The sequence below is a fragment of the Bidens hawaiensis genome, unplaced genomic scaffold, assembly GCF_021521415.1.
Source record: "Bidens hawaiensis isolate Kalapana, Puna unplaced genomic scaffold, B.hawaiensis_p1.1 tig00024817_1, whole genome shotgun sequence".
In the NCBI taxonomy this organism is placed as follows: domain Eukaryota; kingdom Viridiplantae; phylum Streptophyta; class Magnoliopsida; order Asterales; family Asteraceae; genus Bidens; species Bidens hawaiensis.
The window spans coordinates 157,776-229,864 of NW_027493928.1; the positions used below are offsets into that span (position 1 = coordinate 157,776).

Below are 72,089 nucleotides of genomic sequence, written 5' to 3' on the forward strand. Positions count from 1 at the left end.
TTCAAATTCTGCACACAATTCAGCACTGGTGGATCCAAAAATAATGTCGTCTACATAGATCTGAACTAAGATCAAATCTTTTCCAACAGTTTTGCGGAACAAGGTTTGATCAATGGTTCCTCACTTGTAGCCATGATCTAGAAGATGTGCTGTCAATGTAGCATACCATGCTCGAGGAGCCTGATGAAGCCCATACAATGCCTTGTCTAACTTGTAAACATGATTTGGCTTCTTGGAATCAGTAAAACCCGGTGGCTGTTCCACATATATCTCTTCCTTGACCTCGCCATACAGAAATGCAGTCTTAACGTCCATTCGATACACTGTGAACCCCATAAATGAAGCGTAGGCCAAAAAAATTCTGATGGCTTCAAGTCTAGCCACTGGAGCATAAACCTCAATGTAATCCAACCTTTCAACTTGACGAAACCCACGAACTACCAATCGAGCCTTGTTTCGAACAATAACCCGGGTGTCATCTTGCTTATTTCGGAACACCCATCTCGTATCAAGTGCTTTCTTTCCCTCCGGTAACTCAACCAATCTCCGAACTTTCAACTTATCAAACTGATTTAACTCTTCATGCATAACGTCTACCCAACTAGGTTCCTGGAGGGCCATGTCTACAGTCTTTGGCTCTATCTGAGATATGAAACAGGAAAACAAACAACTGTTTATGACTTCTGGTGGACACGCCCGTTTCAAGAGGACCTATGACGTTCTCAATTGGATGATCATCCTGAATTCTTGAAGGAAGTAATTTATCGGAAACATCACTGGTAGAGTTCAGGTTTGATAAATTCACGTCAATGTCAGCAAGGGGGTTCTTCCATCCCGAGGTCGCTGTACTATGTGAGTACGAAGTGCTGGCGACATATTCATTTGGAATGACATCGGGAAATAGTGTGCTCCCGAAAATCTGACGAATAGGACTCTCCCCCTCAACTGTCGCGGTATCTTCAGACGAACTTTGCGAATATTCATTTTCTGGAACTGCTTTCGGCTGAGAAACCGATGCAGGTTTGTCATCATTGACTGGTTCTGGGACATCATCATCCAGGAGTGGAGAGATGTGGGATACTGCATGTGAATCATCTTTCTTGGCATCCACTGTAGTGCTGCCTGAAGGGTCTGTGTTGATGACCGGAAACACATTGAACGGTTTGAAGAGTTCATTATAATCGAATAGCCAGTCCGGACCAACACGAGCATCAGTCTCGTTTTCTTCCAACCAACAAACATCATAAGATTCTTGAATCTTTTTGGTAGACTTGTTGTAGACCCTGTAAGTAGTATGGCCCGCATACCCAACAAAGTAGCAATCATCAGCTATGGCCCCAAATTTCGGAGTAGACTCGAGGTTCAGTAGAGTGCATGGGCAACCAAAAGCCTTGAAGTGCGCAACAGTAGGCTTATGTCCATAGACAATCTCATAAGGAGTCTTCATTTGTGATTTGTTGATTATCACCCGATTCTGAACATAACAGGCCGTATTAATAGCTTCTGCCCAGAAAAATAATGGCAGCTTAGAATCACACAACATCGTCCTTGCCGCTTCAATAAGAGTTCGGTTTCTTTTTTCAGCCACACCATTTTGTTGTGGTGTCCGTGCTGAACTATATTGACGAAGGACTCCCCTCTCTGAATAGAAATAATTTAATGATGCATTCTTGAATTCTGTACCATTATCACAGCGTATTCCCTTCAGCTTCAAGTTCAGTTGGTTCTCCATGAGCACTATAAACCTTTTGATCAAATCTGCAGTTTCACTCTTATTCAACAAGAAAAACACCCAAGTAAAACGTGAGTAGTCATCAGTAATAACAAGACAATAAGAGCTGCATGAAAGACTCAAAACATGCACTGGACCAAGGAGATCCATATGTAGCAATTGAAAAACTAATGAGTTGGTGTTGATCAATTTTGGTTTATGAGTTTTTCGATGATGTTTACCCAAGGCACAAGCCACACATTTTTCAATAGTAACAAAATCTTTAATGGGTAAGCCACGGACCAAATCATTTTTAGCAAGACGATTTATATTTTTCGTACTAGCATGACCAAGACGACGATGCCAAAGCATAGCATTGTGTTCCGACACTTTTGAAAACAAGCATGTTATTTCATCAGGAACATTTTTGTTCATGTCGATCACATAAGCATTATCTTTTCGTTGTGATCGAACAAGAATCCAGTCTTCTGGTATAATGATACCAGGTTTTAAAACCAAACATTCTTTCTTAGTAAAGTGAGTTGAAAACCCTTTGTCACAGATTTGTGACACACTCATCAAACTGTGCTTCAATTCAGGAACGAAATTAACATTTTCAAATTTTAGAACACCATTACTTACAGTACCCTTCTGTGTGGTCTTTCCCTTTTCTCCTCTTGCAAATGACACATACCCACTGTTAAAGGTTTGAATGTCGTGTAGTTGGGAAATGTCTCCTGTCATGTGCCTGGAATAGCCACTATCAACATACCAAGGTCTGATGATATTCCTCCATAGTTGTCCCTGCACAAAGCGCGGAATTAGTTAGATTTTGGTACCCAGTCCATAGTTACACTAGGTGACCCTGATGCATTTAAGTTTGTCACGGGTTGCCACGACATGTCCCTTTTATCATCAAACGTGGAATTTTCAGATTCCTTTGCCGGAGATTTAGGCAACCATTTATACCATTGTATGATTTGGCATTATATGTACGAATGGTTGTCGTAACCTCCGGTGTTTTGGGGTTGGAAGAAGACGAGGTTGCCTTTTCCACCCGTTTTGGCTTAGAATTTGTGTTCGCTTTTGAAACCGAAGCACCTTTTCTAACCCTTTTTCGAAACATGTTAGGCTTGGTCTGATGAGACTTAAACCTGCCAGATTTGTTTCGGTTCCAATCATCGTGAGAGGAATTAACCTGACTATGCCTGAATCTTTGCCTGTATGAATTATGATGCATATAGGGCATATTCCTCTGATAATATCCATAATAAGGAACATATGGACGATGTGGACAATTTCTGGCAATATGGCTAGGAGTGCTATAATTAAAACAAGTTTGACGTTTTATGTAGAAATCATTTTGGGCAACTCCTCGTCTCGACTGGTTGTAAGGACCAGTTTGCTGAAAATTGCGATGACCCTTTTTTACATTATTCACATTATTCAGCTTATCACCGTGTTTGTCATTAGAGCATCCCTCTTTAACAAATTTAGGTGGTAAGTATTTGTTGGATTTTGAATTTTTAATTTTATTTGGTAGCACATTGTCAGAATTCAAACTATTAACCAAATCAACCACACAAAAATCCTTGCTCTTTAAAATAGAGCCCACACAACAGTCGGAATAACAGAATTTAAACCAGACAGTTTTAAAGGAACATCAGAAATAATGTCATTATTAAATTTAAAACTAGGGCCGTCGTCCTCATCAGTCCATTCCTTGACAGTTACTTTTTCTACACATGAAGCAAACAAGTTAGAATCCTTCACTCCTGAAGTGGATGCATTCACATGTTCAGATTTGTCATTCTTACAATGTATACGGTACTTCATGTTCTGTACCTTTTCTTCCTGTTCTTTGGTGACAGGAAGTTGAGCATAGTTGTCATTGTAAGGTGGGGGTACCCGGCTGTACCCTAATCCCTCACCTTCCTTTTCCTTCCACCATAATTGATTATCAATCATTGAATTTACTACTTTACTGGAGCCCTCGAATTTTTTAAAATCAAGTTCAGCTCTTTCAAACTTAGCATTTAAGTTCAAAATTTCCAATTTGGAAGCTTCCAGTTTAGCAGTTAATTCAACAATTTCCTGCTTGGCATCTAGGTGATGACAACACTTTATACTGAATTCAGACTTAAGCTTAGAGAGATCCTTTTTATATGCTTCTATTTTATCTAAGAAGGATTTTTCATTTTTCTTAAGTTTAAAGTTTTCTGATTTTACTCTTTCCATGTCTCTGATCAAGTTATCATTATGAAGTTTATATAAGTTGATTTTATCAACACAATCTAGAGAGCATGGTTGAAAGCTTACCTCAGATGAACTGGAGGGAGTGAACGCCATGAATGCGAATTGAAGTTCCTTGACTTGCTCCTCAGTAGCATTTTCCTCTTTAATGTCTTCAACATTTGCAAAATTTGCGGTCTGATTTCCAATGTTGAAAGCAGCCATCTGATCCTCCCAAGAGAACTGTTGAGCAATCAATCCCCTTTCACCATTTCCCGAACTCTCACCAACATCTCCTCTAGCGTTACCTACTGGAACCAGCGCCCTTTCTGTGTTTCCTTCCTTCGCTGGGTTAGTACATTCACGAGCAAAATAACCCGGCTCGTGACAGTTATAGCATCTGTTCCAATTGTTTCTACCAGTCCTCTTAGTGAATTTCTTGGCACGAAACATTGCCATGGCTATTTGCCAAGAAATATCCATTTCCTCAACATCATCAGGGTGAATCTGATCGAGTTCAGCAGCCACAACTGGTTGAACCAAGTCTCCAGTTAGAAATGCATTATAGCAGTTCATGAACCCTGCCATTAGAGCTATGTTCTCCTGAGTCTCTTTCGGAATGGAGGGAAACTGGCTTGAATTCTGACCTTGAGCAGTGCCAGCAAATGAAGGTTGTGCAGACTTGGTGAAAAAAACTGGAGCTTGTTGAGGCAGAGTAGAGGAAGACTGGCCTTGAGTGGACTTAAACATCTAAAAGTTTCCTTGGGTTGGAGGTTGCTGAGTGGCCTTGAACATAGAGAAACTATCTTGAGAAATAAGAGCATTGTTGGAAGCAACATTGTAACCAGCTGCACTGTAAGAGTTTGCATGATTTATTGCATGTTGCTGGTCGTCCATTTCACATGCCTTGATAGTAGCCATCATCTCAGAGATAGACATTCTGTTGAGACCTTTAGTCTTCTTGATAATCGCAACATTCATATCCCAGCTTTTGGGTAATGAGTTCACCAACTTGTTGTTTATTTCAGACGTTGCCAGATAAATGCTTGCGGATCTCATCTCAGTCACAAGAGCTATGAATCTTTGAAATTGTGTCTCCAACGATTCTCCTAACACATGATTGAACATATTAAATTTCTGTCGCAACAAATCTTGGCGAATTCTCTTCATGTCTTCATTTCCTTCATACACCTCAATCAACGCCTCACACAACTCCTTGGCAGATTGAAGTTCTCTAAAACTTAAAGTGATCTCAGGTGAGAGAGCCATAGTTAAGGTTGATAGGGCCCTTTCATCCTCTTCAACTTTAGCAAAATCATCATCATCATACTGTGCAACAGGCTTCACAACAACCTCAGTTGAATTCTTACGTTGATTCGTGATGTTGGGGTCCTCTAACTATGCTTCTCCAGATCTTAGCATCTTTCATTTTAACATACTTCTCAAATCGAAATTTCCACTCACTGAACCCCTCATGAGACAATAGACAAGGTACACGAGTGGTTGTCCCCATTATGGAATCCAATTCTTGATGAAGTAGAGCATTTGATGATACATTGTTGTTCGTTAACTGATCCATTTTTAAATTAGTTTATTGATTTTAGTCCAGAAATTTTTATAGTCCTAGTCCAAGTATCAGGCCCAAATCAAACCAGTCAGGCCCAAATAGAGCCTACGGTTTACTGAGCCGAGAACCAAAAATTGACCAAGAAAGTCTTTAGTCAACAGAGAACACCAATATTGACCGAGAACTAGGAAGTCAACAGAAAACACTCTTAGTTGACTAAAAACAACGGAAATCAACAGAGAACAATCTTAGTCAACCGAGAACACTTGGACGTAGCCGAGAACTGACAAACTTGGTCGAGAGCTGGCAGATTTGGCCGAGAACCAACAAATTTCACCGAGAACGACCAAATACTGGCCGAAAACAATGAAAATTGTCCGAGAACTTCCAGGAAATCCAAAGATGCTTTGACCAGATAATTTTGGTAACAAATTAAATCCCGAAATCTCTGGGATTTGAATTTTAACCAAGATTAGGTCAATCTTCAACTTCAAAAAAACTTTTCTTTCTTCGACGAGAGTATCACCGGAAAGTCAACCACAACCACCAAAGATCAAAATCTTGAATCCTTGATATCACAATAACGAGCCTGAATAGGTCTAAGGCTCTGATACCAATTGTAAGTCCCGACTCTGGATCACTACAATTATGATATCAACAATCTATGTGTTGGTGCGGAATTCCAACACTGGATGATTCAAGAACACAAACACAGTACCAAGAACTTGCTTCAAAACACACGTTAATATTAACGTCGGGTGCTTAAGTACTATTAATACAATACTCGTTTATGATACTAGACGGCCAAAACACAAGTGAACGAACAACCCTTAACCCTATACAATGCATCTATATATAGGATTGCCAGCACACTGGCCCAACAAAAGCCCAAAGCCCACCGAGAACCATAGAGTTCTCGGTTCACATAATATACCCGACCCAAGCCCAATAAACAAGCATAAACCACAAATATATCCCAACAGATAGCTCATCATACCATGATCTAGGAGCTTGATGTAGTCCATATAAAGCCTTGCTAAGCTTATAAACCTTGTTAGGATGGATCGGATCTTCAAATCCAGGAGGTTGAGTCACATACACCTCCTCATCTATTTTTCCATTCAAAAATGCAGATTTTACATCTAATTGATAGACTTTTATGTTCATAGATGCTGCATATGCTAGAAATATTCTGATGGCTTCTAGTCTTGCAACTGGAGCAAATACTTCTTCAAAGTCCACCCTTTCTTCTTGTAAGCATCCTAGAGCCACCAGTCTTGCTTTGTTTTTAATAAAAAATTCCTCTCTCATCCTTCTTGTTTCTGAACACCCATTTGGTTCCAATAGCATACTTGCCTCTAGGCTTGTCAACCAAGTCCCATACATGTAAGTCTCTGAATTGAACTAACTTTTCCTGTATAGCTTCTACCTAGCTGTTGTCTTTTAAAGCTTGATTAATGTTCTTTGGTTCAACTTGGGATAAAAAGCAAGCATACAAACAGATGTTTGCCTTTTCAGAGGAACTTTTTATCACTCTCTCATGCAAGTCTCCTATGATGTTCTCTACAGGATGATTTCTTTCAACAGAAATAGTCTGCACAATTTGTTGTGCTGACACTTCTGTCTCAAGATTTGTCAGGTTCATGTCATTAGCTTCAATCTCAGATCTTCCTTCAATTTCAGTGTCCATTTGAGTTTGAGCAGTTGCAGAAGATGAAGCTTCATTTGATCCAACTTGGAGAGAGTCAAACAAAGATTGGAACATGTCTTTAAATTCATTTGTCATTTCAGGTTGAACTGGTTGCTGACTTTGAATAGGTTCACTCTCCAGATGACTTAGTCCTTCATTAGAAACTTCAACTGCAGCTTCTTGTCCATTCATCTCAGCTTCAGCTGCTCCTTGACTGCATCTTTCAAAAGTAAATCCATTTGGTTCAGGAGCAACAGATGACCACAGTTTGTCCAGATCAAGTTGATTCTGTTTTCCTTTATCATCAAAACTTGTTCTGTACATGCTGTCATCCATGTCTTCATTGTATATTTTGAAGGACTTTATCATCTTTTCCAAATCAAAGAGCATTTGGGTCCTTAAACATTATTGAAATGGTTTTCATTGAAGATGATGTCAGAAGACTCAATGACTACCATGTGCTCCTTCACATAGACTCTGTAAGCCTTTGAATGAGATGAGTAGCCCACAAAGAAATGGTATTTATCAATTTGCTTTTATGAGAGGATTTGTGTTGTTTTCCCTTTAGGCAAGATGTGCATTTTTCTTCAATCTTAAATTCTCTGGTGGGAAGGCCAACAACAAGTTCACCTTTCACTAGCTTATTCATATTCTTCAAGTTGACATGACACATCTTCCTATGCCACAACTTAGTCTCATTGTTAGTGGCCTTTGAAAAAAAGCATGAACCACCTCTAGATATAGCAGTATTCATTCTTAGCTTATAGAGGTTGCCATTTCTTGGAGCCATCATTATGATCATATCAGCTGGAATCACAAATTCAGGCTTTAGGATTAGACAGTGTTCATCATTGAAAGCCACTTTGTATCCTTTGTCACAAACTTGAGAAATGCTGAGTAGGTTATATTGAAGTCCTTCAACATGCAGCACATTCTCAAAAGATACCTTGCCATTGGTGAGTATGCCTCTTCCAACAATTTTCCCTCCATTTTCATCACTCCCAAAAGCAACTGGACCCTCATACTTTCTTTCATAATTGATGAGTGCTTCCTTGTCACAGGTCATGTGTCGGGAACAACCACTGTCCATATACTATACATCATTGCAATTCATGGACTGTTCCTGCACAAACACATATATGAGAATCAGTTAGATTCTGAGTCACAAACTGTATTAGTTTGCAAATCAGATTCAATTTGAGATTCATCGGGAGTTGGAAGTGGAATAGGTCGTGGATCTTCATAGACTACTACACATTCTTCATCTGAGTCTGAGTCTGTTCCAACTGACACAACTGGTGACTTAATACTGTTCTCAATCTGATCAATCACACAGTCTTTCCATTCATTTAACTCCTTCTTTGTCTTCCACTGAAACCCTTTTGGTTCAAACTCTTACTTCATCAAGAACTTCTCATCACCATTAAGAACACCAGGTCTGATCTTAGCTTTTCCCTTATCTTTTGACCTTTTGTTCTTTACAGCCTTGTCTGACACTTGTTCATTCTCTTTAATCTTCAGAATTGTCTTGAGCCTTTTTTATAGGATCAGCTTTTGATCCTCACTATCAGATGGACTTCTGTTTCCATTTAAGTATTTCTCATACATTTCTTTATAACTCTTCATATCAAAGCCACTCACCACATCAGGAATGTCAAATGTATCCTCAACAATCCAACAAGAATCAGTATGATGTCTGTAGGCATCATACTTCTTTCACCAGACTTTGGCAAAACTCCCCATGTCTTCAAGCAGTTTCATGTCTTTGATTCTGTCACTTGGCTTTGGGAAGTCAAAACCTAGAGAGATTTTTGGGCACAAGGAGTTGGAAAAGTCCATCTTGATGGGCTTGCTGATGTCAAGTGTCTGTGGATACTTTTCTTTTACAAACATAATTTTCTTCAGCTTGGATGGAGTTCTTGAAGAGTTTCCTTCTTGTTCTTTTGAATATCTCCTGATTGGCACATAATCCACATCCCCAATATCAAACAGTTCATGATTAGAGAAAACTGGATAAATTGGTCAGTTTGTTTGATCATATGAAGATTTCTGAGGTACATTATTCTTTCTCTTGACTTCTGATTGAGGTCTGACACAAATGTCAAATACCACATGCTCTCTTCTCATCTGTTCATAATGTTTCTTCATCTTGGGAGTCATCTTTGGAAATAGTGGAATCTTTTCATCTTTCTTCTTGTTTGATCCCTTCTTTTTCTTCTTGCCTTTTGATGATTTGGTACTGCCACAGCTGCAAGTACTTCGATCACTCCATCTCTTTTTCTCACCTTCTTTCTTTTCAACCTCATTCTCTTTTGGTTTCACATTCTTCTTCATCACAAACTCTCCCTTATCATCAACAATTACATCTTCATACCTCTTTACAAACTCAGTTTTCTCTTCAAACACATTCTTAAACTGTTTCAAATACTCATTACTACTCTCGTTGTCTACTCTTAGTGGATAACTATCACAAAAAGGCAGTGGTACCTTCTTGTACTTCTCTTCATCTGTCATTTTGTCTACAAATCAAACTATGTTTCCAGTAGACACTAGGTTCTTCAGAAAATCCATTTGAATTATCAGTTCAGCATTCTTATGTTTCTCATCTGCATACATCCTCTTCAATCCCTCAATCTCAAGTGTCATTCTTGATTGAGTTCTGTATGCTTGCATACAGTCTTCTTCCAGGCCTTTAATCTAGTTTTCATAGGTTGCCTCACTAGTTTCATACACATTTAGAAATGCTTCTTTTCTCCCACATTCTGATTTCCACTTTCCAATCTCCTGATTAAGCACATCAATTGTTAAAAGAAGATCATAAATAGAAATATTAGAATGTACCTAGGAATTTGAAGATTCTGCTTTGTTCTGCACCTTGGCCATGAAAGCGATGTTTGCTTTTTCCATCTCTGCCGCATGATTACTCCAGTCTCCATCTTGAGGTACCCTTGTAACTGCAACATTCCCTTGATCTTTAATCTGATTCATAGTATTTTGATTGACTCTGGTCTGGTTATTATGAATCTGTAGTTGGTTATTTCTTTGAGCTTGGAAAGGTTGTTGCTGGGGTCTGTTCTGTTGTTGGTAGGGATTTTGATTGGCTAATTGATTTCGCTGATTTTGGAGGTTCTGGTTCTGATTTTGGTAGAACTGATTCTGACTTACTTGATTTCCCACTTGCTTGGGCTATTTACATTCTTTGACGAAATGTCCTAGTTGCTGATAGTTATAGCAAATGGCCTTTGATTTGTCAAACCATATTCATTCATTGGGTCTAGAGAAACTTGATCTTCCTGTCCGGTTATACAGCCTCTTGCTTCTCACAGCTAACATGGCAGCCAGCCATTTGATGTCCATATCTTCTAAGTCATCAGCATCAATCTGCTCAAGGTCTTCTTGCACAATGCTCATGTTGATCAAGTTTTTTGCCACAAAAGCATGGTATGAGTCAGTGAACATAGAAAATAGAGCTTGATAGTCTTCTCCATGGCTTGCATTACTTATTGTGTAAGGAGGGAGTCCTCTTGCTGATGAGGTTGTGTCATATTCTATCATTTGCACATTGAACCTTGACTGACTTCCTCCACATACTGAGCTCATTTCAACTGGCTCTTCAATGATTGGTGATTGCTGATTCTTGACAGAGAGGTTACCCATTGGTGCCACAAGAGCATTTGTCACTGGAAAACTGGGCTTATCCTCTCTAATCATGTGATTCTCAATCATTTCATGTTCTGCAGCTTTGAGGAAAGCGATCACATCATCCAACTTAAAGTTGGGAAAGTTTGCCTTTTCCTTAATAAACTTGCTTGCTGAACCTTTGCAGGTCAGTTGTTCTTATATCATTCACAATCACCATGAACCTATGCAAAACTGATTTTAATTGTTCACCATCTTTGAACTTGAATCTATTCAGCTTTTGCTTCAGTCTATCCTTCTTAATGTCTCTCAGTTCTGTATTGCCCTCAAACATATCAACAACTGCATCATACATATCCTTTCCAGTTTTGTGATGAATGACAGTTGTCAATATTTCCCAACACAGACCTAGCTTTAGCATAGATAGTGCTTTGTCATCTCTTTTCTTCATTTGTCACTGGAAAACTGGGTTTATCATCTCTAATCATGTGATTCTCAATCATTTGATGTTCTACAGCTTTGAGGAAAGCGATCACATCATCCAACTTAAAGTTGGGAAAATTTTCCTTTTCCTTGATAAACTTGCTTGCTGTATACCATTCACCAGATAAAGATGACAGAAGCTTCTTTTTTAGCTCAAAATCAGAGATTTACAGGTCAATTGTTCATATATCATTCACAATCACCATGAACCTTTGCAAAACTGATTTTAATCTTTCACAATCTTTGAACTTGAATCTATTCAGCTGTTGCTTCAGTCTATCCTTCTTAATGTCTCTTAGTTCTGTATTGCCCTCAAACATATCAACAACTGCATCATACATATCCTTTCCAGTTTTGTGATGATTGACAGTTATCAATATTTCCCAACACAGACCTAGCTTCAGCATAGATAGTGCTTTGTCATCTCTTTTCTTCATTAGCTCTACAGTGGCACTGTTGTTTGCAGCAGTAGACGCAACATAGTTTCCATCTGTAATAAATGTCCAGAGTTCCGGGTCATTGTAGTTTCAGCGGCTTTGAAAAGCACCTTCCATTTAATAAAGTTCTCTTGTCCAAGTAGTCTTGGAATCTTGTTAGTAGACACTTCTTGGTCTTCCATTTCAGCAGATCTGATTTTTTAAGTAGATAAACAGAGTAAAGCTTCAAGCTTTATCACAAACCTTCAGTCCCGTGGCCTTCAGCGAGGTTCCAAGGCTTTGATACCACTTGTCAGGACTGAGAGTCAGGTGCACACCTTGGAAAGGTCGACAAGAACACACAGACTCAATAACCCAAAGGCCTATTGAATATCCCGGCGGAATCAGGATATCCAATGGATGGGAATGAAGGCGTGATATAATAGTAAACGAAACAATAAAGGATAATCAGTTAAGAACAAATACAAAGACAACGATTCACTGTATTAAATGCATCATTCAATGAAACAGTAAACGGAATGTCTAGGGTTTAGTGACGGCGGCGGCGGTACGAGGAAACAAAAGAAAATATTCTTTTTGGAATGTTTTATCGTAATCTGTGTGTCACGTCCTTATCCGTGCCCTAAATGGAAACCTAGGACCCTATTTACAGACCCTGACATTCCTTCTAGAATCCCTAAATATTACATAATGAAAGACAAAAACAAATACAAGTGTAAGAGTCTTCAAGCATGATAATTATCTTGCTCGAGCAGACTCACTATGCTAGGTATGCTCGATGAGTGTCTTCGAGCATATTTTACTTAGAATATCTTTAGTGAAGATATTCTCCTCTAACAAGCTTCATTCCTCTTGACCAATCCTTGCTTTGCTCGAACTAGTCCATCGACCAAGCTCATTCTTCTTGATGTCTTCAGTCTTATCTAAAGAGACTTATTGAACAATCTTTAGCATGCTATGATGTAAATCTTGCTCGGGGGACTGAACCATGCTCGAAGTCCTTTCTTTTAACATATGACATCTTCTTATTACATCCATGCTAGTCACCATGTGCTCGAACATCCTGTGCTCTGAATCACTTAGTTATATCTTGAATGATCAAGTTGTTTGCTCGATTGGCAATCCATACTCGATAAAAGAACACTCTTGCTTGTTGAAGTGTAGCTTGCTCGAAGCCTTAACACTTAGAAGAATTAACCACCAACGGTTTTGAAGACCTTGCTCGAGGTAGTAAACCATGCTCGATCGTCCAAGCTTGCTCGAAGTCCATACTTAGCTGATTTCATGAGGAGGTTAGGAAGATTCCAATCTTCCTTATCGAAAATCCGACTCAACAAGGGGGTATTTTGGTAATTTATGTAAAGACTCATTTGTTAGTGTTATAATAACGAATGAGTCCGCATGTTTTGTTCGCATTCGTTAAGGATAACTAACGAATGAATTAACGTATGAAGGCCATTCGCTATGGGTTGTATAGCGAATGGCATAACGAATGGAACACTCATTTGTTAAGCATGTCTAACGAATGAGTTGTCTCCAATATATACCCCTGCAATCTATTCTACTTATGAAAGAGTTCTTATTTTATCACGAAAAGCCTCGTTACTTTGTCGAAATTCTCTCTCAACGCACACATTACACATAGTTCACGTGCTTAATCCATAATGCAATCATATCGAAGACTAGATCATTCGGATTGAATCAGTCATTCATTTTAACTCTTCTAAAAGTTTAGGGGTTGCCTTGATCCATTCATTGGCTTGGGCATTTCAGTCAGACAACAGGCCTTATCAGTCTATGAGAAGGAACTGCTAGCAATCTTAATAGTTGTTAAGCATTAGCACTATTATTTAATTGTTATAAATTTCATAATTAAGGCTGATCAAAGGATTTTGAAGTATTTGTTGGAACAAATGGTTAGTACACCTCTTCAACAAAAATGATTGGACAAATTATTAGGCTATGATCATGAAATTGTTTACAAGGAGGGAATAGAGAATAAGCTTGCTGAAGCTCTCTCTAGAGTAGAAGGTTTGGCTCTGTTTGAAATGGGTTTAAGTTCTATCAATCTGTGTTTGTTACCTCAAATTCAAAAGAGTTGGGATTCTGATCCCAAACTGCAATTGGGACTTTACAAGTTGTAGCATACTTCTAAAGAAAAAAAAATGGTCTTGGGATGGACATGTGTTGAAATGGAAAAATAAAGTGGTGGTTGGTGGATATAATGAATTAAAAAATGACATACGTTCTTGGTGTCATTCTTCTCCTGATGGGGGACATTATGGCTATTTGCATACTCTTCAAAGGCTTAAACATTTTTTTATTGAAAGAAATGTGATAGGGAGGTTAAAGCTATGATTAAAGCCCGTCAAGTCTGGCATAAAGCCAAATATGAAAGGATTGCTAACCCAGGTTTATGACAACCTCTTCCTACTCCTACTTTTGTATTTACTGACATGTCCATGGATTTCATTAAAGGTCTGCCCAAATCCTATGACAAAGATTCTATCTTGGTCATAGTTGGAAGATTTACTAAATATGCACATTTAATTCCTCTATCCCATCCCTATACTGTTGCAACTATTGCTCAACTTATCTTTGACCAAGTGTTTAAACTACATGATTGTCCTTTCACCATTGTTTCAAACAGAGATCCCATTTTCCTTAGCCAATTCTGGAAAGATTTTATGAAATTACAAGTGTTCCAGCTCAACTTACCATCCTCAATCTGATGGTCAAACAGAGGCACTGGATAGATGTCTTGAAACTTATTTGTGGTGCATGGTCATGGATGATCCTAAATCTTGGTCAAAATGGCAGTACAACACCACTATCCATTCTGCTACTCACATGTGTCCTTTTGAGGCAATCTATGGTTTTACACCTACCTTACTTATGTAACGATATAAAAGTGGAGTCTTTAGAAGATTGGTTCAAGATAAGGGAATCTAAATTGATGACCTTAAAAGCTAGTATGGCTAAAGCTGAAAACAAAATGAAACAATTGGCAGACAATAACAGGTCTGAAAAAGTTTTCTAAAGCAGGCGATTAGCTCTATGTCAAATTACAACCTTATGTTCAAACTACTTTGAAGTAGCATAAAAATCAGAAATTAGGTCCAAGTGGATCTTGTCCACCCTATCATCACAAAAAACCTAGTTTCATCAATGGACAGAGATCAGATCCCGATAATGAGTCAAACCATTAACATCGATCTCACTGACACCACTTGCAGCCTCTGCCATTGTAATGATCAGAAGTTTTTTCACTGTCTTGAACCTGCAAGATTGATCTCCGCGATGTTTGTAAATCTAGCACGCATCGTAAATGTTTGTCTGAAGTAGTAGACATTGTAAAGGTTGATATTTGATTTGAAGGAATTGAGAGAGGATAATGTATCTCGGAAATTTATGGATATTCAAGCAGCATGTCTGCTCCTGACATCAGCAAGCAAAGTGAATGAGTTGATGCCAAAGGCTCATGATAAGCGGGTTAATTCTGCTACGATGCGTGTAAACGAGGCAATTTCATGTAGGGAAATAGCAACAGATGCAGTTAGTCTGTTCTCTTGAAACATTAGGGAGAATATATCTAGATGGTATGTGCAAGATATGTGATCTGATTTAGTAACTAATTTCTGATTTTGATGAATTTTTGAACTGATGTTTATGTTTGGAAAGTAGCTTTTGATGCTGTAAAACAGAGGTTGTCCATTTCTTTTGATTCTGTAATTAATGATTAGTTAACATTTTAGAACCTCCATTTATGTCTTATTAGACCTATATATTTACCACTACATATGTCTATGAGGTGCGTCTTGGATATATTTGAACTCTATGCAGGTCTTATTTTTCTGTTTAATTTGATGATTGATAGTAGGTTAGTGCCAAAAATTCTAAATTGTTTGTTGGCAGTATTTCTCTATAAAGTATAATCATTGTTTTAGTCAACTGTTGTGTTGGCTCTTTTATTGCATTCTTTTCATCATCTAGTGGATGTTTTTAGAGCAAACAATCAACACATTCAAAGAGGGCCGTCCCAACCTTTTTTGAGGCCTAAAACGAAACGAGAATGTGAGGCCCCTTTCGAATTTTATTGTTGCAAAGCAAAGCATCTAACCACAGATATGTTTGTCTTTTCAAATAACTTAAATTTACATTTATATGTTTGTCTTCTAGCATGAACACTTATCCTAAAACCCTCGCCTGACTTTACTCCCCCTAGAGACGTCACTGCATTTAAACATTATGGTACACGATTTATCCAAGGCCATTACCACCTTGGAATCACCTTTTTTTCAAATTGCAAACCTTAAAAGAAATGAAAACTTTAATTGTGAAAGTTTATTTTCACCAATGAAAATTTTAATTAACCCTTACACTGCTAGTGTCATAGTTTGTTTATTGCTGTGTCTAGTGCTGATAATCCTCTTTCTCACCATAAGTCACACCTGTTTGCACACAAACTAAGTGTTATTCTGGGCAGAAGTTTAAATGAATATAAGTTGCATACTATATGATGGATTTAAATTTTGTTTGGATGCAAAAGCTGGTTCTGAGTATAAGCTATCTGATTTTTAGTTTAATTAATCTGTTTAGGTCATTCATTGTAAGATTATGATATGAGAGCCATTTTCATTTTTAGTCTTCTTGAAATCGATTTGTAATAGTTTGTCGATTGCTAATTATTGTTTCACAATGACCAAAGGAGTACTGTGTTCATTCTAATCAGATTCAGATCTGTTTTGACATCTACTTAAAACAATCATACTTACTGCTCGTTTCGCCCGGTATATTTTCATCAAATTGACCCGAACCAATTTCAGTTAGAACCTGTTTTAACCTGAATCAAATTGGAACGGCTTTAAATCAGCCCTATCTGACCCATCCACCTAGCCAATCAGATTATTAGGATGGTATAGTTGTGTTTGTTTTTCGCTCATCGTTTTGAAACGATGACCTTGTTTTGTTAGTATGGCTTTAGCACATGGTTTGCCCTTGAATTCGAGTCTGTATGTATGCAATTAGGTTGCATTAAATTGATGCATCTGTGTGACCTCCTTATCATTCTCTTCAGCTGGTCTCCACTAGACCAAGCAAAACAAACCCACATATTTGGGTCAATATGGGTATTTAATGATGACCAGCTGGCCCATTTTTGTCCATAAAATGTTTGCACTTGGGTCTTTATGAGATTGAGAGTCATATTTTTAAAATAAATTTTTATTACATATATTGGCCGATAATAATCCCACATTTAAAAATCACTACCAATTGTTCAACCTTTCAACTATTTTTGTCATAATGGTCCTTCGTTAAAAAATACTTAACTTCGTTAAGGTTTTTCCAAGTTTCAAATCGATGTTTTAGAGATTTTAATCGGAAGAAGGATACGAGTCAACCCATGTAAAACTTATTTCGAAATGGTGATTTAAACGACGAAACAATGTTTTAATTCGGGTGCTTGAATTTCCAATTAACAAAAATCAAGTCATCTGAATCACCGTTTCGAGATAAGTTTTACATTAGTTGACTCATATCGTTCTTCCAATCAAAAGCCCTAAAACATCGGTTTGAAACTAGGGAAAAAACATAACGACGTTAAGTATTTTTTAACGGAGGACCAGTAAGACAAAAATAGTTAAAAGGTGGGACCGTTGGTAGTGATTTTTAAAGGTGGGATTATTGTCGGCCAATACACAAAAGGTGAGATTATTTATTTCCAATTTTCCATAATATATCAATAAGTTTATGCATGTGTAAAATTTATATATGTGTAAAAAATGTACATGTGTGAAAAACTAATTTTCATAATTGCAATCATAAACACATATAAAATAATAAAACTACAATCTAATAATATTAACATACAAAAAAATATAAAAAAAAATTTATTACGAGTTTCTTAATGTTCTTAAATAATTTTAGAGTTCTGTAATGAAACTTATCTTATATATATATATATATATATATATATATATATATATATGATTGGGATTGTATGAGAACCATTTGGGAATTGAGAACCCTTAAGAACCATTCTCAACCACTAATATTAGGAAAACGGATTTAATTAAATTTAAAGAATGAGGGGCAACTAATTAGGGCATGTTTTGTTTTTATAAATTGGATGTGGCTCATTGGTAGAGCACTCACTTTACTAGTGAGAGGTAGGGGGATCAAACCTCACTATCACCAATTTATATAGGAGATATGAGGGACGGCCATGGCTTGCCAGGGTTCAAGTCCTGATCTCACCCGGTTTTACCGGCTCCTCGCTGTCGTGCTGTTTGGTGGGCGTGTGGGTCGGGTTTTATTCGGGGAATCCCTCAATAGGTGGACAGCTATGGGCCCCGTCAGTCCGGACTTGTGGCTGGCTTGGGCTACCTTTAGCCATTAGGGGCCGAGCATGGAGTACCTGGCGTTACTTAGTTGGTCATTCCAAAAAAAACTAATTAGGGCGTGTTCATTTAATAGAATGAAATAGAATTAGAATTGGAATTTGCATAGAATTTGGAATTGAAAGTAATTTGATTTGGAATCTGAACATTCCAATAGGAATTGAAATCCAATTTCATTCTTGATGTGTTCGTTTAACAAATGAATTTGCAATCTATCACCACAATTGAAAGCAGGTTTTTTTTTAAATGAGGATAACGGCGAAAACATTTTAGTTTTTTTAGATTTTTTGTTTTTTTATTTATATTTTGTTTTGTGATTTTTTTTTATTTTTTTGAATTTGTTCTAGAAGTTTTCTATTAAAGATGAAAAACCCTTCAAAAAAATATTCCGAAATAATAATAAAAAAAATCCATAACTCAAAATATAAATTAAAAACAAAAAAAATGAAAATATTAAAATGTTTTATTCTTTCACCTCTTAAAAAAAAGAAGAAGAAGAACTCGAGAAAAGATTCCAATGAATTTCCTTTAAAGCCTTCACATTTTGAAAGGATTTGAAATCCCTTTGTTTAAAGGAATTTGAAGGAATTAAATTTCAATTCTAGTTCCAATTCTTTGACAACCAAACATACCATAATGATTTCAATTATAACGAAACGAACACGTTATGTTATGGGATTTAATTCCAATTCCCATAAATTCCACAGATTACGTGAAACCAACGCCCAATTTTTTTATCATAAGAACAGAGATTCAAATCGAATCTTTTACTGTTATGAATCAGCATATATCCCTAATTGGATCTTTTAGGGTTGGGATTTCAAACCGTTCTTCAATTCCGATCAATCGCATGAGGTAGGGCTTGAATTCGTTTGTTTGCTTCTTCATTTTCGATAAATTAGGTTTCTAATCAACAAAAACCTGAACATCGATCCAAAATGGTTACAGATTTGACATTTGTTCTGCAAATCTCCACTAAAACAATTTTTTCTGAATTTAATTATGGATAATGCAAGTATCGGATCTACAACGCATTCAATCTATCAATTAAATAGTAATGGATCTTCAATTTTACCTTTTGAACTAGTAAAAGGTATGTTCTTTTAATCCCAAGTATCGCCAATTAGAGTTCTATGTTCTAGTGTAATGTGTGTTTCACTCTTTTTTGCTTATGGTTAGCTCATTAAGTAGAGTTGAAATTATTTCTATTGAGTTCACTTAGGTTGTTGGATCTCTTTATATTTTCTATGCCCACAACGTGTTCACTTAAATGTCTCAGAGAACAAACTTCACAGAAGTGTGTCAGTTCACCACTAGGATCAGCCTTGAACAAAAATAATGAAAGCCATTAACAAAGATTGACAATTTGTTTATGCAATTGTAGTTTCTAGTTTGGTTTATTCAATTAATTAATTAAAAGGTTTACGGGTCTCCAAAAATATCATGTTCACTTCTAAATGTCTGAAACATGGAGCTCGGGGTATCAAAGTCTAATCTATGAGGCATGTTTTTCTGATTCCGCTATTTGTATACTTGTAATCATATGTTGTCAATTTTTTTTTGTTAATTTACATTATTCTCTGCAATGAAAAACATTATATTGATCCATGAATGTTTTTCGATTGTTTCTAGTTTCTTCCTTTCAAAATTCGTAGACCCGACAATGATTATGACAAGGAACACATATGTTCAGGTAGAACATAAGCTTTTTCAGCTAGCTAGTTTTAGTATGTGCTTCTTTATGCTAGCTTCTTTATGTGTTTTAGAGATAGTTTTGTAAACTAGTTCGTTCAATGCTTAACATAAGTCTTTTAATATCTTGTACTATTGTAATGTTAAATAAGCATAAATTTTCAAAACATAAGGGCATTAAGAATGAAGCACTTGTTTTACACTAATAGTTTATGCCAATATAACTTATCATAGAGTTCTCATTTGCACATGTTATAACATTCACTTTTTGTTAGCTTTTAGCTTGCTCACACTTTATGTTAAGTGAGTATTTAGTCATGTTAGTTATTCAAACGACTTGCAATATTTACTTTTAAAAATTGTTTTTATATGGTTACTCATCAAGATCACATGAAAACTATTCTTTATGAGTCTAAGGTTTGTTTTTTCAAACAATGTGCATATGTGTATATTTATATATTCTGTGCTTAGATTCATTTGTTTGTTATTACAGGTTACTCTTGATTTGTCTGATCATAGTGTTACTTGTGTGTGTATAAGATTCACATGCATTAGGAATGTTTGTCGTCATGTGTTTGCGTGTTTAGACATCACAACATAAAGAACATTTTTGTGAAGTATGTTCACTCGCAATTGCTTAGAGACGCTCTTTCAAGTAAAATTCATAGTATATTTTACTGGTATTGTATACAACAAAGGATGTAGGGAAAATTGGACCTCTAATTGGTCCACATGAGAAGGCCCAAAAGAAGAGCAAGAATTGAAGAAGAGAAGTATATGTTTTGAACAGAAGTATAATTTATTGATTTTAAATGTTATTGTACATGTGTATAACATATTGTACATATATGTATAATTGCAACCATTAGCCTTTCTTTTATTTCTAGTGATCTTGTACATATTGTATAGAGTTTTTATAGATTATACATATATGTATATTGTACTGAATTTCCGATTAAATAAGTCTTTAAAAGGTGTAGGTCCACTTCAATAGTGTATATTTATTATATTTTTGAGATGTAAATTTATTATTATTATTATTGTTATTATTATTATTATGTAAATTTTTTAATTTTAACCAATCATTTACTTTTTCTATAGTATTCCATTTGTCTTGATTGATAGTTATTAGAACATACAAACTCATTTTGAATTATACATATATGTAGATTTAGTAAATAATACAAAAACAGATATTTAACTAACCATAGATTTGGTAACAGATTAATACAAACATTATGAATATGTGTACACAAAGGATATTACAAACAAACATTCATAATCAACTTTCAGTTTCATTAGTAGGTTCTTCCTTTTAGATAATAAGGCATCAACACACAAATATAAACTGTTTCACAGTAATCTAAGTCTAGAACTCGAGTTTCATTTTCTCTAACAACTATTTTTTCTTAATCTCTTGTAACTCCTTTGCTTCCTTAATAACTTTGTCATGGTGGATGTTTTAGATAACAGTATGGCAGCCGCATATTTCTTCCTAAGTGCATGCACTGAGTCCCTTAACTTTCAAACACAGGCTTTATGCAAATTTCATTAAAAACCCAAATATTATACATATATTTTAATTCAACACGTTAAGTGATCATACTTAAACAAGTAGCGCGAAACAATAAAATATATGTATAGCGATGAGCACACACTAACTACACAATATATACCAGTCAACTTAAAACATGTAATTACAAAGCTTTTACTGTGATTATACATATATGCATAATATATTGTACATATAAGTATAATCACGATTAGCAGGCAAAGCTTGCTCGAGATAGTTGTTTAAATCATTTCCAAGTATGATGACCATTTAAACATGTAACTATAAGGTTTTAACATTGATTATACATATATGTATAATCATATGGTAAATATATATAATCACAATTAGAAAGCAAAGCTGGCCAACATAGTTGTTTAAATCATTTCTAGTTAAAGCACAATCACAGTTAACATATGAAACTGTAAGGTTTTCACACCATTTATCATATATGTATAATCATAATTAAAAGGCAAAGCTTGCCCAACATAGTTGTTTAAATCATTTCCATAAAAGTATGATCACAATTATAACATGTAACTTAAGATTTTTACTTTGATAATATATATATATATATATATATATATATATATATATGTGTGTGTGTGTAATCATAGTTAGAAAGCAAAGCTAGCCCAGCATGGCTATATAAATCATTTTCAGTAAAATGATCAATTATACATATATGCATTTAAATCATTTATGATAAAAGTATCTTCAAGCATCAACTTTTCTTATGCATTAACCTTGCACAATTCACTCAACCTTGCAATGCGTTCCATTAAAAAGAAATCAAAACATGTTTCATTATCAAACATATTTGAATAACAATTTGATATTCTATTTAACATACCTTCAAACTTTAAACATTCCACCAAGTACAACATACAAAAGCTAAATAAGTAACACGAACAAGTCAATACATATATGTACAGAGATGAACATATACCGACTATGCACATACGTACCGTCTCAACTTAAGTATGTAACTACAAGGTTTTTACAATGATTATACGTGTGACATTCGTCTTTTTTTTATATTTGTATTTCTTTTATTATATCCGTTTGTAATCGGATTTTCATAATTAACACGAATCGTTGAATTTATTTTTATTGTTTTGTCTTTCACTCGTATTGTCATTTGATGCCTTCGAGGTATTAGCTATATGCAAATTTAGCCCCTACCCCAAAGATCTTACTTATTATAACCAACAACCAAACAAAATGGGGCCTTAGTGCAAAATAACAAAATCTCCCTCCCCCCCCTTCTTCTCTTCCCCGTCACCACCGACGACACCCCACCCCCACCTTCCTATTTTGCTTCTTTTGAACCATAAAATCTGGGATTGATTGATTATTAATCACCACGCTCCACCTTGTTATAGATACTGGTAAAATTCACAACCAAACGAATCAATTTTGAATCAATTTCATTGACTCGAGCCGCGGACTGAACTTGAACTCGTTAGCCTATAAATACTCGGTTATAACGCAATTAACTTGTCCCTCACACTCTCTAGCACACTGTGAACCTAAGCCCCATCCTAATTGCATCGTTGAATCATTTCTTGGACTCGTTTGATCTCACCCTTGAGCCGAAACCCTAGTCTATGAATTTCGTTCAATTCGTCATCATCAAAGGTAATGGTTATAGGGTTCAGGGTCGTTTTTTGATGCTCAATGAAAACCCTCTGTCAATTTCAGTCGACAGAGGGTTAAGGGTCTTCATTTTGGGATTTGTATGAATTAGGGTTTATGTTAATTGGGGAAACTTTATAACATACTGAATATAAGAAAACGAAATCAAATTTATTACAAATATCTCATTAGTCCAGATGGCCAGTGCATATGGTACTAACATTTAACCAGGGCAAGGGCGCAGGTTTGATTCCCCCTGGTCCGGTTTTTGTATTTTATTTTTTTATTATTTGTTTGTTTTAATTAATATAAAAACTATATTTACATTAAAACCATATTTTTGTTACACTCGAACCGAACTACGATAAGTTTCTAGAATAAATTTCATATATATATATACACATGATCATTTATATATATCTATATATACTTTTTTCATTAAAAATAACAATCATAATAATAATAATAATAATAATAATAATAATAACCATAATAATAATATATGTGTTTCATATCTTTCTTTCCTCAATTAACAAAATTGAATCCCGTTAAAAACTATTTTTGATTTCATAAAGCAATTTCATATATCGGTATATATATTATATAAAGGATTTTTTTTAATAACCAAATATGACTTGTCAACTATATTCTAATGATTAAAATTAATAAAATTTGATTACACCTATATCAATAATCTATAAAATACATCTAATACGTTAACGACCCCAAACCCGTTATAAACCCATCTCTTGTGTCTTTTTCGTTTATGTCGTTTAAGCATTTATTTTATTTACGCTTTAATAATTAGGACAAATTGTCGGGAATTCTTGCGGGACCAATTAGCGTACTCTAATCTTTACCGTCTTCTCAATACCGTAGTCTTAATTCCAAGTGAGTTCTTCATAACCCCATTTTAACGTTTTATAATATTTTGGGGGTAGCATGTCATAAGTTTTCTTTCGTTAGTTATGTGATTGTTTACAAACCGATTTACTTATATCGTACATGTTAATATTATTCGTGCATATTGTTTATGATTATACGTGAACTTGCTTGCAATGCGTTTATTGTTTTTATGGTGGAAGTTACGCAAACGCAAATGCATACACATAGTGGGAGGGTCCGACGGGACGTATGTACCCGCGCCGGCTAACGTTACAACATCGGTTGTTTACGTAAGGTTGTTCTCATTTCCCCAACTTCAACAGCTTCGGCTAATTGAACGGACGGACGACACTGTTTGATTTCATTTACTTTACGCTTGAATACTTATTACATGACGAACGTTGAATCGGGAGTTTTCTATATATATGTATACGTTAAAACTTATGAAAACTCACCAACTTAATTGTTGACAAAATATATTATTTTCAATGTGTTACAGGTTGAACCGATGGTGTGCTAAGGACGAAGATCATTAGTTTGCCTTAGGATATTTGAAATAAATAACTTATTTACTTTTTCGATGAAGTGTTATTGTTTTCTTTTATTTACGAACAATGAGTGTATTTTTGATGATATGAAATGAATTAAATATAATTAATGTCACTTTAATAGCGTTACGAGCTTATGAATGATCTGTATGTTACACCCGGGCGTATTCTGCTTAAAGCCGGGGTGTTAGAATACATATATGTATAATCATAAATTTATACATATGTTGTACATATATGTATAAACGTATTGTACATATATGTATAATTGCGATCTTTAGCCTTTCTTTTTCTTTCCGGTGATATTGTCTTCCATATCATATTTCACTTCAATTTATAGATCCTATATATAATCTAGTTCAATTAGTTAACATTATCCTAGATTTGTACATATATAATAATTGAGATATATATACATTTGTTAGAAGACAATAAAAGCAATAAACATATACGTAATGCTTACAATACCTTCAAAATCTTTTTTAATACTTTTTGTTTTCTCTACCTTACTTTCTTTATCGATATTTCTTCAATAGATTCAACCTTTTCATCTTATTTCATTGACACTTTGTCCTACCGTTTCAGCAGGATTGTAAACAAATAATATGAAATGTACATATATGTATAATGCATATATGTACGCACGGGAAATAAAAAACAATATGTATATAGTGTAATTATAAACTGTAATTAATATAGATATTCAAAAACAACGAGTATTTTACTATTAAACTGTACCTTGAGATTTATCCCATTTGTTCACTATTTCTTTATTTTCATCGTTTTCATTCGCACTTGGTCTGACATTTTCAACTGTAATGTAGACGAGCAATGAACAATATCAAATATATATATATATATATATATATATAGGGTAAGGATCCTAAAAGAACCATTGGTAAATTAAGAACTTTGAGAACCATTTTGGACCATTAAAAAACCCTCTAAAAAATATTAAAAAAATTATAAAACAAACAAAACCGAAAATTTTAAAAAAGTAAAAAAAACCAAAATTCTTATATTTCATTCCGGTTTCATTAAAAAAAACCGAATTTTTTTTCTTTTTAATTCGTATTATACCTATCACATATGTATACTTTCATTTAATCTCTAGTTACGTAATATACACATATGTACATTATCATTTACCTTAAATTATACATATGTGTATAGGAAAAAACATGTGTGTACATTTTATACATATATGTATAATAAAAAAAACCGATTTTTTTTCTTTTTAATTCGTATTATACCTATACACATATGTATACTTTCATTTAATCTCTAGTTATGTAATGTACACATATGTACATTATCATTTACCTTAAATTATACATATGTGTATATAAAAAAAACATGTGTGTACATATATGTACATATTATACATATATGTATATGTATAATTTAGCTAAACCGAGAATTTTTTTTTTTTTTTTTAGAAACCGGGATGATAAATAATAACTTTGGTTTACTTTTTTTATTTTTGTGTTTTTTTTTGTTTTATGATTTTTTTTATTTTTGGGTTTTTTTGTGGTCCAAAATGGTTCTCATAGTTCTCAATTCCTAAAAAGTTCTCACATGATCCTGATCCTATACATACATATATATATGTATACTAGTTTTAGAACCCGTGTCACACACGGGATAATTCAAATTATAAAATTATAAGTAAAACAAATAATTATATAGCGTATATGAAAAAAAAATGTTTACTTCTATACTTGTATCTATACAATGTGTATATAAATTAATTTTATTTATATCACAAAATAATTTTTTTTAATGAACTTAATAAAAAAATACGGGTGCAACATCGTACCCGAGAATGCTTTTTTCTATTGAAAAATTCATTCTCGGTGTCATATATGTATAATTAAAAGAATTTTGGTTATGAACCAATTTCAAAATTAAAACTTCTCATACAATAGTAGCTCCAACCACGCAGCCTAAATACAAAAGAGGCGCTACCTTTATTGATATATTTATTAATTTACCATCCATCAAATGAAAGTAGGATATTAAATTGTAGCAATGGATGTTCTTCAAGAACTATGTTTATCTGATCTACACCATAAAAAAGATTTTGATAAGTTTCAGAGAGCTTCTCGACTTTGTCATAATGACAACATAAAAAATAACATGCTAACCCATTCAATTCTGTGAATATTTTATTTCATTTGAGCATAGTTTTGGATAACATGCTTCCCATACAACGTTCTGATCACCATTGAAGGAAATATTAATGTTGCCATTAACATTTCAAATTTGATAAAAGTTAGAAGCATTGATAGGCATGGGTATGGCATGTCGAAAGTGTTCGCAATCTTTCCTTAAATTTTAATAGTTGAAAGAAAAACAGTCAATTTGTCAAATCCCGACCCTTTTAATTATTTCAAAAAATTCCCTTAAAAATAGACTTGAAACCTGAATCATGTTTAAAATTCTAACTTTCATACTTTTGACATTTTAAAGTCAACACTTTGAACCCATAACAAATTTGACGATAAATCTATTTTACATTCTCAAACTTTTAAAAATACTCAAAATTTTCATTTTTGACCCGTAACAAATTTAGACCTAAATGTAGTTAACTTGTACCAAACAATCTATTTACCAACTTTTGACCTATAAAATCAAATTTTACTTTCATAAAAAACCCGAAACAATTTTCATTTGAGAAACATGATTTGTTGTTGATTTTTGGAATTCACCAAGTATTTTGAAATATATAGTAAAATAATATGTTAATATTTATATTTATAAATATATATAAATATAGTGTAAAAGGAAAGTGAATAATTATTGATTTATTATATATATTAGGGTATATTAGTTTTGGAGAGAAAAAATTATGAGAATTAACCAAAACATGACAAGTGTCCACATTTATTATACTTTATTAGAATAGGTGTACACACACACATATATATATATATATATATAATGTATAATATATCTATAGCTAAATTACAAACAGGAAATGTACATATATGTATAATGAAAAATTATTACAAATTTTGAATAGTTTGAATCTACCTATCTAATAAAACAATGAATTTTTAAAACAATCTCCACTTTTTTGGTTTAACCAGGTTTCTTCAAAATGCCAAATGGCTTTTTCAAATTTTTTTTATTTTTAAATTATTTTATTCCAATTTTATACCAATTCAACTTCAGTATTTTAGATTAAATGAATCGCTAACGCTGTCATCTTCTCCATACCTTCCCATTGACATCTTCTAACCCTAGCAAACACCTAAATAGGTAACTATCAAACCTTTGTAATCTAGTTCATTCAATCATCTCATCTAAACAGATTCAATCTGACTCGCAGTTTCAATTGGATTCAATCGTGGACCTTCACATCACAGGTTAAACCAGGTTCTATCGATCAATCTTTCAATTCTATTGACATGTTTAATTAATCAATTCTCCAATCAGATTACATACATAATTCTCCAATTCTATTGACATGTTCATCATTTGAATTATTGAGGTTAATACGTATATATATTGGTCAATAATGCTTCTTTTTTCCCAACTTAGCAGATTACGTATATATATGTTTGTCAATATATATTAAAATTACTTTTTGATTAAAAAGGTTTTCTATTTTATGTTTATGCACCCCTAATATATATTGAGACATTAGGCAGAGACTATTAATTCGGAACATAACACCATCGATATGAACAACAGAGAAAGAAGTCAATCAGGTTTTATTTTATTTTATTTTATTTTATTATTAATGGCTTTTTAACTAAGACTTATGGAGTTTTTTTGGTGCTAAGGAGATGATGTCCTTTAATGTTTATATAGGTTTCACCAATCACAATTTGGCCTCTACACAACAAATAGCACAACGAAGATTGACCAAAAATTGTAAGTTTACTTTTTTTGTTATATATTTTTTTAATATCACCCCAGTTAGAATCACTATTATATTAAGTTTTTTAACTTTAGATATCTGTAAGAAAAACCGACGGCTAAGAAAAATCATTCGTGATAACAAAAAGAAGAACCCGGGCTATATTACTTCAAACCTCAGACATATAGTTAATTGTAAGTAACTTTTTGTTTTTATTCATTATTCATATTCAAACTACTTCTCATACTTCTGATAATTTTTTTATTTTAGCCATGGCTTTTGATAGAATGTATTGTAAAGAGAGAAGAAAGTTTCGAAAACAACGTTTGGATAGCAAAAGAAAACGCGACTATATTGCTGGTAACTATTTATTAATATAACTTGTATGGTATTATCTCTTTTGCTTTTTATTAATCACCATTTATTATCTTTGCTTTCAGGTCACCAAACTGTTACTAATTTCTTTCCTTCTTATGATCAACAAAATGTCAATCGTCAAACACCAACGTCATATCAAACACACATTGGAAATGCTTTCAATTTTTCATCTCCATTGTATGACATCACAAATCGTGGTAACTTTTATGATAAATTCTTCTTTTTTATATTTTATATTTCCATCAATATATATTAAAAATACTAACTACGTTAACAAAATTCTAGCTATGTGTCAAACCTGGACTACAACACCCACACCAACTTTGAAATCAGTTTCATTGTTGTCCAGTGTCCCATGCTCATCAAATGCATATGTAAGTATTTACGCTAATACTTTTTAGTCCCGTTTTGAATCGATCATAATAAATGTTTTGTTCAGTATCTAAATTTTTTTGTTTTTTTTATTTTCAGGTCCTAAAAATATAGGCGTGTGTCACATATCAGCCGCTACTAATCTCATGTCTTTTTATGATCAAGAAAATGTCAACCCTCAAACACCTACACCATATCAAGCATCTATGTAAGTATTTACACAATTTATGATTGTGAATTTCAACTGTAAAATTTGTCAATCCAATGTATTAAAGCACACGTCAGGGGTACTTTGGGCTTCTAAAATACTGCAATATAGAGTTGTTTTGTGATTTTTTACCGTCAAGGTTACTTTCGCCATTTTCATAAATTTGCAGTATGTAGTTGTTTTGTTATTTTTTACCGTCAAGTGTACTTTGGGGATTAGCACAGTAAACTATTTCAAAAATTAATGTGTGTGTCTGTTTATATACACACACAATATTTCAAAAATTAACACAGTAAACTATTTCAAAAATTAATGTGTGTGTCTGTTTGTACACACACACTATCTTAGAACATGTGTGTTGGTAAAAATAAAAAAAAAAACTTCATACCTTTACCAAGCACATTGAACCATTTGGACTTTAACTTTCATACTAACCAACTGTACTTTGACTGTTTGGTTAATTTTTACCAAAAAGTCATCTGCAAGTTGGTGTATCAAAAATCCATTACACAATGCACTTTATTACAGTATTTAATAACAACATTTTAGATAGATTAAAATACACCAAAAATTGTTCTTCTAAGAACAACAAATTTAAGTCAAATTGACAAAAAAATGGGCCTATAACTATTTCAAAATTTAACACAGTAAACTAATTAAACATTCCTAAAACTATTTTTTAACCGTAAAGTGTACTTTGGGATTATCTAAAATCTGCAGTATGAAGTTGTTTTTTTATTTTTTTACCGTAAAGTGTACTTTCAGTGTTGACATTTTTACATATGGTCAACATTTTAACTTTGTGTGGATAAATCGATCTTAATAAAATTTCTGTTCAGTATCTTTTTTTTTGTTCTTTTTTTTTCAGGTCCTAAAAAGCTACATCACATATCTTTTTTTTGTCTTTTTTTTTCAGGTCCTAAAAAGCTACATTACATGTTAGGCGTTACTAATCTCATGTCTTCTTATGATAAAGAAAATGTCAACCCTTAAACACCTACACCATATCAAGAATCTATATGTAAGTATTTACACTAATTCTTTTTAGTCGCGCTTTAAATCGATCTTAATAAAAGTTGTGTTTGGTATCTATTTTTTTTCTTTTCAGGTCCTAAAAATGTAGGCTTGCGTCAAATATCATCCGTCACTAATCTCATGTCTTCTTATGATCAAGAAAATGTCAACCCTCAAACACCTACACCATATCAAGCGTCTATATGTAAGTATTTACACTAATTCGTTTTAGTTGCGCTTTAAATCGATCTTAATAAAAGTTGTGTTCGGTATCTATTTTTTTTCTTTTCAGGTCCTAAAAATGTAGGCTTGCGTTAAATATCATCCGTCACTAATCTCATGTCTTCTTATGATAAAGAAAATGTCAACCCTCAAACACCTACACCATATCAAACAATGCCAATAATACAAATCTACCATTAAATATTTCAACGCCATTATCTGATATCACAAATGGTAATACTTATTCTTCTAAAATATCTACATTTAACTTATGAAAATGATGCAATATTTGTTTATAAAATGCGCTTCTATATTTACAGGTATGCATCAAAGTTGCTATACAACTCCTACACCACCAAATGTCCCATCAAGGGATCTTTTGTGAAGCCCCGTAAACAAAAACAACGTTCAAAAACAACAAATGTGAACCCACGTGAGTTACATATGCATGACTTCACACATGATGAATTAAATGATGACCAGGAGATTGAAAATGGCTTTAAAGGAATTTCTAAGGGTAAGTTGTAATTTAATATATATTTCATAACAAGTTTTCTTTTTCTTAAATTTTTTTTTTTTTAATATTTCTATATTCAAACAGATTACCTGGATCATGGTGATCAATCAGTTATATGTTCAGCATGTCAAGCTAAATTATGGAAGGATGAATCAAGAAGGGGAAACGAAAAGGTTGGATCTTGAGTCTATTCAATGTGTTGTGCCAAAGGGAAGGTTCAGCTTCCAGAATTGAAGGAGCCATTAAATTATTATAAAAGTTTATTTCTTTCATCTGATGATAAAAGCAAGTTCTTTTTGAAGAACATCCGTCGATATAATTCCATGTTTAGCTTTACATCAATGGGTGGTAAAATCGATCGCTAAATTAATAAAGGAAATGCTCCATTTGTTTTCAGACTTAGTGGACAAAATTATCATAGTATTGGCAGTCTTCTACTGGATAACGGCTCGAAACCAAAATTTGCACAACTCTACATATATGATACCGACAACGAAGTATCTAACAGGCAAGGAATATTCTGGTAATTTCTACTAAATCCACAAGTAGCTATTTTTTACATATGCTTTTGTCCTTCCATTTTCGCAAGATATTAATAATACTTTTGTTCTTCTGTAGCGAATCCAGTTCTTCATCAAATTCAGCTTCAAATACCTTAGATTTGACCATTATTAGTGAATTAAAGCAAATGTTAGATTCACAAAATCACTTGGTTAAATTGTATAGAATGGCAAGAGATTGTATTGAACATATCCAGGTATTGAACTGAAGCTTAGAATCATCGGTAATAGGCAAAAAGATGGTCGTACTTATAACTTACCTACCGCTTCTGAAGTAGCTGCGTTAATAGTTGGTGACATTCATGAACAACTAGACACTATAGACATTGTTGTAAAAACTCAAGACGGAAATCTTATACCAATTAGCGAGCTGCATCCGTCTTGCCTTCCACTTCAATATCCGTTGCTACATGTGTATGGTGAAGATGGATATAGGATTGACATACCTCATAGAGGTATAACACTAGAATTTGAATCTACAAAGAAACGAAAAACAACAACGATGCGCCAATGGTTTTGTTACATGATTCAAGACAGGGTCAATCACTTTTCAATAATTCTAAATGGAAGAAGATTATATCAACAATATTTAGTTGACGCTTATACGATGATTGAAAGCGAAAGACTTTTTTACATACGTTGCAAGCAGAGTGTTCTTAGATCTGAACCTATGAGAATCTTTGCAAATTAAAAAACAAAGGAAATAGAGATATATCAAGAGCTGGCCAACGTGTTATATTACCCTCATTTTTTACTGGCGGTTCGCGATATATGATGCAGAATTATTTGGACGCAATGTCTCTTTGTAAGTGGTTTGGCTACCCGGACTTTTTCATTACTTTTACATGTAATCCGAATTGGCCAGAAATTAAATGGTTTTTAAAAGACACCAACCTAAGAGCGGAAGACAGGCTTGACATATCATGTCGAATATTTAAAATGAAGCTGGACTCTTTGATTAAGGACTTAAAAGATAAACAACCTTTGGGTAAAGTGCAAGTAGGTATTCTTAAAACCCTGTTTATCTCTGTTTTTTTTATATATTTTTATGTAACATTTACTAATTCTAATTTCTTTGATTTTATATGTAGTTGTTCACACAGTTGAGTATCAAAAAACGGGTTTACCGCATGCGCATATATGCATATTTTTACATCCTGATATCAAACTATCATCAGTTGAAGATATTGACCCCAAAATTTCTGCTGAGATCCCTAACAAGGACGAAGATCCAGTATTGTACTCACTTGTAAAGGATTTCATGATACACGGCTCGTGCGGAGCTTACAATCCAAAATGTTCTTGCATGATAGATAACAAATGCTCCTAAAAATTTCCTAAAAGATTCAGTGAAAACACTTGTGTTGATACATATGGTTTTCCTATATACAAAAGACCAGATAATGGAAGGTATGTTGACAAATTTGGTTTTGATCTAGATAACGGGTATGTGGTGCCATATAACAAATATCTTTTGAAAAGATATCAGGGACATATTAATGTGGAATGGTGTAACCAAAGTGGTTCAATAAAGTATCTCTTTAAATATATTAACAAGGGTCCGGATAGGACAACGATATCTGTTGGGAAAGATAACAACCATGATGAACAAGAAGACGTTGTTGATGAAATCAAAGAATACTATGATTGTAGATATCTATCAGCGTGTGAAGCAACATGGAGAATATTGGCGTATAATGTTCATTATAGAATACCTTCGGTCACAAGACTTCCTTTTCATCTTCCTGGCAAGCAATCAGTTGTATATGGTGCAGACGAAGATGTTGACAATGTTCTTGAAAAAGAGTCAGTTTCCTCTTCTATGTTTACATCATGGATGAAATGTAACCAACTATATGAAGAAGCAAGACAATTAACTTACGTTGAATTCCCAACCAAATTTACTTGGAAACTTGAACAAAAACGTTGGGAACGAAGGAAATCCGGATATTCCATAGGAAGGATTCATGTCGTATCTCCAGCACTTGGTGAAGCATATTTCTTAAGGGTTCTATTAAACAAAGTTAAAGGCCCAAAATCATTTGAGGACATTAGAACTGTTAATGGAAAATTGCATTAAACCTTTAGAGATGCATGTTTCGAGCTTGGCCTTTTAGATGATGACTCAGAGTATATTGAAGTAATCAAAGAAGCGAGCCATTCTGGTACTGGTTTTTATATAAGGTCTTTATTTGTTAAAATGTTAACATCCCACAGTTTGTCTCGACCCGATGTTGTTTGGAACAATACATGGGAACTTTTATCAGATGGTATTCTTTACAATCAACGCCGTATGCTTAACTCTCCATGTACTTCGAGTTTGTTTATATATTAATGTGTTGTCTGTTTGTATACACACACACTATCTTAGAACCTGTGGTGTTGGTAAAAAAAAAAACTTCATACCTTTACCAAGCACATTGAACCATTTGGACTTTGACTTTCATACTAACCAACTGTACTTTGACTGTTTGGTTAATTTTTATCAAAAAGTGATATCAAAGTTGTTGTATCAAAAATCCATTAAAGAATGCACTTTATTACAGTATTTAATAACATTTTAGATAAATTAAAATACACCAAAAATTGTTCTTCTAAGAACAACAAATTTAAGTCAAATTAACAAAATAACGTGCCTGTAACTATTTCAACAATTAACACTGTATACTATTTAACAAAACCATAAATTTGCATATTAAACACACTTAAATATCTATAAAAAAGTTAACGTTTTGACCAAAATGGTTAAGTCAACCAAAGCAAAAGAACACACAACAAAAGGCAGGAAATCAAACTTGATATTGATAAAAGTACTTCTGAATTAGTCTCACAAGTATTTATATATGTTTACATTATTATTTACAGATTTAGCTCTTCCTGATGAAGAAATCAAAAATCTTACTCTATGTGAGATTGAAAAAATATTGCTTCGCAATGCAAACACCCTAAAAAACTTTGAAACGATGCCTTTTCCTGATTATGAATTTGCCACTTCATCGAATAATCCTCTCATTAATGAGGAGCTGAGTTATGACAGAGAAGTTCTAAACACTGAATACGATATTCTGCTATCTTTATTAACTGACGAGCAACGAATTGTTTTTGAAGAAATCATGAATGCCGTAACACTCAATAAGGGAGGTAGTTTTTTTGTTTATGGTTATGGTGGTACCGGTAAAACATTTGTGTGGAAAACTTTGGCTGCAACTATAAGATCAAAAGGTGAAATCGTATAAATGTTGCTTCAAGTGGTATTGCATCATTACTATTGTCTGGTGGTAGGACGGCACACTCTAGGTTTCATATTCAAATTAATTTAAATGAGACTTCCTCTTGCAACATAAAGCCATTTACAGATGAATCACATTTGTTAACTAAGACTTCATTGATTATATGGGATGAAGCTCCAATGACAAATAAACATGCTTTTGAAGCATTAGATAAAACTTTGAGGGATATATTGGGATGTAGGAACCAACCTTTTGGTGGGAAAGTAATAGTTTTTGGAGGTGATTTTAGACAGATTTTACCTGTGGTTCAGCACGGTACAAGACAAGATGTAGTAAATGCATCAATAAGTTCGTCTTATTTATGGCCAACTATCAAGGTCCTACGCCTAACAAAAAACATGAGGTTAACAATAGGATGCGACTCATCCAATATTGAACAGACAAGGTTGTTTGCTAAGTGGCTTTTGGATTTGGGTGAAGGAAAAGTTGGTGGTCCCAATGATGGTGAAACAGAAATTGAAATTCCTGACGATCTACTTATCAAAGATTCATTAGATCCACTATCTGATCTCATTGAATTTGTATACCCAGATATTCTATCAAATTACAAAAACAAAGAATTTTTTGAACAAAGAGCGGTTCTTGCACCCACAAATGAAGTTGTAGAACAAATCAATAATCGGTTGCTTGAGATGCTTCCGGGATCTGAATATGAGTATTTAAGTTCAGACAGTGTATGTCTCGACGAATCTTTTGGTGACAGCTTTGATGAAAGATTATACGCACCTGATATATTAAACGGTCTCAACATATCGGGTTTGCCAAAGCATAAGTTGGTGTTAAAAGTTGGTGTCCCCGTCATGCTATTAAGAAATATTAATCAAAAAGACGGCTTATGTAATGGAACAAGACTACAAATTACATCTCTAGGAGAACGTGTTACTAAGGCACAAATTATATCAGGAACTAACATCAATGATATGGTATTTATTCTTATAATTGCATTGACACCTACCGACAAAAGCATTCCTTTCAATTTCAACGAAGACAATATTCGGTTTCTGTATGTTTTGCAATGACGGTAAACAAAAGTCAAGGACAATCTCTATCAAAAGTAGGGTTGTTTTTAAAGAGCGGGTATTCTCGCATAGTCAGTTATATGTAGCTTTATCCAGAGTCAGAAGTAGAGAAGGTCTTAAACTTTTAATATTGGATAAGGATGGTAAAGTCACCAATAAGACGACAAACGTCGTTTATAAGGAAATATTTAGAGATTTGTAATTTTTTTGGTGCCTTTGTAATTCTTGAAACGTTAGATTTGTAATCCCATTATCTATCTTATTATTTATATTAACAATTAACTTTTGAGTTAATGTATTTTGTTTAAGTTTTGTTATAAGCCACTGTGTTATGTTAGTTGGGAATACAATCTAATTTCGATATTTGTCAAAGTAGATACTCCACTTTTGTAAGTTATTCATTCCATCAAAGGTTAACATGTAGTTGCAAATCAACAACTTTTTAGCTCACTTGACTTGGTTTACCAACAGGGACGTTATGGTACAAAAAGCATGCATGCACTAAGTATTAGAGACGCTAAAGAAGCATGTTTTCATGAGACATGCATTTAAAATGAATTATGGTGGGAGAAAACCATTGATTATTATATCAATTCGAAAGTTAGAATAAAAGATGCTTTTATATAAATATAGTATACAAAAAATTAATAATAATCTACCTATCATTACAAGCTAAAATAATCCCGATATCAATATGTGACATCATATATTATTATTGTTTTTTTTTAAAATAACACTATACAAGCATACTAATCATTTAAAGATTTGTTTTCATCATACCAAAATTTAAGGCCTACTTTTTTGGTAATCGTATTAATTATTATTTAAATTTTTCTTTATTTAAATAATCCTTCGTTTCAAAAACTAATTTTAATCACAATTGATCTATCTAATTTCAAAATTTGAATTTTAAAATTTCAAATTATCTACAATTACAATTTATTTTTTTTTTAAATTCAAAAATTTTCAACCCTCAAACCTATTAATAACTAATTCACGAATTTTATTGTTTCATATTTTACATTCAAATTAATCCTTAAATGCTCTGAGAGAAAGAAGTTTCACCACAACACCTTATGTCTTCTTCAAAGTCCATTAATAGTTCATCTGAAAATGAAAATAACAGATCATTTTTTAATCAATTATATTTTTAATCGTTTCTTTCATTCCAGATTTACCTTTTCAAAAAGTTTTACGGTATATATAATGAAGTAACTTTTTTTTGTTAACTATAGATATCCGTTTATATATTCAATCACTTTCATGAACTGTTTGAAACATTTTAAGATGCTATATTTGTTTTACTGATTCGAACAAAATGTTAACACGATATATATATATATGTTGTGTGTTACTATATATTGTGTCTATGCATATGTATATGTGTATGTGTATGTATGTATGTATAAATATACGTATATTTCTACACATATTTTATTATTCAAATATTATAGTAACATGCTTTAAACTCTTCCTAAATCATATTTATACGTAATTATAATTAATTTGATAATTTTGATTTATAGTGCTTCATCATGATTTGAAAATTATAAATCTATGTTATTTTCAGCTTGCTTGGTGACAAGGAAATAACTTATCTTAATGAACTTAACAATTCAAAAGAATTTTCAACTATTAAGGTCAGAATTATTAGGCTTTGAGAAAATAGAGACCCTAAGCCCCCACATAACGTCTGGACAATGGAAATGGTGTTGGTGGATGAAAAGGTACTTTCGACGTTTTATTATTGTTGTTGTTGTTATTATTATAATTAATTTTTTTTACTAACTTATGATCCTTTTTATTTAAAGTCACAATATAATAAATTTTCTAATTGTTGTAGGGTAATAAAATGAGGGCTAGCATGCTTACAAAAATCTTCTTGAAGTTCGGGACTAAAGTTAAACTTAACTCAACTTTATTGATTACAAATACATTCCTTGCAGACCTCAAGCCTTACGAAAGGATACTCGGCCACAAAAATAAAATAAGTTTTAATTTAACTACCAAGATGTTTTCAGTTGATGATTTTATTGGTGAGCCATTTGCATTCTCTTTTGAGAGCTTTGAAGATATCAATGCAAACAAATTTAAAGAATTTGATACAGTTGGTTAGTAACTATTTCATTTATTAAACTTAAGTAAAATTTATATTTATTTCTATAAGAATGGTTTTACTTATTTATTTATTTTTATGTAGATGTTATCGGTTGTGATACTAGCTGGGAACCCATTTCTTCTTTTGGAAAAAAAGGTCCGAATGATATGAAAATGACTTTAAAAGTGAAAGATAATCAGTGAGTATCCGTATTACAATTTTTTTTTTATTTTTCATCTTTAAATATCATTAATATAGAAACATATATTATTAAACGATTAAAGTTAAATATATATTATTATATTAATGTTATTTTCTTTAATCTTCTACAGTAACCGGGAAATTAATGTAACCCTTTTTGGTGATTATGCAAAACAAATGGACGCATTTATCACCAAACACCCTGATGCTTATGACGTTGTTATCATATTGCAGTTTGGCAAGTTTTCTTTATATGGTCGTAAGTATCTATATTATTATATTTTATGACAAATTTATTTTAATTTTAATTCAATATTTATATTGTTATTTATTTAGGTGAACCATCAGTCTCCAACAACTACTATGTGTCTAAGCTATTTATCGACGAAGACATTCCTGCCATTAATGTTTTTAAACAGAGGTTTAACTTTATACTCTTTTTTTTTATATATATTGCCTGTTTGTCTTGCAATACTGTTTATTTGATCTTAATTTTGTTTTTAATATCATTATATTTAAAAGCAGCGTTGAAAATGGAGGTGCGCTTTCCTCCTCACGTCAAAGGTCAATTTCATCATCGTCCGTCTGCATGGTGAATGAGGATTTCCTAGAGCGAACACCATTTAACTTAATAGCAGAGATAGAAATTGATAAGGTTATTATTATTTCCATTTTTTACCATATATATAGCTTAATTAGATTTTAATACTAATTATTGAAACAGATAAAATTAGTCATTATCCTTGCAACCATTGTGTACATTCCACCCGTTCAGGAGTGGCATTATTTTGCGTGTGGGAGGTGTTTGAAATTATTAAAGCTGAAATCAGATGAGTCTAATGATGACAATCTTTACGAGTGTTTGACTGAAGGATGTAAAGACAAGAGCTTATTACCAGTTTCCAGGTAATTTACATATAATTTCTGTTTTCTAATTTATAATAATTTTGTTCTATTTTGTTTTATTTAACTATATAACTTAATTTATACAGGTTTAGAATTCATATTCGAGTTCGAGACACAATCGGTACTATTTCATTAACATTATGGGACAAGGAGGCTTTCAAGATATTAAATGTCACTGCAGAAAGCTTAGTGGAGGAAACCAAGGGTGTAAGTTTATCAACATTTTCTTAATTAATAATCGAATATCAATTATTATTATTATTATTATTATTATTATGAACATCTATTTTTTTAATTTTTCTTTTGCAGAGTTTTAACATACCAACGGTCTTTAACACATTGCTTCAAAGAAAATATGCATTTAAAATTGATATAAAGGAATACAATATTCTGAAAAACTCAATGAATTTTAATATTGCCAAGCTTTCTGAAGATTCATTCATAGTGAATTGTTTAGAAAAAAAGTCTAACACCGACATGGTATTTCTATTTATCTTAAATTTATATTTATATTTATATTTTATTTTATTTTATTTGAATTATAGTTTTATCTTTTTTTTATGTTTATTACTTGAAAGGTTGAGATTTCAGAACAAAACCCGCTTACCAGTGAAGATTGTCAATCCGAAGACACTGTTAATAACAACGTAAATTTTGAAACATTTTAGCACTATTTTTAATATCTATGTAATCCAACAACCATAACATCTTTATTATACATTTAAATTTCACAAGAACTTATATCAATTACTGGTGAGAATAGCATAACTCCAATTTCAAATAGAGACACAAACCGTCAAAGTTCTCCACCATCTGATTTAAAGAGAAAACTTGGAGATATCTATAACATTGATGATGATGCTGTGGCAAATTCAACTAATAAATCCAAGGAAAAACAGGTTTCGTGTGACGTTTCAGGAGATAACAATCTATTAATTCCAAAAAAGGAAAAATAGATGTGTTGTCATGACTTTTAAAACAATATTTGTGTTTCTTTGGTTTTGATTTTTCCGGTCATGTTTTACCGGTAAGTACATTTACATTTGTGTTTTTCTTTATTATGTTTCATGATTGGTACTTTGGTTGGTTTGATATTAGAGACCTTTTATTTGTTTATAAACAAAATTAGACTTTGTTTTTTTTTGCGTTTTCCAGCAAGGCTTTACGGGAAACACATTTACATTGGTAGTTGTTGTTATTATTATTATTCCTTTTGTTGTTTGTGTTTGCAATTATAAACTTTGTTATTTTTTTTTAATTAATAAAACATTTGTTTGTCTTATATTTCTTATTTTTTTTCACCTAACCCGTGTTTTATACGGGTTCTAACCTAGTACCTCTATATACATATATATGCAGTATTCTCCTATAAACAAACATTATATTCCATACATAAATGTATAATGACTTTTATAAATCAAATGTATTAATAAACTAACTATATAATACCATTATAAAAACACAAAATGCAACGATGTACACATATGTTCAAATGTAATTATATTAAACTAACTGTACACTACCTTTTTAAAAACATAAACAACACACGTGAATAACGACAACAATGTATATCAGTAAATCAAGCCATTCTTTTTAAATTTCAACACAACATGTTCACGTCAACAAAATGAACCACAATTAAAACTCAAAATAAGCAAAAACTCCATTAAATGTCCGTACTGTTGCAATTCATGATAGCCCTATCCTAATTTTAAATTTCACCGCAACCTTATCCAATATCTACCGGAAAATCTATAAATTAGGTTCTAAATAGGATGCGTTAGAATAACGAACACTTAACTACTCAGCCCTAAGATATAATTCCCCTCACAATAACACAAAACCTCATATTTTCTCTACCAAGAACAAAGCTTACAAACGAATTTAGACTAATGCTAACAAACAGAGAAAAATTACTAAGTTTTCAAATTTTAGATTACACATTTATAAATATGTAATATATTTTTTAAGTCTGTAACGCATTTTAAAAAAATGTGAAAATATTTTTAAACAAGTTTACATATTTTTAAATAAAGTTTACATTTTATAAAAATATGTAAGGTATTTTTAAATATGCAACAAATTTTTAAACATGTTTACGTATTTTAATTAAGTTTACATATTCTTAAATATGTAACAAAATGTATTATGTAATATGTTTATAAATATGCAATAAATATTTTCAAATACGTAACATAATTTTTAAGTGCGTAACGTATTTTAAAAAGTGTGTAAATATTTTTAAACAACTATACATATTTTTGAATAAGTTTATGTTTTATAAAAAGATGTAACGTATATTTAAATATGCAACAAGTTTTTAAGCAGTGCTACATATTTTTAAATAACATGTTTTATAAATATGTAATAAATTTACTTAAGTATACGTATTTTAACCGAGCCACCCCCGGGCTTGAGCCAACTCGGCTCGATTTTAAATCGAGTTTTATTTGTATGAGCTTTTTTAAAGTGTTTTTAAGCAAGTTTCGAGTGAGTCGTGAGCCAGGGACTTTTTGAACACCCCTAATTGTAAACCCCCAAAATATACTATAACATAACATGAAACTAAAAAATTTCAAGGTTTTGTCTTTTCAAATGTTTAACCTATGATTATAAAATGTTTAATTTTGATCGGCAAGTTAAAAGGGTATATAAGTTATCGTTCTAGTAAAATAACTAGAGTATTTTATTAGGATTATAGTCGTTTGTTAGTTACATCTTATTTTAATATTTTAATGGCAAATACAAAGAAAATAATTAATGGACATAACAACGTGAGATGAAACTAAAAAATAAATTTAAAGTTTAAACTTAAAATAAAAGATATTTAACTGAAAATAAGTAGCATTTTAATTGTTTTTAAAATTGATTTAAATTAATTAAAATTAAAAATCATATCGAAAGGGTATTGTAGTTGCAGATAGAAAAGGTTTTGAATCTTGGATAATACTTATTACTTTCAAATTCGATATATATGAGAAAGAAAAGAGATATGCGTAAGGCTGAGGGGTGTGGAGCGCTAGGAAGGGCGCAAGAGGCCAGACGATCGCGCCCCGGGGCGCGAGCACCACACCACCGAGGCGCGATAGGGGCGCGAGAGGGGCGCGAGAGCGGAAAACGATGCAGGCGCCAGGGGGCTCGCGGGAACTGTTGCGCGTGAGGGTGCTTGGGGAATGGTGAAAGAGCCGTTGGAGGCTTAAATGTGAATAAAAAAAAAAATTTAATTTCCTCTATATATATCACAATATATATCACATATATCCACACCCAAAACCATTCTCACATACCACACCCAAAACCAATATCACATACCACACCCAAAACCCGAAATCACCCCATCTTCCAAACCTTTTTTTAAAAACATGGCTGGAAATTGGTACCCAAACCTAGAATCAGATTACAGTTACGACGATTTATGGTCGGCACCGGACCAACCGATGTTTTATTCGGGGTCGCAACAACCATCCGGCTTTCAACCATCCAACATACAACCGTCTCCTAACTTTGTAGTTCCGGAGACACAAGAACCAGAACCAGAAGGTGAAGCTGCGGGACAAAGAAGACGCGTCCACCGGAAAAAACAAGTTGCAACGGACGGGTCGGGTTCGGCTTCGACCGGAAGGGCGAAACGGAAAATCACTCCGTGGTCATCGGATGAGAAGGAAGCCCTGTGTCGGGCTTGGATAGCCACTTCTGAGGATCGGCGTTGCGGTATTTGTTTTAACGTTTTTAAAAATGATTTTTAATAAAAAAGTTAAATGACATACAAATTTATTATGCATTTTGCAGCGGACTACCAAAAGAGCAAGGTCTTTTGGACAAAGGTTAGGGAGACGTTCTATTCGCTCGTTGGGAGTACAGAGCGGAACGCCGATATGATTTCGGGTCGGTGGACCGAAATCAGAAAATTTGTCGGCTTGTTTACTAATCTGTTCAACAGGAACGCCGGTCGTATGAGACCAAGTGGCAGTGACGATTTGGCGGTCTATAATTTCACTGTCGAAGAGTGGAGGCAGGAGTGCCTGCGGAGGTATGGGACGGTGAAGACGTGGGACGATGTAAAGGTGTGGGAGAGGTTGAGAAGGTGTTCCAAGTGGGTTGAGCTGGTGGCGCCGGACCTTGATGCGGAAGTAGGGCCGAAACGGACTAAAACTAGTTCGTCTGGAGCGTACAGCACTTCCGCCGGGTCGGATTGCCGGGTTGGATTCGACCTAAACGTTGCGGGGGAGGAAATGTCTTCACCGCCGAGGAGGCGGCCATTGGGAAGGGACGCCAGGGGGAAAAAACCGGCTGAGGGGGAAGCCGTAAACATCAACGATCTTGTTGAATCCCTCAATAAATTCAACAAAACCATGGAGGTGGTCTCTATTGACAAAAAGGAAAAAAAAAATGAGAGATTTGGACTTCCTTGCAAGAGACTTCAGCCACCTAAATCCGGTCGACCAAATGCTGATGGAAAAACAAAAAGAACGTATCCGGAAGAGGTTGATCGAAGAAGACGAAGCCGAATAATAAGAATAATGTTTTTCTTTAGTACTTTAATTTTTTTTATATATTAATGTGTTTTTTTAATTAATGTGTGTTTTTTTAAATAATTTCTTGTTTTTTTAATAATACGTTTTTTTAATACATTTATAAAAAAATAAAAAAATAAACCGCTCGCGCCCCCTCTCGCGCCCCTCCACACCATGGCCCGGGGCGCTATCACCACTACCAACACCCATCTTATCAAGTTTCTCTCTCTGCCACACGTCACAATATTATTGGCTGGCGCCCCCACTCACGCCCCCTCTCGCGCCCCCCACACCCCTCAGCCTAAGGAAGATGGTGAATTTATGTATGAAAAGAAAGTAAGGAAATGACTTATATGTCCTTTTGCATTTAAAAAAAAGTAGTTTGAAGCGTGCATACGTGGAACGGTTATTAACCATTAAATGTATATAAATCTCTTGTGTATTTAATATAATATTTTATTAGTTTTTGTTCGGTTTTTATTAGAATTTGTGTATTACTAATTTATTTGAATATTTTAGGTACCGGGTTTCAATCATGTCGAAAAGAGGGCGAAAACAAACAAAATGGGAGAAGGCCCGTCGCGCAGCACTTTGGGCTCAGTTTTCTAGAATCTTCTACAAATATTAAGTCTATGCGCTCAGTTTTCTAGAATCTTCAAGAAATATTAATTTTATGGGTTTAGATTTCCAGAATCTTTTCTAATTTTAAGTTTATGGGCCTTGAAAGTCTATATAAACACCCATAAACGTAACCTGAAGAGCCATACAAATTTTGAGAGTTCCAAGGCTTAGGAGTGCATCTTTTGGAGGATTTGGAAGCTCGGAATCATTCGGTGGCGTGCTTATCAGTCAAGAACGAATACCCAGGGTTTTGTCACCTTTAATCTTTCGTTCTTATTTATTTTCGCCATGATTTCATTTAGCATTGTTTTGTTTGCTTTTATGATGTTAGGCTAAACTTTATAGACTGCCTAGGCTTATGATGAACATTTGTTGACGTTTGATTTTGACTTGGGATTTATTTATCGTTATGGTTTTTATGAACTAGTTAAAAGGTTTAATTATATTTAATTGGTGCATATGTGTGCTTGAGGTTGTTTAATTAAGTTTTATTATTCCATAGTTGTCTTGATTATTATTTGTCATTATGATAGGTTTCTATTAGGTCATTTACTTTGTGTTTTTGACTATTTTATGATTGATTTCGCGATAAGATCATAGGAATAATATTAGTTAATCAAATAAACCTAAGTGTGCTGCTAACTTAAATAGCTGTAAGGTGCTAGGTTATTGATAGGTCTTTATTGATCAGGATTGCTAGATTTAGTTCTTCGTAAGGAGTCCATCTAGGTTTGATTGATTAACTTTGTCTATCGAGTCAATTGAATATATTAGACTGCCTTTGATTTCCGCATTGTAAGGTAGGATTTCGTATAAAGGAACTAGTTTGTAATTAATTAGGTGACCGTAAGGAAACTTGATTTTTAATACTGGTGTGTGTTAAAACTTATTAAAATCCATAAGTGTCTCTTGAGAAGGGTCAGGGGTCCTGTTTGGGTTTTCTCTTAAGCGTCTATTTTACGATCCCAGTTCCATAACTAAATAGTCTCCCGGTTAATTGATAACTGAAACTTAGAGGATTCTAGCCTAGGTGGTTGTTCATCATCAACTGAATTAAGTCTAAGTTATAAGTTTAGTTGTCTTTAGTTTTCCTAATTAGTTAAAATTAGTTTATTAGTAAAACCCCCCAAACAAATATAATTAATAAGTCGTGTTTTGTAGTCGAGTCTAATTAGTTAATAAACATAATTAAAGAGTCTCGTTGGTTCGATATCCGGACTTACTTAGCTTACTAGAGTCGATCGGTTCACTTGCCGGTTAGTAGTTTAGTCGAGTTTTAGAAAGTCTAGAGTATTACTTAGTGTTTATTTTTAGTTAATTTAGTTACTAAAAATTAATAACTACTTTTAGCACATCATCCATCAACTCATATTTACATTGTGATAAATAGTAAAAAAAAAACTATCTTACACGTGTTTACATTAAATATCAACAAAAAAGTACACAACCTACACAAAAACATATAACCTACACTTGTTCTAATAATAAGAAAACATATAACCTACACACAAAATTCAGCATCAATAAACTATACACGTACACGAAAACGTATAACCTACACACAAAAAACATATAACCTACACTCGAAAATTTTATCCTACACATTTAAATACAATTTATTCATACATTAAATATTTTTTCTATCCAAAACCAATTTCTTCCAACTCAATATATCAATATCCATCAACATGCAGGTACATTGTAATGAATAATACAAAAACTATCTTACACATGTTATCATTAAATGTCAATAAAAAATATACAACCTACACAAAAGCATGCAACATACACTTGTTCTAAGAATAAGAAAACATATTACCTACACACGAAAAACATATAACCTACACACGTATAGGATGTGTGTATCTTTTTCTAGTTTATATAATTGTTGATGTCGAATTACGTATGTAAGTTGAATACTTTATTGTATGTTGTACGTTTTTATTGCTTAAAACAAGTGTAGGTTATATAATTTTATGTATTTTGTATATTTATTGTTTATATTTAATGAACAAATTTGTATGATATTTTTTTATTATTATTTATAACAATAATATTTTTCTAAGTATATCAATTGAAAAAAAATATATTATGTTTTGATATTTATTAATTAGAGAGGATTTATTTTGGTTATAATAGTTGTATTAATTGAAAAGAGATGGATTTATTATGGTAATATTAGTTGTATTAATTGAAAATAGAGAATGCATTTATTGTTACATTTACACTTTTTTCATTTATTTTTAACATTTAAAACATAAAATAAAACTAGTGGTCCATATTCATTTCTTACATTTCTCACAGTAATTTCATATCTCTCTTGAACTTAAGCATATATATATATATATATATATATAGGGAAAGGATCAAGAGAGAACCCCTTCTTAAAGAGAGAACTAGAGAATTAATCAAGAAATATTTTTAATTTAAAAAAAAATATTTTTAAATTTCCGTTTTTGCCATTATTCTTATATTATGTTACCATTTACTCGAAAAATATAAAAAAATATAAAAAATCTCGTTGTAGTGCACATATGCAATACATCGACGTCTTTTTATTGCATATGTGCACTAGTGTGTATTTTGATATGTGCAATAATGTTGAATAGCATATATGCAATTTTTTGTATTGTATTAGTGCAATAGTGTTATATTATACAAAAAAATAATATAGTGCATATGTGCATTAGTGTTGTATTACGTATATGCGATAGTTTGTTTCGAGTACAATTATTAGTGTTTGTATTTGCATATATATTCAATAGTGTGTATTGTATAATGCAATTGTGTTGTATTATATGCAATAAAACACTATCGTATATATGCAATACACATTAGTGCACATATGCACTACATCGCCGGTTTTTTTTTTTTTTTTTTTTGTTCTTTTATATGAACACTATCATCTTATTAGAAGGAATAAAGAAAAAAAATCGCAAATTATTTTTTTTTTAAAAAAGTTATAAATAGTTTTTATTAATTCTCTAGTTCTCTCTTTAAGAGAAGTTCTCTCTCTCTATATATATGGGTGGGATATAGAGAGAACTCCTTCTAAAGAGAGAACTAATAAAAACTATTTTTATCTTTTTTTTTTTTAATATTTTGCGATTTTTTTTTGTTTCCTCATTCTAATAAGATGATATTGTTCCTCGAAAAAAAAAATTTGATGTAGTGCATATGTGCACTAATGTGTATTGCATATATAAAATAGTGTTTTATTGCATATAATACAACACAATTGCATTATACAATACACACTGTTGAATATATGCAAAATACAAACACCAATAAACTGTACTCGAAACAAACTATCGCATATACGTAATACAACACTAATGCACATATGCACTATATTGTTTTTTTTTGTATTTTTGTATATAATATAACACTATTGCACTAATACATTTTTTTTTATTTTTGTATATAATATAACACTATTGCACTAATATAATACAAAAAATTGCATATATGTTATTTAACATTATTGCACATATCAAAATACACGCTAGTGCACATATGCAATAAAAAAAAGTCGATGTATTGCATATGTGCACTACAACGAGTTTTTTTTATTTTTTTATATTTTTTTTATAGTTTTCGAGTAAATGGTAACATAATATAAGAATAATGGCAAAAACGGAAATTTAAAAATATTTTTTTAATTAAATTAAATATATTTTTTTATTAATTCTCTAGTTCTCTCTTTAAGAAGGGGTTCTCTCTTCATTCTCTCCCTATATATATATATATATATATATATAGGGAAGGTTTCCTTTAAGAACTTCAAAATTTTAAAAAACTCTAGGAACTAATCTTAACCACTAATTATTTTTTAATCTTAATACTTAAATTTAGAAACTAGTCTCAACCTCTAAATTATTTCTCTCTCCAATAACTAATTAGCTTTTTTTTCTTTCTCTTTTCTTTTTGTTTTTTCACGTTATATTAATCAGATTGATGATATCCTACTTTTACACATGCATATGTTGATGTTGTACATATATAAGTAGATATGCCATTTACACTTGTGTAAATTTTTTAAACTGGTTATCAATTTATTTAAGATGAACACATTAAAAAAATTAAAAATATGTAAATTTTCGTTCTCATCGTCCATTTTCAAAACAATCATATTATCCAATTTACGTATATATGCATGTAACAAAAAGTAGATATAAGAAACCAACATTTATTCAGACATTATTCAAATCAACATGTACACATATGTGCATAGATGTTTATGCATGTGTAGGTAACAAAAACATGGATGTTTACATATGTGCATCTTCAAAACTATTTAAAAACTAATTACTGTGCATTCACATACAAGTTCATCACTTTTAGATAGAAAAATATTTTCTTTTAATTCAAGTAAATGCATACATGTTTGATAAATGCACATATATAACCCAACTATTTGCATATATGTAAATTTCAACACCTGCAACTAAATCATTATATATGTGCTATATATATTCCCTTAACTTACCAAGAAAACAACAATATTTATTCAGATATTATTCAAATCAACATGTACACATATGTGCATAGATGTTTATGCATGTGTAGGTAACAAAAACATGGATGTTTACATATGTGCATCTTCAAAACTATTTAAAAACTAATTACTGTGCATTCACATACAAGTTCATCACTTTTAGATAGAAAAATATTTTCTTTTAATTCAAGTAAATGCATACATGTTTGATAAATGCACATATATAACCCAACTATTTGCATATATGTAAATTTCAACACCTGCAACTAAATCATTATATATGTGCTATATATATCCCCTAAACTTACCAAGAAAACAACAATATTAACATCATCTACCAAGGAATCAATCAAATGAAATTAACTAGCATGAACCATTGAATCAAAAACAATATTAGCATTGATGATATAACGTGAGCACTGAAATAATAATTGAAATATGAACCACACACATAAATTAAATTCTATCCTAAACAATCATAGTTACGTAGATGGTTAGGGTGAAAAGAAAATCAAATTTTAAAAGAGTTGTTTAATAGTCAAGAAAGAGAGAGTAATTATATGAAACATTAAGAAATTGGATAAATTTAATCCCTATAATACCCTTTTTTTATTTAATTATTTTTCATAATCTTTTATTTAATTGCACAAATTTTGAAACATTGATCAAATTATCTATGGTTTAGATGAGTTCTTAAAGTTCTTAAAATATATTAGAGTTCTCAATTGATGCTAACCCTATATATATATATATAGCGGTGAGATCTAGTGAAAACTCCTCTTAAAGAGAAAACTTAAAAACTTCTAAAAAACTCTTTTTAACTTTTTTTAAAAAAAATTTTTGAAGTTTCTTTTTTTTTCATTATTCTTATATGTTGTTATTGGTTCAAAAAAAAAAATCCTTGTCGGTAACCTCGTCAGTATAATGCGCATGTGTAATAGTGTGCATTGCATATATGCAAATTGTTTGTATTGCATAGAATACAACACTATTGCACATATTTGATACACACTATTGTATATATGCAATATAAGACTAATACACACATCGAATACACATTAGTACGTATGTGTAATACAACATTAACGCACATGTGCACCACATCGACTTTTATTTTTTTTATTAATTTTTTCCATATAATACAACACTACTACACATACAATACATAAATATTGAATATATGCTATTAAACACTATTAAACTAAAAAATACATAGTAATACACATGTGTAATACAACGGTATCGCACAATAATACGTATGTGCATTATAGCGGGTTTTTTTATTTTTTTTCGAGCGAAGGGTAAGAAAATATAAGAATAATGGCAAAAACAAAAATTTGAAAATATTTTTTATTTTTAATTAAAAATAATTCTTTAGAAGTTTTTAAGTTTTCTCTCTAAAGATGAGTTTTGTCTTGATCCTCTCTCTCTCTCTCTATATATATATATATTACCACTTGTAAGTTGCTTTTTATAAGACAAAGAAACCATTCTTAATGTCATACGAGATTACGAGTCATGGATCGATCCAGTTCTTTCTACTTTCCCACTTGTCCCAGTAATATATAGATAAACAACCACATTCCGAGCAATTATGTTATACATTGCTCTAATATTTGGTTATTTCACCCAAGCCTGTCCTAATATACATCAAGCATTTTGGTGTTGTATCTGACATCAAGCATTAACGTCATCCATCTTGGTAGAGATCGGAGAACGAAGAAAACAAGCAAAATTTTTTGAAAAGATGGAGAAGATTCACAGGAAAACCACCATGAAAAATGGAGAATGAAAATGACAATGAATCGTACCCTTATTTATACTAACCTTCGGCAAAGAGAAGGGGGGAATTGAAAAAATGGAGAATATAACTAAGGTCTAATAGGAAAAAGACACTTCACGTGGGAAATTTGAAAGTCATAGCAAGTGGGAGCTTACAAACCACGCGCTGGAAAAAGGCGAAAAGAACCCTCATGTCATGACAACTGAAACAACAAACGTCAAGTCAACACGACCCCATGAACTCATAAATTCTATCCATGTCTAATCTAAATACCATTTACAAAATTAATTATTTCCCATTCATCAAAGAACACCTAAAGTTTCCGCAATTATTTTTCGCAACAACACATAAAGTGAAAATACGGAGGAAATAATTAAATATCGAAACTATGAAAGAAATGATCATGGAAAAATAAACCTTGACCATCAAGCGGAACAATCGCATGGATGATAGGAAGAACCAACTCCACAAAGGACGATGCACGACTCTCGAACTTCAACCATAAGTAGAAGATAAATATGTTTGACTGGAATGAAGCCTGGTCCGGAATAACCACCAGAAAGGGTGAACAAAGAACCACATATAGGTAATGGTTTCGTTCCATACAACATTCGGATCAAACAATCTATTGCATGCGAGAAGATCATAATCAGAGAGCTAAAACACCTCAAAGAGGTAGGTGCATGAAGAAGAAAGCAAGATGGAAAGAAACACAAATGGGAAACCCTCTGTTTATACTCGCAACATTAAATGAAGCAGTTGGCAGCTATAAGTCGGCCAAGAAAAAGACCCAATCAAGTAAAGACACACGATGCGGGATGAATGACCTTAAATGCACTCTAGTAGCAGAAGATTTACACCCCACCTGAGGCAGATGAGGGGCGGCTCCACATGATAACTTCACCACTACAAAGGTCAGATGTCTCATCAACCCCTACTGCTATGACTCGCCCTCACGTAGAATAAGCCAAAAACAACTCAAACCCATAATTAGTAAGTCCAAAATTTCATTCGCATAAAAGTAACACAGAAGAAACGATGGACTGGGGAACTTGTGGAGGTAAAGTCATAGAACAACCCGCAGATCATTAAGAGTTCCAAAGGTAGCGGTCGAAGCCGACTAACCGCGGAACACAGAAGGCCATCCGCAGGGAGAGTGTTATGGACACCCGCGGGAAAGGTCCTTATCAAATCATAACTCAATGAGTCAAGCGGAAGGCATGTCGTGTGAAATAGACAGAGCAGCACATGGTAAATAACGTAGAAGCCAATCACAATCCATGATTCCTCCAAGGACCATTACTGTACGTTAAACTAATAACTGGAGGTCAGTTCTATGCCGGCAGACAATACCTGTCTCCGTACGTCAACTAGTACACCCAATCATAAAACTTAAACATGCTCAGCCGTTGTAATAGAAGGTTGGATTGATGATGACAACTGGACCAGTCCTTCTCAACCTCTCCGGCTATAAATACCCTGGCAAGACCAACGGTATAGAGATCATCACTCTGTCTCTTGTAAAGACTGTTAATACTGTCAATACTGATTCTCACGCCGGATGGTGGTTACAAGAAGAACCCTCCCCCCTCCTCTTCTAGTAGTGAGCTCACGGTGTTTGGTTTTAAAGGTTGAATCAATAACCTCTCATAAGGGCCGATCAATTCCTACAATACTCGGTTGAGATAGTAGCCTAACTCCGCCTAGGTTAGACTGGTGTTTTTTCATGTTTGTATATACACATTTTTATTATCATTTTAGGCCACTTATAAAACGGGTTCTTGAAGAGGTGGAAGTGATGTGTTTCATGGAATAAATTACGATTCTATATGATAAAACTATCCCACTCCTTATTAATATACTTGTCTCAATTCACATAGCACCGGTTGTACTCTAGAACAGGTAGTACATCAACATGTTATTCCAGTTTTGGTATACTAGAGAAGCATGTTGAAACAAGTCAACTACGTATAGTTGGTGAGTTTCACAAGTTTCAAGAAATCAGTTATGCGTAATTACAATCATAGTTTGTATATATGCATGTAAGTATGCATGTATATGATGTAAGTATGCAAAGCTACAGTGAAGCCTTGACAATCTGTTCGTGCTGCGTGCCTCCATTTCCTACGCACAATCAACCAATGTAGCCCCCCTTCCGCCCACAACATGCCCCAAGTAGCTATGTCTAGCACCTTTGCGGCTTTCATTCATTTCAACTCTTTTCCTTAATTGTACAGGTTCTTGTCCTTCTAAGTAATGCAGCTACAGGCTCTATATCACAAAATCAAGTGTGTATCATCAAAAATCTAGCCTTGAAACATAGGGTTTCGATTAGGGTTTAAACCGAACTTTTGAACCGTAAAAACACGATTTAAACCTTCTAACTGTGTTTATGGCCAAAAAAACTTATCAATTCATATTCTTAACCATGTGTAAGATCAAAACATGTTTTTATACAAATTTTAAGTTTTTGCATGGTTAGGATTGATTTTTGGTAATCAAAGATCAATATTAATGCAAAACCATGTTTAAAAAATGCATAAAATGATCAAATCATGGAGGTTTACCTTAGGGTTTGAAGCTTGAGAGAAGCCAAAAGTTAAGTTAAAGATTTTGGTGGAAAATGAAAGTGAAAATATCTTTTATATTAACTTAAGTATAAAGATATGTTAAGGGGGGAGTCCTAAATGGCGGCCGGACCATATTGGGCCCCCTTTGGGCCTACTTTCCTCGATTTGCATGCCCGAACATGAAATCCTGAGTCCAAATTTATTTCATATTCGGTTTTTGGCAAAAAAAAATATATCGGGTATGACAAGCAGTGTGAAAACGAGTGTTTTTCGGCTAATTTCTTGTAACTTTAGCAATATGTTTGCTTATAATAAATGTATATAACTTATAGATAGCCCCCGGGATATCCGAGTTATAACCAGACCCATTTGATTATTTGTTTGTTCGTTACGCAATAACCCATCAATCATTTATTCAATACATAAACATTAAGGTGTACCCAATTTTGTCTCAAATGTCACATTACATCAACTGATATGGGTCAGACCCGGTTCATTGTATACTTTAACTTCAGTCAAAAAAACTAAAAATATATACTTCCGGGCTAATTTGGTCATCTAGACCATTTTTTGGTTAAAGGACACGGGTCTGGGTCAGTCCGTTTTATACTTGTATACTTTGGTTTGGGTCAAACAAATTATACATATAAAGCTTGGGTAGTTTAGTCATTTTCAGCCATTTCTTACATTCTGATGTTAACTTTAAATACGTTCTTAAGTGTTTATATTGCAAGCTGGAGTTATTTGTTGGTCTATGATGGTCTCGATGAGGATAAGCATCTGACTTGAGTTAATGAGGCTGACCAAGTTATTTGGGTTGGAGAGAGATTTAAAGGTAACACATGGCATATTTTATTACCTTTTTTTGGTAGTAGTGAATAGGGATTTCAAGTTTATTTTTATGTGGTTGTAGTTGTGACGATTGATGTGGTACAAGTGATGGAATGGAGGCAAGGTCATATAAATGAGATTATAAGAAGATGTAAGTTTTTTTATTTACTATAGGTTTTTATGGATTTTATTTTTGGTAGATAGCATAGTGATATTCTTTTATAAATATAGAAATGCAAATTCCCATAATATTAACTCTATATCTTTGTTGTTAACTTTGGTTGATAACAATTGATATTAATATCTTTTATATGGTTTCCCTAATGACACTAAATTCATGATGTTTTCTTTTTGCGTCGCAACGTACGCGGGTGGTAATATTAGTTGGATGATAAATACAGGAGCAGGCTTGAGCCAGGACGAATACTCTAAGGTAGTATGATGGTATTAAGAAAATTTTGTCAATTGCTACATTCAAATACTAAGAATTATGTTAGAACACTGTTTACTATCGGCCATCAACTATTACATTAGATGCTGATCATTGACCGTTTACCATGGGCAATTGACCATTATTGTTGAGCAACTTGATCTCATCCTAAGATGATGCCGTCCTTCGTTTATTTTTTAATATAATTTAGATCATTGACAGATTAATGACCCATCCGATCATCTTTATTCCATCTCAAGAGGAAACCTAAAATATGTGAGAAAACCCTTACTTAACCTGAAACCCATTATTTATTTATTTTATTTTTTTTGTCATAATTTGGACTTGAACCCAGACCTCCCTTTATATTTAAGGTCCTTAGGTGTCTTTGCTCAACCAGTTTTACGGGCAATTATTGGTGTCTTTCCTTGCTTTCATTCTCTATTTATATATTCAATTATTGGTGTCTTTCCTTGCTTTCATTCTCTATTTATATATTCCTTTTCATACCTCATATCTTCCTTCTTCTTCTTCTTCTAACTTATTTATCAATAGCATTCACATTCCATCCCCCATCTACGATCCAATTTCAAATTTAATGAAAAAATAACAAAAAAACACATTTACATCTCAACCCCTATCCTCATTTTTCATCCTCCATAATAGAGTAAATGCGCATTTTAGTAGTTGTGGTTCGTTTAATTACGCAACTTTAGTGTCGTTTTTGTGAAATTATTGCAAATGGCTACTTCACGTTTCAAAAACTTACCATTTAAATACCTTTTTCTGCCCCTATTATTTTTATCCATTAAGTTAGGGGTAAACTGGTAATTTTATTTATTTTAATCATACCCCCCTTTGGTTAAAAATTTGTTTAGTTCTTAAACATTTCAAAACCTTAAGGAACAATGGTGTCAACTCTCTAAACCAAACATCCCCCACCTCCTTTCCCTGTCGTTTTTCCGGCTCCCAACCCCACTCGCTACTGGCAAGGCTCCAACCATCTCAACTCTATCCAACCTTTTAATTTTCGTTTTAAATCCCAACCCAAAACGTGTAATTACATTTCGCAAATAATTATGACCCATCAATTTGAGTTCAAAACTAATCATTGATTGGCCATCAGTAACTTAAAACCCGCATTGACTAGACACGTTATCTGTTGATTTAGCCAAATTAATACACCTAGACCTAATCATTCGATGATGGAGAACACACTCATACGCTCAGTTCGAGAAATATCAACTCTGTGATCATCAAGAAACTCGCCATCAACAGGAACCTTGAACTATTAAACTGGCATCAATTCATCCACTTATCAGGTAATTGATTTGTGTTTCCGGCGTGTCCTTATGTAGAGAACAAAAGCCCTCTGTCAAATCAAATTGGCAGAGGTCAATTATCGATCAATTTGGAGTTTATGAGGATTTGGGTTCATTCAAACTTATACTATGAAAATACTCAATAACAGTTTAGTAGAAAGTAGTCACTTTCCTTAAGGGCGGTGTATCCCTTGTTAAAGCTTTGGATCGACCATAGGCGTAGAGTCCCGGCCACCTCCTCTTCCTGTGTTTATGAAAAAATAAGTTAAATAAATGAAATTACCAATTTACCCTTGTAACATATATGAAATTTCTTGCATGAATCGCTTTTCTTTTGTATTCGTATTAAATAAAATTTTCATATATATTACACCATTTACATTTAATATTACGGAATCACAAGTTATTTATTTAATAACATTATCCATATATACGCTATTATAATATTCTATGTTCATTTTATTATATACATGTTTAATCATTAATATGACATGTTGAACCGGAATGTCTAGATTAATATTTTATAACATGTAACAAAATATTTTGTTATTATTAATTTTATAAATATTGGTTTTAAATAATCCCAATTATGCCCTATTGGCAAATAACAATCTCAACTTTAAACTTGGCCGGTGGTGGTCCCAACTAAAGGGGTATTTGTTTAATGGACCATGACTAACGGATGTTAAATCCGTTAGTGATTTGCTGACGTGTACCTTCTTCTCCGGCCGCATCACACCGTAAACCTATAACTCACCTCCATTCTCCCTAACATTGTTACACCGTCTCTCTCTCACTCTCTCCCTTCATTCGAAACCTAACCGACGTGTCACCGTCGTTGTCTCCAGCGAAGTCAACCCTCGTCAACCATGCACCATTCGAGGTAATGGGCATATAATTCGGTTGTTTTGATCCCCTTAACAAAAGCCCTTTGTTTATTTTGTAAATCGTGTAACATTGGTTTCGAATTTTTGAAAATAAGATATGGTTTGGTATCAAAGGATTGACCATGAAAGACAATGAAATCTACTTCATTTTCAAATTTTCGATGTGTTTTGAAGAGGGAGGGAGTCGGTACAACGATATTTGGGAGAATCACTACAAGAAAATGAAGATATTGCAACCCCAGTAAAAAGTTGCATTAGGCTTTAAAATAGTTGCATTATGCCTAATGCAACCTTTTATCAAGGGCTGCATTAGGTGAAGTTGCATTAGACCTAATGTAACATTTTTGTTAGATAATGCAACATTTTTTTAAAGGGTTGCATGAAGTATTTAAATGCAACCTTTATTTGATGCAACTTTTCTACCACTCAAATGCAGCTCTTGATACCTCACATGCAACCTTTGTTACATTTAAATGCAACTTTTCTTTACACTTAAATGCAACGTTTTTTATATTTTCTAGTTACAACAAATGCAGCCTTTTTCATAGTCAAACGCAACTCTATAGTATCATTGTTTCACATAACAAAATTTCTGTTTACAGGAAATACTATCTCAATTACACCAAAACAATTATAACATTAATATAATACATATATCGCAATTCAAGACAGGTCCCAACTCAAAATTACAATGCAGCAAAGTAAAGTTGTTAATTACAATGAAAAAAGATATCGAAAATCCCCTACTTATCTCTATGATCTTTAAATATTTAAGCATGTTGCTTTACCATTATAGTCCGCATCGTAGTTTCAAAGTTTATTATTTCATCATTAAAGTCTTTTTGCGTAACTTATAGCTCAGCCTTTCCCCTTTAATGGTCCTCATCAATTTCTTTTTGCATTTCAAGCATCTAAAACTTGGTGCAATACCAACTTGAAGGACCCGAATGGTTAATACGAAAAGTATAAGGATGGTATGGAATATCTTAAGGGGCGGTTTGGTGGAGATCAAAAGTTCATGGACCAAGTTGAATGAGTTGGTGTCATAGTTATCTTTTAATTACTATTAAATAAGGTAGAAGTCTAGTATGATTGTGTTTCCTAGTTTGAGTAGGATTAGAATTATGGGTGTTATATAACTTATCAAAAAGTTTATTTTTAGTGTGGTAGAAAATATTTTGTTCTTGTTTCTTATTAACAAAAAGAGTCTCATAGACGTTTTATGCAAATCGTGTTTGGTGTTCTTGACTCACTTGTTTAAGGTTTAACAAGTGGTATCAGAGCCTTGTCGATCAGTGGTGGGAAGTAGCAGTTTCCAATCAAAGGCATAAGAGGCAGAATCCAATCACAGGTTCCCTGATACAAACAGAAGAACACGGTCACAAGGAGAGTTGCAGGAGTCGTTGCCGTTGAACCGAGCCGTTGTCGTTCGTGTTCCATTGAATTAATGCAAACAAGTAAAGTTCTTGTTTTTCTCTTTTGCGAATTAATATACCTTGGTTGTGTTTTGCAATTAAGGTCCACTACCGTCACCCATCTTTGGACTTTGTGTTGAGTTATCCGCAAATAAAGTGAATTAAAGCTTCACATTGCAATATATAATAAGCCATTCCATAAATTAAATCAACATCAAAAGTCAATTGACCTAAATAACCACAATCGCCAATTGCAAATTTGTTGTGATTTATTCACAGTAGAACACCAGGTTAATTGTCGGTTTTTAGAAAAGATATCGAAACGATGGCAGAGTTACAGGTTGTCGGAGGAGTCAAGAAACTGAATCAAAGTAACTACAAGCAATGGTCGACGTACATCAAAACGTATCTTCAAAGTCAAGATCTTTAGCAGGTAACAAACGGTACCAAGACGAGACAACCCGCGAACGATATTAACAGTAGTATCGGGAAGTGGCAGGTGAAAGCGGGTCGAGCCATGTTTATCATCAAGACAACGGTTGATGATGATGTTCTTGATCACATTCAAGAACCCGAATACCCAAAGCAAGTGTGGGATACGCTGGAGAACTTATTCATAAAGAAGAACGATGCTCGATTACAACTAGTCGAAGGTGAGTTGATGACGATTTCCCAAGGTGATCTTCTGATCGCATAATATTTTAGCAAAGTTAAGAATTTATGTCGCGAGATTGGAGAACTAGATCCACAGTCTCTGGTAAGCGATGCTCATATGAAGCGGATACTCATCCACGGTTTAAGGCCGGAGTATCATAGCTTTGTTACCGCTATTCAAGGGTGGGCGACCCAATCGAGTATTACGGAGTTCGAGAATATTCTTGTCGGACAAGAAGCCTTAGCAAAACAGTTAGCCGGGGTGTCGGTTAAAAGAGAGAGTGAAGCCTTGTATGTCGGAAGGAAGGAGAAGCATCGGGTTTAATAATAATAAGAACCACTATGGCGATAAAGGCAAGAGTAACTACTGGGAAAACGAGAAATGTGAACGACCAAAGAAGAAAGAATGGAACAGAAAGAGTTGAGTTGAAAACTCTGAAGAAGATTCATCGGACGAAGAGAACCAAGAAAAGGAATCAAGGTACCAACCAAAGCAATTTCCTTTTAGGTGTCATACCTGTTGACAAAAAGGGCACATGGCAAAATACTGTCAAGAACCTAAAGAGGAAGGTAATGTAGCTGTTGTTAAAAAAGAAAAACCATAAGATGTGGTGGCTAATATGGCCGAGGTTCAGAAAAATTACGCAGTTGACACCGAATTCAAACCGAACTTGGTAGATGAATGGTCTGAAGTAGGCTCCTGTTGGTGGACACATCAGAAAGTAGTGCCGAAGTCGAATCAGTTGAAGGCAACCTTAGAATCATCTATTGTTATTTTGAATTTAGATGATGAGGAAATTGTAGTTGAAGAAGAAAGTATGGTTGATCAAGACGTAATCGTGACAGTAACCGAAGAAGACGAGAAAGAAAGAAAGAAACCTTGTTGAATGAAGAGCACAAGGAGATAGTTCCGTCTCATGTTACGGGTTGTCATGGTGGAACAGAAAACGTTGAAGATCAACAAACCAACAAAGTTGAAGTTGGAGTTTGCATGAGGTTCATGCAAAGTTCGGGTGATCCGAATGAACAATCGAATGAAAGAGTTAAGTTCGAGAGGGAGCATGCATCAAGTGAAGATGGAAGAATTGTTTTGAATACTGTGATAGTTGGTCATGAAGTTGAGAAAGCAAAAGTTGTTTCCTATCTGAAATCGGGTGATGCAGTTCTAAACAGTGGTAATCTCAAAACTAGCTCATTTGTCAACCGGAAAAAGAAACCTGAGGGTAGAGTGAAAAAGTCGAATCCAAAAATCAAGCTCAAAGAGGTGCGAACGTTACAAGGTGTGAAGGATCTTGGAGGAACAATGGTAGTTGGTACTGAGAGGGAGTGTAAAACTTGGTGTAATACCAACTTGAAGGACCCAAATGGTTAATACGAAAAGTATAAGGGTGGTACGGAAGATCTTAAGGGGTGGTTTGGTGGAGATCAAAAGTTCATGGACCAAGTTTAATAAGTTGGTGTCATAGTTATCTTTTAATTACTATTAAATTAAATAAGGTAGAAGTCTAGTATGATTGTGTTTCCTATTTTGAGTAGGATTAGAATTATGGGTGTTATATAAACTCATCAAAAAGTTTATTTTTAGTGTGATAGAAAATATTTTGTTTTTGTTTCATATTAATAAAAAGAGTCGCATAAACGTTTTATGCAAATCGTGTTTAGTGTTCTTGATTCACTTGTCTAAGGTTTAACAAAGCAACCATGTTTTCCCAACTTTAAGGCTCGCCTCAAATGATTCCATAAGCCCACCCGAAATCATGCATGAAAAAGGCTCCTCATCGCCATCCAATTTTTCATCAGTTTTTCAATAGCATCTCGAACATAAAATTGAAGGTAGTTATCGTAAAAGGTATGACCAAAGCACTTCTATCTTCTAGAGGTTTTCAATTATTCACTTGTTCCTTTAAAAAAGAATGAAACAATATTTAAAAAAAAACAGCAGCCAATAAACTATTTGAAGAGGTATGTACCCGCCTCAACACCGAGCAAGGCGGGTCAACCCACAAGATAAAGACATTATGAAGGCACAAAGCCAAAACCTATGCGTACGGCGCATACAAAACATGCTCAGGCATCATATGCCCAGGCACACATATGCTCGCGGCGCATCAGCGCGCGGCGCATATCACATGCTCGTGCATATCACATCTGCGCATGAAATATCTGCGCGTGAGAATAAAGAGAAGACCTCGCGCATCCTCAGGATTGGCGCATATCACACATGCACATAATCGACCTCGTCCTTATCCAAATCAGGATTAGGGCAACCTTGATTGTGCACGTCAGACAACCTTCCAAAAGGCATCTTTTTAAGGAGTAAGAATATGCTGATGTTGACAGCTGCCAAATGAAAGGTCGACAACTCAGCATGACACATGTGCTACCACGCGATTACAACCAACGAGAAAGCGCCAGGTGTCCCAGAGGACACGTGGCGCAGTGCGATTGGAGGAGGCCAACGAGGTTGAGCCCAATCAGTGGAAACCCTAGCACTATAAATACAGCATCAACTCCACTTTGATGGACACATTCATACTCAATCATTGACAGTTACAGGTAGTGATATCACATTCAATCATATTGAATTGCACTCACTCACAGTCAGTTACATACAAACACACAGTCACACAATCATACAGTATTCAGCTATTAAGCAATACTCTCCAGATTCCCTTACTCACACATTATTATCTTCTCCTACACATACTTATTCTCACGCCGGAGGGTTACCCCAAAGAGGACCCCTCTGTCCCTTTCTGAGGGGTAAGTTAACGGCGTTGTTCATTTTGTAGGTGGAAGAACACAGATCCAGAAGAACCATCGGTGAAATAGCACAATCAAAACCCGAGGAAAGTAGATCTGCTACCAGTGAGTAGATCCACGTTTCTTCATTGGCGCCATCCACTGTTACAAACGGCAATCAGATCTCATCAGATCTACATAAAAAAAATCAATCACCATGGTTTCTGGCGTTCGTAACGCTGATCAAGCTCTGGAGGATATTGAACGTGAGGGTGTCAATGAGGGACAGCAGTTTCTGAGGGTGCCGCGTGATTCTACGCGCGCCACCAGTAACCGTCCCTTCATCACAACCCCTCACGGCCAGACTGAAACTCCTCCAGACGATCTCACGTTACAAAACCTTGCCGGCGCGAAACTGAAAGGACCAATGGGTCCAGAAGAAGAAGCAAATGATCCGAATGAATGGCTCATAAACGAGCAGCGGCGTCTACTGGAAAAGTACAATGAAATGGTCAAACAGAAAAAGCTAGCCGACCAAACACAAAGGCAAGCGTTTGATAAGCAGACTACAAAAAGGCCGCGCGCGCCGGAAGACGGACATTCTGTTCACACTGCACACACTGAGTTCAGTGATGAAGAAGTGCATAGCATGAGGAAGACGCGAGATACTCATGCAGGAGGCTCACAACTCCGCGCGCCTGTGAACATGGCGCCTGGAGCCAGAGCAGATCTGGATCTGCACATGCCGTACAGCCCGCCAGTGAGGGGGCAAGTGGACGTAACCACGCCGTACAGGCCGACCATCTTAGTGAAGCACTCAAAATTTACTGAGCGCATCGCTAAGGCCCCCATCCAGCACAAGACCAAGATGCCAAGTGGTCTGGGCAAATATGATGGCACAACAGATCCAGATGACTTTTTGCAAGGTTTCTATAACACGGGAAACCTAGAGAGCTGGACGATGCCAACATGGTGTCACATGTTTGCCCGCTGCCTTACGGGCGCGGCGCGTGTCTGGTTCGAGAGCTTGCCGACTGGGCAAATTGATGGGTTCGAGGAACTATTGGAAAAGTTCCAAGCCCACTTCGTACAGCAGCGCAGACACACGCGCGATCCTGATGACATCATGCACTGCGTGCGCAGGAATGATGAAACGATTGAGGACTACATCACTCGTTTCAATCAGGAGTCTCTGGCAATCGGGGGTATAACTGAGCAACTCCTGCGCGTGGCTTTTATACAAGGCGCGCGCAGTGATCAACTCCGCCGAGCTCTCGTAAGCAGAGATGGTATGCCCACCACTTGGGCAAAACTAATGGAAGCATCGCGAGTCTTCGCGAGAAATGAAAAGCAGATTGCCCAAGATAGGGCAAGAGAAAGAGCGCATCAGGCTAAATCACCGCGCAGCAAAGAGAAGAGGGCCAAACAGAACTCTGTATGGTCCAGGTTGCAACCAACAAGTTTTTCTTCCGCAGAAAAGCAAACGCAACCAAGCTCACCCCAGCCCCAAAAAGATGTTCGTAATCGCGGGGAGGGTGACAAGAGGGAGGGCGGCAGAGATCCTAGCAGACCTCTGCCAAGAATATGGACTCCCCTCACTAAAACACCTTCACAGGTGTTAAGTACTGAGAATGTCCAATTCAAGCCCCCCAAGCAACTACACTACAAGGGACCGCAAAACAGTGGCAAATATTGTGAATTTCACAGGTCCCCGGGCCACAACACCGACGCATGCCATCATTTAAAGGATGCGATCGAGAAGGATGTAAAATCAGGCAGGCTGGCTCACTTGGTGAAAAACCCAAGAATAGAGGATGAGCAACCGGAAGGAGCCTCTGCCAGCAAGAAATACAAAAGAATCTGTGTGGCTGAGGGGGGACGACAAGGGCAGACGTCAAAAAAGAGAAGCGCGCAAATCCACGGAGATTGGCGCGAGCAGCAAGTTATCTTCCCAAGAATCAGGGGAGGCCCTTCAATCAGCAGCCCTCTCGTCATCACCACACACATTGCTCATTACGAAGTGTCAAAGGTCCTGGTGGACACTGGAAGCGAATCTGACATTATGTATGAGCAATGTTTCAGAAAGTTAGACCCGGCAGACCAAGCGCGGCTCGAGATGGTGAACGCACCAATTTGTGGTGTTTCAAATGAAATCATCCATCCCCTAGGTCAAATTCAGTTTGAACTAACTATGGGGGATGATGAGCACAAGCGAGCCGAAGTTGTCAACTTCTTGGTCTTGCCCACCACGTCATGCCACAATATGATCCTGGGTAGGGGAACGATTGCCCAATTTAATGCTGTACCGTCGCCAGCACACGGCGCATTGGGGTTCCCTACACCAACAGGCGTAACATTTGTTTACCGCGATCATTTGTGCGCAGTGACAAGTACGCCGCGGGAAGGGAGAATGAAACTTCCAATGGCGGACAATGCGCCAGAGAAGTGGATTTTAAACCCAAAATTCCCAGAGCAAACGGTCACAATTGGCGCTACCATTTCAGAAGAAACGAGATTGAGAATGAAAAGGTTGCTCACAAAATACACGTCGGTCTTCGCGTGGCAACACTCCGATATGACTGGGGTCCCGCGAGACTTGGCGCAACATTCTCTTAACACGTTCAAGTCGGTGGAGCCAATTGCTCAGAAAAAGAGAATCATGGGGGATGAAAAGGCGAAGGCCATGAATGAGCAAGTTGAGGACCTGTTGCGCGCAATCATCATCCGCCCGATCCGATACCAGACGTGGGTAGCCAATCCTGTGATGGTAAAGAAAAGCAACGGGTCTGGAGGATGTGTATTGACTTCAAGGACCTCAACAAAGCATGTCCGAAAGACTGTTAGCCCCTCCCAAACATCGACGCAAAGGTGGACTCCGTGGCGCCATTCAAGCTCAAATGTTTCCTGGATGCCTACAAAGGCTATCACCAGATTCAAATGGCACCACAAGACGAAGACAAGACTGCCTTCAGAACCGACAAGGGTGTTTTTTGTTACACAAAAATGCCCTTTGGTTTAAAGAATGCGGGCGCCACTTATCAGAGACTTATGGATTCGGTTTTCAGTGAACAAATCGGAAGAAATCTAGAAGTCTACGTTGATGATTTGGTGATCAAGAGCAGGGAGGAGAGACAAATGCTCAAAGACATCGAGGAAACTCTTCAGCGCTTAACGGAAGTCAACATGAAGCTCAACCCGAGCAAATGTACTTTCGGCGCGGAAGAGGGGAAATTTCTTGGTGTAATGGTCACTAAGGATGGTTTCAAGGTGAACCCTGAAAAGGTGGAAGCCATCCTTGACATGCCTTCACCATCCACCATGAAAGAGGTTCAGAAGCTGAATGGTAGATTGGTGTCAATCAACAGGTTCCTAGCGAACCACGCCAGCAAATCTACCCCATTCGTTAACACTTTGAGGAACTGCTTGAAGAAGAGCCAATTCAAGTGGACGCCTGAGGCTGAGCAAGCTTTCAGTGAGATAAAAGAATGTCTCATAAAGCTGCCCGCGCTCACAGCTCCACTTCCTGGCGAAACCCTTACATTGTACTTGTCAGCTGGAGACCGGGCCATCGGCGCAGTATTATTGGTGGATCGCAAGGGGATCCAAACGCTAATATACTATGTGAGTCGGGTGCTGACAGACCCTGAGACGCGCTATTCCATCATGGAAAAGTTAGTTTTGTCACTAACACACGCGTCGCGAAAGCTTCATAGATACTTCAATGGTCATCCTATTGAAGTTCTGACAGGTTACAACATCCAGCAAGTCTTGCGACGCCCCGCGCTCTCCGGAAGGCTGACAAAGTGGGCGCTGGAATTAGGTGAACACACGATCACCTATAAGCCCCGTCCAGCAATAAAGGGTCAAGTTTTAGCGGATTTCATCACGGAAATCCCAGAGGGAAAGATTGAAGAAGCTCAGCGCGAGGTAGAGCCTCCGCGAGCAAATGATGAAGAAGATGTTTGGAGGCTATTCACTGATGGAGCCTCCAACAGCGAAGGGTCCGGCGCAGGCCTAAAACTGGTGGACCCTGATAATCATGAATATACTTATGCTATTAGGTTGGACTTCAAGAGTACCAACAATGAGGCTGAGTATGAAGCCCTGCTGGCTGGTTTGCGCGTTGCGCGCAAGTTTGGAGTTAAAAGGCTAGAGGCCCATGTTGATTCTTACTTGGTAGCTGCACAGGTCAATGGCCTTTATGATGCCAAGGAGAACACCATGCCTCTATATCTAGAGCAGGCAAAAAAGCTCGTTGAGCAGTTTGACTTCTTCAAAATCATACACATCTCGCGCAGCGAAAACAAGCCCGCTGACGCGTTGAGTAAGATGGCATCAACTAATTTTGATCACTTTGGCAAAGATGTCAGGGTGGAAGTGATGAGCAACCCGTCAGTGCAAACGCAATCTGTCCTTGTAATTCATACAACCCCTTCATCCTGGATAACTCCAATAATGGAATTCCTGAAGGAGGGGAAGTTACCGGACGATCGCGCACAGGCGAGAAAGATAAGACACAAGGCGCAGAACTATGAACTGCTTGATGATACATTATATCGACGCTCTTATCTTGGACCGCTCATGAAATGCCTGGATGCTGAAGAAGCAAGCTATGTGATTAGGGAGATTCACGAAGGAATCTGCGGAATACACGCTGGTCCCCGCATGGTGGTTGCCAAGGCAATGAGCTCAGGCTACTATTGGCCAGGCATGTACTTGGATGCGCTAAAAGAAATCCAAAAATGCAAGGCATGTCAGAGCTACGCGCCAAACACCATGCGGCCAAATAACAACTTGATTCCAGTGACCTCCGCATGGCCTTTCCACAAATGGGCCATTGATATTGTGGGGCCTCTGCCGCAAGCGCAAGGGCGAGTGAAATTTTTGGTAGTGGCGGTAGATTATTTCACAAAATGGGTTGAGGCCAAGCCACTAGCAAAAATCACAGCTGAGGCGATGAAGCAATTTATCTGGAGCCACATCATTTGCCGTTTTGGCCTTTCTATGGAAATTGTGAGCGACAATGGCAAACAATTCACTGACAGGAAGATATCCAGCTGGCTCAAAGAATTGCACATCAACCAAATCTTCACTTCGGTCTACCACCCTCAGGGGAATGGCCAAGTGGAGCGCGCGAATCAAAGTTTGTTAAATGGGCTGAAGAAAAGGTTGGAGGGAGAATCCCATTCTTGGGTCGAAGAGTTACCTAATGTCCTGTGGGCGCACAGGACATTAAGCAAAACTAGCAATGGCGAATCCCCGTTCAGCCTAACCTATGGGACAGAGGCTACGATCCCAGCAGAAATTGGATGCCCATCCCATAGGGTGCTCATGATGAGCAAGACTGATAACGAGCGCGAAAGAAGATTGGACCTCAACTTGCTTGAAGGGCGCAGAGAAGCGGCTATCATCAATGAAGCCAAATACAAGAAAAAGCTGGAAAAATATTATAATCAGCGCGTTAAAGAATGCCACTTCAAGAAAAATGATTTTGTCCTTCGAAACAATGAAGCTAGCCGCGCAATACCCCCAGGAAAAATGTCCCCCAATTGGGAAGGACCTTATCAAATCTCAGAAGAATTGGGGAAATGCGCGTACACTTTAAAAGACTTGAATGGAAAAAAGATACCGCGCGCGTGGAACGCAGCACAGCTTAGAAAATGCTTCATGTAAAAATTCAAATATGTAATCAAGGATTTTAAGCCATCATGAATGATGATTCGCGCTATCTTTCAATATTTGTTCTATTACCTTTGCATACATGTTTCACACTTCCTTTATTAATTTGGAGCAATATGACAACACTATATTGACTTCAAAACAAAATAAAACGAAGTAAAACATACATGCGCGAGCCTTAGCTCAAACGCGTTAACGAGTCTTAACTTTAAAACGTCAGGGCCTTAGCCCAAACCTACGAGCCTTAGCTCAAACACGTTAACGAGTCTTAACTCTAAAAACGTCAGGGCCTTAGCCCAAAACAAAGAGCCTTAGCTCAAAACACTCACAAACATCCATCTTACATCCCGCGCAGCCTGATCATAAAAATCCCTAAACACAACTAAGGCAAAGTACATGCCAAATCATAGTTGTTAAGGTCTCAGGTCGAGGTCGCGCGCGGAATCATAGTGGATATCTGAGTAACACATGCTGACATGTAATGGCTAAAACTCATAATTCCATATAAAAAACGCGCGACAACGACGCGCAAAAACGGAATAGTGAAAAGTCATCGCGCGTGTCAGCATAAACAAGATACTGCGAAACCACTTACAAAATAGGACTATGGTTAAGTAAATAATTTCCTTACAACCTTGTTCTTATTTTAACGTGCAAGCATATCTTATATCTATACAAGCAAACATGAAGAGATGAATGGAAATGCGCAAGATGTGAAAAAGGGAAAACAAATTTCATTCCATAGCATTGAAATTTACAAGTGTGATGAGTTACAAATTACAAGTATAACAAAAAACAAAAAAAAAAAAAAGATGAAGGGCTTCTCAAGTCTCCACGTCGACGTCAGCCACTTCATCACCCTCATCATCTCCCGCAGCATCTGGCGCGGCCCGCTCCTCATTTCCGAACTGACCATAGTCAAGTTCTTCCTGCTCAATGGAGTCTTCTATCACGACGGTGTCAGGAGCAGATTCTTTCGCCGCGCCAGAGCCGCTGGCAGGGGCAACATCCCCCGCGCCACCAACATCGCCACCAGCCCCCTCGCATTCATCGAGCAACTTCTTTAGCGCGCCGAGGTCGGGCTGGTCAGCAAGCGCAGCTATCTGCAAATCATTAGAAAAGTATTGAGTACAAAACACTTGGAAAATTAATCAAGAAAAACTCATTAACGTCAAGGTACCTGCACAAGGATGGGGATGGGAGTATTCATATACTTCTCCCCCACCGCGGCCATGTCCGCGCAGGCCGCGTCGCTCTTGTAAGGGTACTCGGATGGGTTCTTCTTCAACATGCCATATTCGTAACCATCCGTAAACCCTTCAGCTCGACCGACCAAGCGCGCGGCAGCATTGCAGTCCATCACAAGGGCCTGAAACTCGCCAGAATATTTCATCGCCAAAGCGCAACGAGTCATGCCCTGTGACACCAGCCATTGGCGATCCTGCGCGAGGCCAGCAACAGACGTCTCGAGGGCAGGAACCTGGGAGTTTAATAACTCAACAGTTTCCTTGGTCTTTTTTTGCTCCTCTTTATCAGACGCTGCTGCCGCCAAAATTTTTTCTTTCTCCGCCTGCGCAGCATCAAGTGCTTCCCGGCTGGACGCTGCCGTCGCCAAGGCCTCATCTCTATCGGCCTGCGCGGCCGCCAAATACTTCTTCAGGCGCGCAACCTCGCTCTCCAGTGATGATTTCTCAATGATACTCTGGACGATAGCTTGGTCACGCGCCTCCGCCTCCAGTTCCAAGTCACGCACTCTCCGCGCGTACTTGGCAACTTCGGCCTCCGCCACCTGCTGCTTCTCCCGCGCAGCTTGGAGCTCATGCCCGCGCTTAATAAAGGCGGTGTTGGCACTTGCTCGGTTTTCGCTGAGCTCCGCCTGGAGTTTCTCAGCTCGTGCGCGAGCATCAGAAAGGTTCCAGGCAGCCACCTTAGCCTCTTGCTGGGCTTCCACAAGAGCATCGCGTACTTTAATATAATCACGATGAAGCTCTTGGGAGGCAGAAAAGAAGGCCGACCCAGCGAAAATGTGATCGTTGAGCAAGTCAGCGCGAGTGCGCCCCTCCTGATACCTCCTTTCAGTAGGAGGCACGGCATGAGCCCAGAAGTCCTCGCATACACCCATGGATTGGAAGGAACTGTCTTCGTTAATATTCCATCTCGGGCGGTAAACGTGGTCACCTTCCTGCAAAACACAAGAAATGTTCTAAGTCATAAAAACATACTTATATGGAAGTACGCGCAGCGGAGCAATAAATTAAAACATACCTGCGGGGATGAAGCAGAAAAGTCAACGCCAGCCCCACCAGAAGTATGCGCTGCGAAGTCTTGTGGCATCGCAGGGCTGGCACGGACTCCGAAGGAGTCTTCAGCTTGAGCTCCCTCATCCTCCTCATCTTCTTCAATCGGCCTCTTCTCCTGCGACCTGGAGGGCCCCAAACCAGCCTCGCGGAGAGGGCTGCGCGTAGGAGGAGGCGAGGGAGGTCTCGACGCCGCCAGTTCGGCGCGCAATACGGCTTCCTGCTCCTTTCTAATCCCAATAAGGGGAGACTCAACACTAGCAGGAGCAGGAACAGAACCAGCGGCGCCGGCAACGGCGCCAGGAGTGTCACCAGCAGCTGGTACGCCAGCTACAACTCCTAGGAACAAATCAACAACAAAAAATGGTTTATGATTTGATCAAAACAAAAAACTCAGAAGACAATGGCGCAAAACATACCTTCGCGCAATTCTGTTCGCGCGGCGAACATCGCCATAAAGTTCATTCTACCATTTTCTGAGGGTAGAACAGGGGACTTCGAAGCAGCCCCCGGCGCAGCCTCAGCACCTTGTTGCGCCTGCGGCTGATCTGCTACCGTCGCCGGTCCTGCAAACATTCAAAGGCGAAAAGATTTAATAATAATTCAATCAGAATTGCCCTCATTGAACCATTATGGGTAACCAAAGTATACCTTTCGCAGGCGCGACACTGCTTCTCTCTTCAGCCGCGCGAAGGGAGGAGGTCACGCCACCATACCTCAAGTGGACAGGAGGCCTGCCCACTTTCACAGGCAGGGAAGCTAAAGAAACCTTGGTGGTAAACACCTGGGTTTCCTCAGGTCCCTTCGTTTGAGCATGGGGATGAGCGACAGGGGTGTCATCTTTCTTCTGTCTCTTACTGCCCCCTGCGCCAGATTTCCCCTTAGCTTTGCGCTTTAGTAGGGGCGCCTCCTCTTCCTCCTCCTCCTCTTCCGCGAGCTCCAGCTCGTAGTTTTCGAGCGCATCTGCAAATACAAGCAACAGAATTGTTAATAAACTTTGATATTCTAAAGGAATAAGCATAAGTGTGAAGGCTTACCAGGCGCGTCGCTATCAAAGTCAAACTCCAGATCCACAGGGATGAACATGTCATCGAAGCGATCTGGGAAGCCCACCTCCCCAGCGCCCAGCGGGACGGAGCCACCCTCCACTTGATCGTCGTAGGCGGCGTGGAAAAAATCCTTGGTTACTGCGCAAAAACAAGACAAATAATATCAGCAAAGGCAAATTTTATTAGCGCGGAAATAAAGCAATGCGATAACTTACGCAAGCCGTCCACTTGGATGACAGGCTCCGCCGCGCTGTCGGCCCACAGCTTACTCATGCCGACCCCCACCAGCGCCTCCTCACGAATTTTCTTGGCGGGGGATGGTTCGGCGGTCAGTTTCTTAACCCAGGCGCCGGTTGGGTTCTTAATAACATCCGCATCCGCGGGCGCAGAATCGATCGCGCGCATCGTCATGCGGATGGGGATTACACCAGCCCTGATGTAGAAGAACCTCTCAGACCAGTCATGAAGGCTCTTGAATGACACGGTGCTGTACTTAACCTTCTGACTGCGAGGAATAAAGGAGATCCAAGAATCTTGGATCTTGGGCTTGTAAAAAAATTGAAAGCGCCGAGGGGTGGGCTCCTCGCGCTGTGATTTGCACATGAACTCGAAATGAGTCATGCGCACAAGTCCAAACGGATGGACTTGGGATATATGAATCCCGAAAAAACGTAACACCGCGCCTACAAACCTTGTCATCGGAAGACGAAGGTTGCAGTGGGTGAAAAAATGGGTGTACAGTGAAATATAGCCGGGAGGTGGGTCCGCCGCCGTCTGCCCGGCCACAGGCAACATGCAGCCAAACACAGGGAGAAAACCCTGTGACGAGATGAGGCTGTCGAAATCGGCCTGCCTCAGTTTGCAGGGGATTTCATTCCACCTTTTCGTGGCCTTGGTCCTCCCTACTTCCTCCGATGTGGTCTCAACAACCCTCTTCCCCTTGCCCTTTTGCTTCAATGTCGACATCACCACAGATTTCACACGGCGTCTTCGAGAGGCAATAGAGGTGATGGAGGGGTTAGAGGAGTCTGAACTATCAGACATACAATAACAACAGCAACAGATAACAGGGTATCAGGAAGAAATAACCAGAAAATCGGAAAGATAGAAGCTTTGGAGTACACAACAATGAAGATGAAGATAAAAATTTTTCCTAAGGGCCTGCTTTTATAGGCCCAGGAGAGAGAAAAGTGGCAACTGATCGGATTTCACGCGCCCCCACTTGCAGGTGTAAGCCAACGAGGGCGCGGCACGTGTCCCTAACACTGTTGAGGGGACATAAAAACGTAACGGACCTGACACGGAGCAGAGACGCGCCCCCACTTGCAGGTGCAAACCAATGCGAGCGCGACACGTGTTCCAGACAGCTGTGCGAGGGGACATGAAAGGTAACTGTAGCACCTCGAGCACACGAAACGTCTGACACGTTTACGGCGCACGTCACCACCAACCAACCACGTGTTTGGACCCTTCGTTTCAACCAAGTGGATAGAACTTCGCGCAACGATGGAAACAACCAAGAAAACGACAAAACCCCATTAAAAAGACCAAATCAGTAAGTCTAATATCTATCTTACCGCGCTAGCGCGAGATAAGACACACATTAGACTGGGGGGGCTTGAAGAGGTATGTACCCGCCTCAACACCGAGCAAGGCGGGTCAACCCACA

The 72,089-nt window shown here is 35.8% G+C and overlaps 2 protein-coding genes across 2 annotated transcripts; both read left to right on the forward strand.

The window, feature by feature from the left end:
• The first annotated feature begins 35,023 nt into the window (after positions 1 to 35,023).
• On the forward strand, positions 35,024 to 35,923 carry LOC143570021 (uncharacterized). The gene has a single exon (XM_077055786.1). The coding sequence runs from the start codon at positions 35,024 to 35,026 to the stop codon at positions 35,921 to 35,923; it is 900 nt and encodes a 299-aa protein (XP_076911901.1).
• Positions 35,924 to 37,623: 1,700 nt separating this feature from the next.
• Positions 37,624 to 40,084, forward strand: LOC143570022 (replication protein A 70 kDa DNA-binding subunit B-like). The gene is made up of 11 exons (XM_077055787.1): positions 37,624 to 37,650; positions 37,767 to 38,034; positions 38,124 to 38,220; positions 38,354 to 38,460; positions 38,559 to 38,643; positions 38,748 to 38,877; positions 38,947 to 39,128; positions 39,215 to 39,335; positions 39,438 to 39,608; positions 39,707 to 39,775; positions 39,887 to 40,084. Exons 1-11 carry the CDS (start codon positions 37,624 to 37,626, stop codon positions 40,082 to 40,084), a joined length of 1,455 nt encoding a protein of 484 aa, XP_076911902.1.
• Positions 40,085 to 72,089: the final 32,005 nt, after the last annotated feature.

Excerpts from the sequence above, each read along its gene's own strand:
- LOC143570022 (XM_077055787.1), top strand. The coding sequence starts at position 37,624 with ATGGAAATGGTGTTGGTGGATGAAAAG. Across the intron at positions 37,651-37,766 it reads TGGTGTTGGTGGATGAAAAG|GGTAATAAAATGAGGGCTAG; the intron begins GTACTTTCGACG and ends TAATTGTTGTAG. Across the intron at positions 38,644-38,747 it reads ATTAATGTTTTTAAACAGAG|CGTTGAAAATGGAGGTGCGC; the intron begins GTTTAACTTTAT and ends ATTTAAAAGCAG.
- LOC143570021 (XM_077055786.1), top strand. The coding sequence starts at position 35,024 with ATGACAAATAAACATGCTTTTGAAGCATTAGATAAAACTTTGAGGGAT.